At 32.3% G+C, this 72089-nt stretch overlaps 2 protein-coding genes across 2 annotated transcripts; one reads left to right on the top strand and one right to left on the bottom strand.

Annotated features, from left to right (window-relative positions):
• Positions 1-20218: 20218 nt before the first annotated feature.
• On the top strand, positions 20219-58212 carry LOC125067686 (cell adhesion molecule 1-like). Its single transcript, XM_047676405.1, has 8 exons — positions 20219-20330; positions 47697-47800; positions 50732-50899; positions 53137-53300; positions 53456-53669; positions 54996-55428; positions 56815-56918; positions 57184-58212. Exons 2-8 carry the CDS (start codon positions 47740-47742, stop codon positions 57294-57296), a joined length of 1257 nt encoding a protein of 418 aa, XP_047532361.1. The 5' UTR covers positions 20219-20330; positions 47697-47739; the 3' UTR covers positions 57297-58212.
• LOC125067913 lies at positions 36729-38612 on the bottom strand. The gene has a single exon (XM_047676808.1). The coding sequence runs from the start codon at positions 38610-38612 to the stop codon at positions 36729-36731; it is 1884 nt and encodes a 627-aa protein (XP_047532764.1).
• Positions 58213-72089: the final 13877 nt, after the last annotated feature.

Here is a 72089-nt window from a genome sequence, read left to right as displayed (position 1 = left end):
CAATTTAGGTCCAATTCAAATCAAGACACAAGAGAGCTCTATTGTAGAGTACAACCGTCTGCGCACGTTATAATACCCCTACTTGGCCAAATTAAGTATAAACAGAAAACGCGTAAAAAAAAATCCGGACACTGAATGGGCAATTCACTCGAACATTTCAGAGGTACCTACAAGAAAAATAAGAACGTATCAAAAAAATGACAATTATACCCCGTAAACGTAGGAAAATAGAATAGCTTAACAAAAACCATTTGGTATTAATTTTGTTATTAATAAGTACCTATTAATAATTTATATACAAAAAGTAGTGATATCCCATCAAAAACATAAATGTAAAAATGAGAGCCAAGTTAAATATTATGATATATACCTTGGTTGTTGACTTTAACGACAAAAGAAGTGAGATATAAATTTTTGCCAAGTTAAATAGCCCTTCTGAAATTTATTTATAACTACATAAAATAGCATTTCTTCTTATAACTTGGGATAATATATTGTTGCCTAAGGTCTGACTTGGCTAGTTCTTATATGTTTATAAACACAACTTGTAGTTTGTGTTTAGAATAACAAATTATAACTCAGAACATCTAAGAAGAATGGAGGACAGCTCAGTATTGCTTAGTTAGTATATACGTACATTAAGATCTGCGATGGTCCAGTCACTAGAAAACATTAATCTTAACCAGATATTGCGACTTCATAACTAGACAAGTACCATTGAATATTTGCGTGCTTAATTTGTGTTTATAATTCATTTGTAAAGGCTTAGAATTTACGAAGGCTATAATATAATTCTTATATGAGAACTAGCCAAGTCAGACCTTAGGCAACAATATATTATCCCAAGTTATAAGAAGAAATGCTATTTTATGTAGTTATAAATAAATTTCAGAAGGGCTATTTAACTTGGCAAAAATTTATATCTCACTTCTTTTGTCGTTAAAGTCAACAACCAAGGTATATATCATAATATTTAACTTGGCTCTCATTTTTACATTTATGTTTTTGATGGGATCGAGATTTCTAAAGCAAATTAATTTAACGTTAGATGAAACTATAGTTCAGTTCTCACCAGACGTTCGGCTAAAATATAAAGAAAATATTTTTATAAATTGTTATACTAAATATTAAAAATTTAAACATGTAACAATTATACAAAAATACGTCTTAAGTAGGTATGGACATATACATATATTATATATACTTACCTTAGTATTCTATCTTTTACTTGTTTAATCCAAAATTAGTTAAATAGGCTTCTCGAATTTAGAACACGTTATTTAAAGGAGACATTTAAACTTTACACTAATCAGAGACTTAACTAGCTAAAACCAAATCACGATATAGAGCGCTTGTTAAAGTTCAAATTAAAAGTTAAAATCAAAGGTAGCTTCTGGAACATATGTATGTTTTGCGGAGTATAAATGTGTACTTTATATATAACATATATTCTTAACAAACTAATGCCACAGAATTTTACCTGCTAAGGTTGATCTTAGTTATTCTTCTCAATTATTATCAGAATCGGTAAAATTACATGTATAGTCATCATTGCTTCGGAATGTAGAATCTTCTGAAAATAAATGACTATCCATTGGTACTGTTCTTAGTTTCTTTACGGTTATCAGTGTTTCTAAAACCCGTTACTATTATGAATATCAGCCGTTGTCTCAATTTGCTCGATCGATCTAATATTTGGCAGCTAAATATTTTTTTATATACATTAATATTTTTTATAAAGTTATCGATAACTAATAACGAATAATATTTGATTTTTTAAATAATAAGTCATTTTATATTAGTGACGATGAGCCTATGAAAAATATGCCGCTTGCACTTAAACATCGAATCTGAGCTAATACAGGTAGGTAATTTATTTTCGGTCGAAAATTCGCATTAATGTCGGAGGCAAGCAATTTATCTCTTCGTAATTCGCATAAAACGCTTATTGGCTGTCGTGACCCCACACGAAGATAACATGATTTATTTTCTAACCATACTTATTAGACATTAATATACACAGTCCTCCATGTACTTTATTTGATTCATCGATAAAAAGTTGATGATAGTGATATTTTTAACCACAATTTACAGATTACGATCTAATATTGAATACGTATTACCTTATTTTTAATAATTATAACTATCGAGGTTTTCGATAAAATAATTATAAAACTTTTATTGAAAGGCAGACAAAAAACAAAAGATTTTATGCTTCATTTCTGATAACCGGTTGAATACTATCCAAGTGAATACAATGAGAAAGGACAATGACGCGAATACTAATGGTTCTGACGGCGAGCTCTATTTCCACAATTATGGTCTCGCGGAAACCGTAATGCAATCTATGCCACTGCTTAGACTCAAGAATTTTCCACTAAAATAAACAATACAATTTGAGAGCTACTTTAATCCGATCTGTATGGTATACAGATTTTTTCGACGTAAGTATTTATCAATAGAAGGGAAACACAATTGTATTAAGTCTGGATGACATCGCTTTTTACGTTAAGGTTGCATACTATTCAATATTTAAATTTTTTTATTTATACAGAGATTGTTTTGTATTCTTATATGAAAAGTTTTGATCGTCTCGTCGTCAGGTAAGATCCGATGGCAATGGTTTCTACTTACACTCTTTTGCATCGGAAAACACGTTCAACCAATTAATTGTTTAATTTTCTCTCTTTCTCTCTCTGGTCATATTGGATAATGTGAGAAAGAGAGCTGTGTAAGCCTTCCCATTTATTCACTATAATATTTTCTGTTATATTTGTAAGTTTCATTGGCCATGCGGCCAAAATTGGTTACAGGACATCATAACTTTTAGAAACAGTAACAGAAATACATTGCGTTCAATAATTTTTTTTTAACACTCCAACTTCTTCTACTTCGTCTTTTTGGTCTTAGAAGAGTGTAAGGAGACTTCCGTTTCAGCCTTTACTTGATTTGTCGATCTCATACACGTTCTTTCATATGATCTGAAAGTTTTTTCTCTTTCTCGAATCAATATATGCTCAATAGTGGTACAGTAATCGTGTTATGTTACATGACCAAAGAAAATAAGAACAGGTACAGACAGGTAGAATTTTCACGTACATATTTCGTGTTGTGAATACAAAATACGTGAAAAATTACCTCTAAGTTGCATTAAGGAAATTTATGCTAAGTAACAACTTTATTTGGAATTATTTGGAATGTCGTATACGATGGTACTTATAGATAATAAATCTAGCAATGAACAGTTCGTTTTTGGAACGAAGTTCCTTATCGCGCATTGTGACAGGCGGCTAGACGGAAAAAATTCTCACGAAAACTTGTAACGACACTTTTTGCTATAGTAAGCTATTGTAAGCTGTGCGGCGTGCGCATGTTTCTCTGTCTGTCTCTCTCTCTCTCTCTCTTATAGAAAGCAAGCCAGATATTTTCATTTCTATTTCGCATTGAACAGTGAGGTGTCGCGACGATTATTTTAGTTGAGTGTATACAGGTTTTTGTACATAATAAAAAATAATTATTATTATATATATATATAACTTAAAAAAAAAATCAATTTTATTACAATCCCTTCACTAATCGAAAGAAACTTCGTTCCATCCGGGTTTCCCTTGACACCTCTCAACTTTCTTTTTACTATATTATAACGAATTCACAACTGTAATAGGTATTTTAATGTAACTATCTCATAAACAAATAAAACATAACGAAAAATACTCAATGGTACGATTCACTTGTTTTCGAATAAGAAATAGAAACTTGTCTATTATTTATATCCACAAACAAGTCATCTGTGTGACAAATCTTTTAGTATTTCAAGCAAGCAATTAACATTTCAAACGGACTCATGAATAGCGGCGAGTTTTGAATGCACGTTACTTGCGTATCTATCTTTATAGCGTTAATATTCAATTTACCTAATGCACAATATTTTATTTTACTTCAAAACACACAATTCCACGATCTTAATAGACTTAAATGAGTAAATATTTATTTTATTATAAAAGCTGTGATGTAATAATGAATAAAATTCTTATTATTATTGTTAATATTAGCTGTTACCCGCGGCTTCGCTCGCGTAGAATAAGATTATATCGACAAATCAAATCAAATCAAATTCCTTTATTCAATATAGAAGCAATACACTTACTTATTGATTGTCATATTAAATATACCGGTTAGGAAAAGAAATACCCTGACCTGAGAAAAACCGAGGAAATAAACTCAGCGGATCTTTTTTTGTCAATATGTAATTACTTACAAATATTCAATATAAAAAAAAAATAGCCGGGAGACGATCGTTTCATTCCAAGATGTGATATCAACCATGTATAATAAATATGGTTTTTAAACAATATTTTTTATAATTTGGCTTCAAAATCATGACATATTTTTTACTGATTTCGAAAAAAAAAAACTCTTGTCCATATTTTACCAAATATCTGGCATAAAGATCGTACGATTTAGTGAATACTTCTGTACGCTTTGGTATATGGGTACTATACCAGTCGTACATTTTATTTGTTTTTGATTTTATTTTAATGTCGGCAATATTGTTATTTTTTTACCAGTTATCATCACTGAATATATGCCGAGAGTAAGGAGCGTGCATTACCGTTAATTTAATTAACGTTAAAGCACGCGCGATTAATATGAACATAATGATATTCTTGTTTACGTAATTTATCTCACTTATAAATTAATTCCTTAAAAGTGTGATCAGCCACAAAAACAGTAACGATATGTCATTATTTAAGGTAACACGACACCTTACGAATGATGTAGCCGAACTAATGACGTGAAACACGAAAAATTCCCGCGTACAGAATCAAATTACGCGAACCCCTTACCGTGTATTATATTTCAATATCTACAACAGCGCTTAACGCACACACGTATTCTTTCGTGACATCAATCGATTTACTTCTACGAGTCATCCTGTTTGTGACATTAGCGTAATAGGATCGGCTCCCTTCAGAAGATCAGAAGTGAAAAAATGTTTCCTTTGCGTCAAGGATTCGTTATCTTTGAGCTTAAGAAAATTGCAAAATATAAAAGTTCCTTTTTTTAAAAATATCGTTGTAATTTAAAATATATTTTTTTTCATTTTCGACTAAAAGTTGACCTTAGGACTAGTTGGCACCGCAATTGGGTTGAATGGTGTCAGTTTATGGGTTCGAATTCCTTTTATTGATTACTATTGTATTGAACATATATGGGTATATGCCGTGATTGGGTGGTTGTTTTGTGCGTAACTTCGGGTGCCTTCTTATTGTTATCCTCTCGGTAACAGCCTATAAATGTCGCACCGCTGAGCTAAGGCCTCCTCTCCCTTTTATGAAGAAGGATTGGAGCTTATTCTATGACATTGCTCCAATGAGGGTTGGTGGACATAAATGTGACAGAATTCTTCAATAGAAATTAGACACATGCAGATTTCCTCACGATGTTTTCCATTACCACCGAGCCCAAGATGAATTTAAATGATGAACATAAAATAAGCATATGAAAACTCTGTAGTATTTGTCTGACTTTGAACCCACGATATTCGGTTAAAAAGCTGTCGTTCTAAAAACTAGGCCGAGATGGCCTACGTTGCTCTCCTAAAGTACTTAATTCAATTAAAATAGTATAAAATATATGGCTGTACTATAAACACACTTTTAATATATATATTTGACCGATACTTTAAATAATTCTTAACACAAATGTAAATATATTACAAATATTATTATCAATGGTAGTTGGAATCGAATTAAGAAAAATCAATCGTTTCTATCATAGATTTTATGTTATTCTCAAACATTCACTCTTTAAAATATTCTATTCGATCATCACCATCAGATAACACTTTATTGTTAGTACCCATTCACTCATTCGTCAAACCATAAACAATTATTCGCATATAGATGTATGTGACGAGACACAAAATAAATAAACCAGTTCACAAGTAAACATAAGTAATATTGAAAATAATTTAATTTGGTTTGGCACGCTTTTTTTTTAATATTTGTTCTAGCCGGTTGTATGGACAAAGGAATCTCCTAAACATAGTATCACGATTTGTCATTCGAGAATAGTCAATAGCACAGCGATATTATGAAGGAATTTCATAATTAACATTATTATCTCACATACATATATTTATACTTGATATATGATAATATTACAAATGCGGAAGTAATTATATATGTCTGTATGGCTGACGCTTTTTCACGGCTAAATGAACCGGATATGTTTTTTTTTTTTATGATACAAGGTCCACCTGATGGTAAGTAGACGCCACTGGCCATAAACATTCGCACCGTAAGAAATTTAAATATTTCTTCAATCTCCAAAGGGTCACCAACCTTGGGAATTAAGTTATTATACCCCTTGTCTATAGTCGTAATTAAATTAGTATGAAGCAACCCTGACAACCAAAACCTTAAAACGCAAGTGAAGCCGCGGACCGTCACTAGTATTTAATATATGCGCATTAAGACGTATCCAAACCGTTTAAGGCATTAGCCAAAAGCGATCGTGAGCAATCATTTAGGAGTCTGTTAAAGTATAAACTTCAGAAGTACGGACATCGAATTTATAATCATCGTTATCTCTTGCTCGACCTTGCATTAACGAGCGTCTTATATTTATGTGTCCCTAGTGTCATTGGCAATTTCCTGGCATTGAAAGGATATTTGAATAACTGAAAAACGCTTAGGATTAATTATAATTATTATTCAATGTGAGTTTTATATTTCTCAACAGTAATATACGAGTACATTGTATTCATAACAATGCAGTACAATTTAAACGTATTATTTTTAAATATTATACACAAAATTGTTTATATATTCTAGTTATAAATATAATTAAACAAGCGACACGACCCGGCTTCGCACGGGTGCAATGCTAATACTAAAGATTCTACAGCATATCTTACAACGTTCACAGTTATTCAATCATTAGACAATACAAACCGCTATGTCCCCAAATTTGAAGGTTCTCAAATCGAAGTGTTTTTGTTTAACAGATTGGTCCAATTATAGTCATTCTTCTTTTATAAGCCTGACTTGAACCTGATCTGACTGGACCTGGTGTGCAGTCTTATATGCTATGAAGGTCAATATTTTATTCTAACAACAGTAAATCGAAAAAGGAAAGAGCAGTAGCGTTATATTCACTACCTACACATCAGATATTAATATAACATAATATGTCAAGAAGTTCAGTTTCCATTTCGTCGTATATGTGCCTAAATACATATAGGATGGTGACCTGCGGTAATGTAGTCGTCTACCGTGAAACCGGCATGACACGGATCTTCGGAAATGTGGTGACGTGACATGATTTTAACGAGTACCGTCTCGCTTCGGTTGTGATTCAATAGACGTCACTCATTGATACGTTATAATATCGATGTTCAAGTTATAGTTGGTTACAATTTTCGATAGAAAAAATTCATGAAATTATTCTGGCTTTGCTTACAATTTCTTAATAATTCACAAATTAAAATACATTTATCAGTCTTTACACGTTACACTAAATACAATGGATATTTTTTTTGGATTTTTGGCATAGTAGTAATGTTATATGTACATATAAATATTACACAATTATTATTCGATGTACATACATTAATCGAACATTTAGCCTACATTTACTCTCATTTTGAAACAAGTTTCCCTTGAAATATCTCAGTAGAAAGTAATTAAAAAAATGCCAAGGATATTTGACTTGGATCTTCTTTTGACTTTGAAATTTGTCTCACTTCGTCCAAAAAATTTTTACTAAAAAGAAACATATACAATTCTTTCATGGTTTGCATGATATAATTGTATAAGTTTTTTTTTTCTATCGCATTAATTCATATTTGTTGATTATAACATAATGTAAGAATATAGTATAATTTTGTATCTATATTAAGGAGGCCTTTAAGCCATACTTTCATCTTTTTCGTATAAAAATGTAATCTTATTCTATTTGTGAAACTACTTTGAATGAATCTGAATAATTTTCTCTTTTCACGGATAACGCTGTCAAGACCACAAGGACAACTAAAATGCCACAGTAAGAATTTAAAAAAATTAAATAATTGTTTGTCAAATTTGTACGATCTGAAAAGTACGAAAATATCAAAGCTATGTTTGTCTATAAACCGAAAAAAATAATACGAATTCCTATTTAGGTTAATAAGTCTTTACGATCTAAAAATATATTTCCATTTATTTTATGATGAGTTAAAAGGTTACAAAGAAAATGATATATTATATTTACAATAACAATCCTTTTACTTAAATAATTGAAACTATAGCTATGTATCTATATGTTTTCTATATCTATGTATTCAACTTTAAATAATTTTAAAAGTTTGTTCAGTAATAATAGTATTAAGTATTGTTATTATAAACTTTATTTTAAATTTAAATATCGATAAATTTAAAGGACAAATATTAACACAAATGATTCTACATAGAATCAATAAGATATTCCAAATTCAAACGAAAATTAAAACAACGAATGATAATAATAATAAATAACCTTTCGTTGACCTTTAAAGTATCCACACAATCACATAATTTCCTTTATTATAGAATTACTCAAATCATCGTTACGTACTAACAATATTCATTTATTATTTAATATATCTTGGTTTCTCAGTATTACGCTTAAATTGTAATAAGTATTTTTAATTGTGTAATGTATCTACACTTGCGTGCTACATATACAATATTGGATTTAATATTAAATATAATATGAAACGTCGTTTATTAATAACATGCGAATAAGCTCCTTTTACATTTGTGCCCATTTTATTTACTCCTACAGCCGTCTCGTACGTCAATCGTTCCGAAGCGAAATAATATTCATCAAGCGAACCTCGTTTGACGTTGCTTAATTAAAACATAAAATATTGGATATTATAAAAAAATAGGATTACGATTCACTTTTAACTTTACTTTTGGATTTACTAGGTGGTAGGGCTTGTGCGAACCTGTTGAGTAGGTACCAGCCATTCATCATAAATGCAACCATCAAGCAGCAGCACCTAATATTTCTGTGTTCCGACTTGAGGGTGAGTGAGTCAGTGTTAAAATGGATTAATTGGATAAGGATTAATACTGTATTGCTTAAAATCACTTCAAAAAAAAGGTATTATTTCTCCTAAAAACTAAAAGATAAAAAATGGTTATTGTGGGTTGTCCCTGAGACACAGACATTTGCCATTGCGGAATTTTTTGAAGACCTTTTTAAGGTACACAATACTGTACTACGTTATATTGATCTATCTCGTAGGGTTCAGCCAGCGTTTGCAATGTAAGCGTAAAAATGTGTTTATTATTATATTATAATTTTAGAGAAATTATCTCTAAAATTATCAGTGTTTCTCTACTATATTGTGCATGTATTATACATATAAACCTACCTCTTGAAACAATCTATCTATAAAAAACTCTTCAACATCCGTTGTGTAATTTTACCGATCTAAGCAGACGAGACAGACGATTTTGTTTTATACTATGTAATGATTAAAGAGTCATAATAAAGTGATAATGTAGTATATTTCATTGATTTACTATTTATCTTTTATCCTACATATAAGTATATAAAGTAATAATCTAATATTACTTTATATACTAATATATAGGATAAAAGTATATAAAATAATAGATATGTATATAGGTTTAAGAAAATCCATTATATAAAGTCGTGTTTTGTATTTTATTTCATTATAGCACACAATATATTTACACTTAGATCAAAATCTAAAATTTATTTAATAAAGACCTAAATAAAATAATTATAATATCAATAAACATCGATTATATTGTTATCTCTTATAGTTTTAATTAAGTGTTAACAAAAGTAATATCATAAATATAACTAAGAACGCATTAAACATAATCCTGCTTTTCAATTATTATTTTTTTTATATTATATTAAATAGCAGTATTTCTGTATTTCGAGTGAAAGTTATTTTAAGCAACGAAAGATAAATGGGTGATAAATTCTCGTATTTACCTTGACGAAAAAAAAGGAAATCTTTAAGTAGGAATTTTAAATATTTTTTTCCCAGTATATTAGGAGTATTTTGTTTATTCAAAATCTTGCTTTGGGAATAAACAAAGATAAAAAAAAAAAAAATATGTGTACCTAAAAATTATGTCACAATAAATAGAATATATTTTCTAAGTCGATTTCAAATTATACAATGTTTCAAAGCGACCAGTTACCAGTTGTTGTTAAGTAGAACACTTCTTGTCATCGTTTCCTTCTGTCTAGTTTGTGAACAACAGGATAATATCTGACATTGTTTACCAGTAGTTTGGACTTGAACTCGAATCAAGATATTCCAAGTGAAGGTACGTCTAAATCTGCTACACGAACTTAACTAATAGATTTATTCGGTTGAAGATTTATCGAGTATCAGCGGTTTAAAGTTATGCTAACATTGTTGTAATATCGTTGAGAATTTTCTCAAATACTCGAATTTTCGTGAGCCAATTAAATATTTAGTATCGAATGAAATCTACATATAAAAATTACTTAACAAAATGTATATTCCTTTAATTTATAACTAAATAAAAGGATAAGAATAAAAGTATTCTGTTTTAAACGTACTAAATATTGAACAAGGACAGATATGCAGAGACATTTGTTTATTTTAAACATGAGATCAGACAGTCTAAAGTTACTTGTTTGAGATTCGAAGTAATTGTTTTATTTAATATCTATTAGTTTTTCTGTATGATTAAAAAATATAATATTAATTTAGTAAAAATCTAGAATTCAATTCTATGTTAACCTTTATAAATATAATGATACACATAGTACAATATTATATTTTAAGTGAAGTACACTAAAATGTAATGGGAACTTAATTTAAATAAAAAACATTTAAATTAAAGAGTACTAAATTTAAATCAAATTCGTTATGAGTGAAAAAGTGCTATAACAATAATAATAATATTATAACAATAAATTCAGAGCACTCCTTACGAGTTCGAATTAATTCGATCTTATGTCACCAGCAACATAAGCTGCCCCCGTTTAATGAGTGTAATGAAACTACGAAGCTTATTCGAAACAATTACGTTCACTTTGTAATGTCAAATCAGATACGGATATTATTGTAGAAACCAGAAATTGGAGTTTTATGAGTTCTTTATAAGATCAAGAGTTCATCATAGGTCTGACCTATAGTGTAATATTTTTTTATCACCATTTTAAGTAATTATCATGTTTTACCCATCGTTATAATTTTTATTTTTGTGTTGTTTATTATAAATTAACCCTTAATTAATATAAATACCCAGGTGCAAATAAAAAATCATTCATTTTCCAAGTTAGGTAGCCGATACTTCTTTTTAATATTTTCAGATCAGCATAGCGGTTTTATGCATCACGTTCCAAAATCATTCATGGCAGAAATTGACCTGGATAGCGATGAAGATAGTAATATAAGTACTGATATTAGTATACCACTATTATATCTTACTTATTATTTGAGTAAGAACATTTTTATTAGTATCAAATAGCTGCATCCAGAAAAAGGAGTCAAAAAGTCTGAGTCTGCGCTGCAGTCAAAAAAATATATCCAAAAACACTCCTTTATAATGGTTGCGGCGCATATAAGCATCCGTATCCGGTTGGTAGATTGTTTTTCGGCGAGGATTAAGGCGGTGGCACCGTTTTCCTTCACCGCTGAGCAGGAGATGAATTATAAAAACAAATTGAGCACATGAAATTCAGTGGTGATTGCATGGGTTTGAACCCGAAATCATCGGTTCAATCAATCATAGGATGCACGCGTTCTAACCACTGGGCCATCAATTGCATAAATAGAAGGATACCAGACGTTGCAGCAGGTATTCTGGAGTATGAGAGTGGCGCAAATCCGTGTGTCGGTGTAGTGCTTTTATATCAGTGGTGGATACGTGGCTAATTATATTTATAATGAAAATGTGCTTTCTGCACTTTACCTATAAATAATATACTAAATAATATGTTTCGAATTTCCGTTTGGGGCCGATTTTTACTTCGGGATGTCAGTTGTGTTACAAAAAATAACAATGTTAGTTTAGGGTTAAGTCTTTTATCAGTTATGACTATCCAATCTCGAATTGTGTATATGATAATAATATCTAAATTACATACATACGTAAAAAAACCAAGAAGGAATGCTCTGGTGAATAGAGACTTTCATTCTTTTTTATTTTTTCTTTAAGTGTAAATTTTTTGTCAACACTTGCGACATTAATAATCTCAAACATTCATTTTATAACACAAATAAAATATGTAAAAATTCAATCAAAGTTTAGGCTATTTGTTAGCCACGAGTTTAAGAAAGGATTGAATTCATTTATGCGTGTTTTCCCGTAAGCTACATTAATATTGTGAAAGTACTGAATAATAAAAGTTTCGAAGGAATATGTACGATTTTTCAAGTAGTACAAAATAGATACCTATTTTAAATCTGTTCCAAGCCTATAAAACATCCCTTTTCACCTCAGTGGCATGTGGTTAGATACTTAATTTTAGTTTCTCTATGTTATTTTTCCTCAGGGAAATAGTCTATAATTTAAAATATTCTGCAGATAATAAATATCGTCAATAATTTCAACATATTCTATAACATTTTACTAATTTTTTTTTCTATTGGAAGAAATGTATGTATATGTTTTACAAAATGACAAAATTAATTAACATAATTTTTATATATGTACTCTTCATTTGGTATAGAAGAATAAAAGTATCCCACAAATGAACAGAATCCATTTTTGCAAACTATATTACGGAATAAAAGGATACAGATTCCATTAATCATTATTTTGTAGGTAACTCAAAGCCAATTTAGAAGGACTAATGATCCGAAACGAGGAAATTTATTACCCAGCACAGAATAAACTTAGAAACATTTCACGAATAGAATTCAACTGATTCAAAAACCCACAAGCATACCTTATACATATATAAGAGTTTAGCGTGTAAAACGTATTTTATTTTTGATGATTCACCGTGTCTTCCACATTGTCACGAACATTAGGGTAATAGGATTGGCTCTGTTCAAGACACGGGATTGGAAATGTTTTCTTAGTGCGAAGGATTCGGCGTGGTTAAGAAATATCTTTCTTCTGTTACGAGACGGGTATGAGTATCAATAAACCTGAACACGCGAATCATGACTGGCGAATATATCGTTATTAAAGAAAATGGGTATCTAATATATTCTGGAATTATGTGCTACGTATAAATATGATGATATAGATTGATAAGAAAAAAAGTTTTTACATGACTTCAATTTTTAAAAATAACGCATTCTAAATATCTATTGTCTGATGGTAAGTAATCACTTAAGCTAATAGGTAGCTATAGGCAGCAGTCGTCACTCCGGACAACGATAATGTCGCCCAGACCGAACCCAAAAGGTTTAGAGCTCATTCCATTACGCTGCTCTAATACCAGTTGGTGAATACACATGTGGCAGATTTGCATTAGACGCTTTCCCAACTACGAGCATGACACGAATTCAATACAAATAAAACATTGAACATGAAACTTGCCTGGAATTGAACCCGCAATCTTCACTTAAGATTGACATGTTCAAACAACTCTCTCGTGTTATTCGTATGTTTGTAATTACATTGGCTCACTTCAAAGCATATTGCCTTTATCCAAACTCGGTAATACAAAGTGTTGAGTGAATTGATGTTTTGTAGTAAGGTTCAAGTAACTGACGAATGGATGACGCATTTACCCCAATTCTGTTCGACGAATGGTATTTTGTGTCGTACAATTAGAAAGTGACTATAGTAATTCATATAAAATATAAAAAAATAATTTACAAATATTTAAAATAAAAAAATAAAATAAACGTATTGATGCTGTCTAAAGCCTCATAGTCTAAAAACCATTTAAAAAGTAAGTCTGAACTTCATATTTTATATTTAATGTAACAGTGGCAAAACATACAGTTAAACTCTAATGGTTTTTTTTTTATATCTTAGTCTGATTGCTTTGTATAACATACTTTTAGTAAACCATTCAAACACACAAACGTTATGCAGTTAAAAATATTTAAAATAAGTAATAAAAAACTCGATAAAAATAATTATTACAAATATAGCGGAGCTCTCACCACTTAGTTTTCATGCAATTAATTTCTATTTATAATTCATCACGTGCACAGCGGTGAAGGAAAACATAGCGAGAAAACCTGCATGTGTTGGGTAAAATACTGCAAAATTTATATCCACAATCCTGCACTTCAGCAACGTGTTCACGAAACTTAGAATCTATTTCTTTGTTATGGATATAAATATTGTTATGAATTATGCAACACTAACATAGGTTAAAACTTTTGTGATTGGCATTATAGGTATGGAAATACTATGTCCGAAACAAAATAAGAAGAATAATAAAACAAAACTAAGATATACGTCGTTGGCCTTGCTTGATTCATCATTACAAATAAATGTACCTAGCAGACAACCCTGTGATTTGTATATAGGAAGAAGACTATCACAGGTCCGTTCAGCACCACATTTCGTCGAGACAGAGGTTTCATCGTGATTTTTGTGCATTGATTACGTAAAATTTCTTTAATATATATTTAAAATGATATTAATAAAAAAAAGCCGAAGGTTCCCTTAGCTTTGTGCTACTAAATATTCTTAGGTAAATAAAAAAGTATTTTGACGGATAGGCTATCTGAGATATCAGAACAAAAACAATTTCCCGAGTACTTTGAATTTTTACTTCTATTACGTGTTGTTTTTAAATATTTTTTTGGAGAAAAAGTAGAAATGCTGTATATAATGTAGCGTATTAAACACATAACACATCCTTAAGTTTTACCAGAATCGATTATAGAGAAAATAATATATTCAAGCTTTAACATATTATTATATAGGATATCTTCGTCCAGCTTTGGGACATTAAAAAACTGTTTCTATGTTTATCCAATGTTAATAAAAAACATAAAATATATTCAATTTAGCAAAACGATGTAGAGCTGCGCGATAAATTTTGAACAGATTAACTTTTTCTGACTCTTTTTAAATCAAACGCGATTTTTTGCTGTAAATGAATCAAATATGATAAATTTCTTTTAATAGGTTTTACATATATTACACGATTCCCACGAAATATAGCTCCAATAAATTAGAGCTATCCGTCTAACTTTGTAAATTTCGTTCGTAATGTATACATAAAAAAATGTCAAATGATTTGTATTCGTTTTTTCTAGAATTTACTGGTTTAGTTGTCCCGTGGTTTTAATAAATGTTACGTAACATCGTTTTTCTACAGCGGTACCTTCACAGAACTTACATTCAGAAATATAAAGTAGCTACAAGGGACCGATTAAGATACGTCTGACAATATCATAACTCTCATTTTTGCTTCGTAGTCAAGTAATATAAAGGCATTGTTATATGCGTATTCGTATGTCAAGTATTTTAATAAAGAAGCCGTAGGAACGATATCGAATGAAAAATAATGCAGTTCGGTGCATTATACCGAGCCGTGGAATAAAATAAATTTTATGATATCGCCGATATCCTGCCTCGGCGTTCACTACATTTTTATTTTACTTATTTCCCTCTCTTTACTCTTCATTTTCTTAGTGTTAACGTTTTATTAAAATTCAAAGGATCTTAGGAAAATTTATTGCAAGAATTAATAAACTACGAGTATCTCTTAGTTTTTCCTCTGATATTTTTTACTATTTTACATCAAGCGATTTTAAGAACTTAAATTAATGGTTTCATCTGATGGTTTTCATGTTTAGATGAATAAAATATTTATTTACGTATATTAATTATAATTTTGAAATTATCATAATGATGATGTTTTTCAGAATAGAGTGTTGAGAAGACCCTTTGGTAGGAACACGAGATTCATAACGTAAAATGCGGATTTAAATTGCTGAGTTTCTCTATGTTTTATTTGTGGACAACTTATATCATATTTATGAATAACTTTAAGGGAACGTACATATGTTTGATGAAACTTTGTTATATTATGTGTATTCGCCCATTAGCATTGGACCAACGTGGTGGAATAAGCACCAAGCCTTCTTGTGGCGGAGAATAGAGAAAGACTTAACCTAGCAGTGGAATATTCTCAATTCGTTACTTTATTTTATATTATTTGTTTTATAGCAGCGTACGTCAGAACGCCACATATTCTCATTCAAAATGATTATAGTCTAATATGATAAATAATAATACTAAATTAATTTTGAAATTTACAAGTATCAAATAATCTCTTATGTGTACTAAGTTAATGTCAACCATTAATTACAAATAGCCCAAAGGTCCCACTGGATTTCAACCTCCCAAATGCCTCCTCACCTCTTAAGGAGAAGGCTATGAGCTCATTCAATCACGTTGCTTCAATACGGGTTGATTGATGCACACACATATTGCAGAATTTCACCTGACGTATTGTCCTAATTTTCTTACAATGTTATCTTTATCACCGAGTAAAAGAAGATTATTGAATACACAATTAAAGAAAGTTAAAATCTGTGCAAAGTAAAACTAAATAAGCTAGCAAGCTAGATAAAGCACCGTGTGTGAAAATATTACGATATTGAATAATTTCTATAAAAAAAAACATAAAATCTTCCGTCGCATACATTAAAAGGCGATTTATTTATTAACAAAGTATCAAAAACTTCAACGGCAAAAGATTAATCATTTCCGACTACACAAAAAGTACACGTAGAGAATTCCCAAACTCTTTCAATAAAGGATTAATATACTTCAAAACTGTCGTTGACGAAAACCGTCAATGGTATTTCGGAAGTTAAATGGGATATATTTGCAGCCAAAGCGAGTACTCGGTGGGATTCACTATTGATTTTGTAGCACAAAATACCCAAATTGATAGATGGTGTTTAAATTCGATAGTATTTCGAATGCTCTGACTATTAAACACTAATTCCGGTAGTATTAGTAATCTATTCGTACATAGAATGGTCCATCGAGAAGAGAATGATTGAATTATTCCAACGCTATACTAGGAATTAGGATATATTTAGGTAAATCTAGTGTTATTAATATCATCTTATCCCTATAATCCCTTTAAACGTAATTAAAGCATGCAAAATCCGCTTTTCTGGCTTTCAAAGAAACTAATTTTTGTTCGCATATTTTTTTAAAAGCTTTGTTATAGAAAAAGCGATAGAGAAATATTATTTCAGTAAAAAAATCGTTTTAAAAAAATATAACAGTGAAGCGACCCATGAGCCCGACCGATCAAAAATTCATTTATTTACTTTCGCAAATCCCGCGATACCCAAAGTTTATATCTTCGAGTACAAACTAAATAAAAATAAGGTCCCCGCGTTGCAACCTAAAATATGAGCGTGGAACGGAATAAAGTTTGAAATTGTGTCACGTTGAAACATTGTAGTGCTGAAGCAAACGAAAGTTTCACACCAACACTTCAATCTAGGCATCGCAGAGCGTCACTTTTCAAAGCCTCGCCGGAGAGTCGGAGCCCATCAACATGTATTCGGGAGGAAGAAGGGGGACTAGTGAGTTGTGGGTCACATCGTACGAAAAAACGAGTGCCTTTTTTTCAACGTGATATATCGTTTACCCTTGTTTTACAGCGTGTCGTTAGTAGCTTTTGAGAATCGCTACGCATATTGTAACAAACAAATATATTTTATCCCGTCTTTGATAATAGTATCAATGACGATTTACAGGAGGAAAAATGTCGGATCAAAGAAAAAATATTGTTGGTGAGTGAACTTTTTTTTTTTTTTTAATCTCGATCGCACTAGTTTTTGTGGACTCGATTTTTTTCCTTAAATAAATATTAATTACGTAATTTTAGAGTTTTAATGTGAAGACTAGAAACAAAATAACAAAATAACTTACAAAATTAGGTAGGCTGCGAATGTCGGAATTACAGATTTACGATCCGAGGGATTGAGGACTCCAAATGTAGGAGTTTAGCATTCTCAATTGCGGGTTCCCTTCAAAGGGGCAAAGAATCAAATCGGATCCTCTTTTATTGGTGATTCTTGGCAGCTTTGATTGAATGTCACCTTTCTTTTTCTTTTTTCCTCCGCAGTATGACAAATTGAAAAACAAAACTAAATTCCGGGCAAGAATGTTTCAAAGGTTTGGGTGTCATACTTTTTTTTAATGATGAAATAAAAAATACGAATACAAATTTAATATGAATAAAGAATTAAATTTTATTTTTGAGTTATGGCTGTATTTTTTTTATCATTAAAATAATAATTATTAATTGATTTCACAAATTATGATGATGATAAGGGATGATGTGATAATTTTATATTTTATTGAGTTTTTCTCAAAACAAACAAATCGTCATAAAATTTGTAATCTCTTCGTTATAACACAGAAATTGTAATTATGATAGTAATCAAATTATCAAGTTAAACTTAGTTTTCCTCCGTGAAACGCACATTCACAAAACTAATAACCGCGTAGGTAATTATATCAATGTATGTACACAAACAGGTATGATTACGATCAAGATAGGCATTAAAACTAAATTATGTTTAAATAAATATTTGCTGAACATTAAAATATTTTATACAAACTTTATTTTACGAATACAGGAATTAATAAATCAACAATTTATAATTTAAAAATTAAATTATTTGATAATAATTATATAGAAATTTGCTTTTATTTTGTTCCATTTCTATACTATTTTCTATACTGTTACGATTGCTTTACAAATTCAAATAGTAATTGTTGTTAGAGCTTGCTTGATTATTTCTGGTATAGTTCTTTTGTGCCCAATGTGTAGTAGGATGTTTTAATAAATTCTTTGAATTAAAACTATTAGTTTTCCATGGGTAAATCATTTGTCTCGTTCGATATAACACTATTATACCTAATAAAATACGTACAGTAGTGCCTCGTTATGGTATTTCGTTACAGAAACTATGTAATTGAGTTTTCTCTCTTTCATTATTTCCGTAACATGATTCAGTCACTTATTAAGAAGATGTCTTTCGTTAGAAGGCATATGAGTACTTGTAGTGTCATTATTTGAGAAATTTGAAAATTGTAATATCTATTATATCTAACAACTCGCATCACTGCAACTAAAACTAGATTCAATTTAAAAATACTATTCTTAAAAATTTAAACATCAAACGGAAATGATTAAGATTTAAAATATAATAAGTATGATATTTAGTCTTCTGAAATTTTCTTTTGATTTTTAAATTTGTTGTTATTTTATCATTATTACGCCCGATAACGCCCATACATCGTATTGGGCGTAATAAGCTTATTTTGAGTAGTTGACAAAAGCAATTTTAAGTACCCAAACAAGAGTCAAACAGCATTAGAATGGTTGCAAGACGTGAATTTTAACCGAATATTTTGAGTTCAAAACCAGGGCAAGCACCACTTACTAATGTGCTTAATTTGTATTTATAATTCGTCTCGCGCTCGCTGGTGAGGGAAAACATCGCGAGGACACCTACAAATGGTGGGAGAGAATCCACGTGTACCCATCGTATTGAAGCAGCGTAGTAGAGTAAGCTCCATGCCTTTTCATCAAAACGGAGATAAAGAATTTGCCATTTTGAATTTGTAAAATTTTGAATTTAGAGTACTAAGCAAAATATTCCTAATAAATTTTTTTGCAAATCATGTGCACATTTTAGTAAATACATTCCATACGTATACGGCGTTAATTAATATAACTTTAACGTCACGAGTAAGTTTTCGACCTTCAACAATTTTATTTGCTGCCGGTATTTCAGGTAAGTTGCGAGGTAACGATGCTAATTAGAAAGTGCATTTTTATTTTTCATTTAAAAAATTGCGCTTGTCAAAAGGTGCTTTCGTTTCCTTTGCGCATTCAGGTGTCTCCAACGTTGCTACGCCTGCTACCTATATACAATGACATGTCGTACACTGGTAACATTTAATTAATTTATTTAAATTTTTAATTTAAAAAAAAAATTAAGACATTAAAATTTTCTTAATTTGAAACGCACAATTTAATGTAACAGTCACTTATATATTGTAAAAACGATATCGCTTTTAACAATATGGAAAATAAATATTTCCCGAAAAAATTATATAAACTTGATATCCGTTATATTTGCAAATTATAGCGCCTGTAAATACAATTTACATTAGACAGTAACGCAGCAGTGTACGCTAACATAGTTGACGAGTACGTCATTCGGCTCCCAGCTATCCCGATCGGACTCAGTACCACGCAGCCTCTTGTTGAGGTAACCCGATTCTTGTGTAAACGGAACGCTGTGATTAGGGCACGAGTGGAGTGCAGTGGAAGTGCGTGTTTAATACTATAGTGTGGTGTGTAAAAATGTAAGTATTTTTGAATTTATTAAATTATTTTTTAAAGTTTTATGAATCATTTATTTTCAGTTTATTTACTTATACCGATATTTAAATTAAAAATAGAACACTTTAAAATTAATATAAAATAATATAGAGTTAAATAAATATATTGAACTAAATATGTAAATTAATTTGTTACATAATTGTTGTTAAAAATATTGTTATAAAATAATGTTTTTAATGAAAATGAATTAAAATGACAGAATAATATACTAAAAATATATTTTTTAAATTATTATTTTATTTATCCTAATTTATTTTACTTCTTGTATTTTTAACTAAACACGCAATCAATTCTTTTTATTTTTTATAAATGCGATTCAGATTTGAATTATAATTAAAAAAAATATATAATATTTGTAATTGCCGTGAAAACTATTTAATAATTTTTAATCATGTTAAACAATTTCAATGACTGGACAAGCGGTATTCTTGATTGTCTATGGAGTTGGAATTCTAAAAGCAGAAATAAAAGAATTGTTTAAAAAATATACGCTGAAGTACCATGGATATCGTCATGCATATGTTGCTGCATTTCCAATATAAATTTAAAGAAAATGAATACAGCTAAGTATTTTTTTCTATTAGTAAGCGTTAAATTTTTATTTTATTTATATTGCATTAAAACGATGATTTATTTGTCCCATGAACTGTAATAAAAAGAGAATTATCCCATATAAATAACATTAAAAAATAATTTTGGAACGTTCATTTTAATCAAAATGTCGATTTTCCGAATCAGAGATTTATACAAAAATGTAGTTAATTAAATACAATTTAGAATACACTGCAACCACTCAAAATTATGTTAAGTAAATAATATGTATGTATAATCCTACACTTAACTCAATCTGTATATTATATATAGTATAATATCAGTCAGCAAATGTTCCATGGCTGGGATAATTTACCATTTGAGGAGAAGGTTAGTACTAATTCCACGACGCTCCTTTATGCGGATTGATAGAGACACATGTGGCAGAATTTCATTAAAATTATACACACGCAGATTTTCTCGCGATATGTTCCTTCACTGCCGAGCACGAGATGAATTATAAACACAAATTAAGCGCATGGAGATTCAGTGTGGCCTACCTGGGTTTGAGCTCTTAATGATTGATTAAGGTGCACGCGTTTTAAGCACTCGGCCTTTTCGCCTAAATTAAATATATAAATATACTAATTATCTCCCACAACTTCGTCCTTGTATTATTTTTAGTTATAAGAATTGGATATAAAAAAACGGTAGATTTTTCCTTCCTTGGGGTTCAAGCTTACTTCATACGAAATTTCATCAAATTCAGTTTAGTTTTTTGGCCATGACAGACACAGACTTATTTTCGCATTTATAATATTAGTATAGATTAAAAAAAACACTGAATTACGTGTAGGTGTAATAATTTTATAATTTGATCACAAAATCTCTGGCCGTTTAAAAATCTAGCAACAGCCGAGTTGAATAATATTTATGTTTTTTTTTTTGTGTCGCTACTGATGTGGGTTACCCAATTAGCTAGAAGGACAGTCTTGTTAAGAGCTCTTAAGCAAAACTGTATATTAACATTTTGTAATTGCACTATTAACACTTAGAAAAGCTGCGATTTTTTTATGGTTAATTATTAAATAACTTGAAAAGCTCAAAATGGTTAATTAATTTTAAGAATTTTTTACAGTATTTTGTTTGTTTTTTTTTTTAGATTCCTCAAAAAACATTAACTATCAAAATATCATTTCATGTCTTGTCATATATTATATCAGCTTTTTATTTATTTTTTCTATATATCTTAATTTTTTGTATATAAATATTTGATAAAAAAACCATTTTGTCTGTATTTTCAAATATATATTTTTTCAGTTTTCTTACAATCAAACAAAAATAAAACTGATTAATCAATTAAAATTAATAAATTAATATTAAATATTTATATTATAAATGTATATTTATCTACTTTATTATTTATAACTAAGCACATTGATAAAATACTAAAGCTTAATAATTGACAAAGTGACATAATAAAAAAAAACAAAAACAAAACAGAAAAATATATCAATTAAAAATACAATAAAATAATGAAATAAACATAAAAATAAAAAATAACGTTAAAATCTGTTACCTACGTAAAATTTAAACATCAATTCCAAAATTATTATTATTAAATTCAAAAATCGAATAGAATGTTATAAATATATAACCGACACATATTAGCATATAAAATATTAGCCAATCAGCTTTGTGCAGCAATCATAATGATTACATACATGCTTGCCCATCATTTGTCAATATTGTATTTATAATACAACAGTTGAACTGGATGTGTGGTAACCAATCAAGATATCATATTGTTATAAATTTATAGTTATGTATCCGAGTCAATGTTATGAGCTTGGTCCGATCAATTTTAGAGCTATCTGTGGTATGTAATCAAGAGTACAGCGATGTTGTTACCTAGAATGCTTACATAATATAACGCTACGAGTAAATTTTCTTAATACATAGAATTACATCGTTGCAAAATATATCTATATAATTATTACTTAAAAAAATTTAATCAAATTAAACAAGTAAATAAAACTAAAATAATATTATCAAAACTGAACTGAAAATTAGTGGTATCAATATATTTATAACGTTAAAAACTTTAATAAGGTTATATAAATGGTTTGTTTGAAAGTAAAACGCTGAATTTTATTTCACGGTGTTTGCCCAACCTGACCTGGTTTTTAAGAATAAGAAGAAAAAAAAAAATATAGAGTTCAAAGTATAATGACAAGGAGATCTGTTTAATTAAATGTATAAGAATTGTTGAGAATCAATTCATTTATATAATTAGCGAAACTCGTTTGCTGGTAAGAATCGTCGTTGTTATAGATGTTTTATAATTTAGTCCAAATCACTTTGACAAATCATTTGGTCTTAAAATGTAAGTGAAGTGCCTTGCTAAATAGTACTAAGATATATCGCGAGAGTAGTTGGAATATGTAAGTGCCAAAAATAAAAAGAAATGATATTTAATAAAGTTTTTACACTGGAAAAGTAATGTAGGTTACCTAATTACTGTCCTGCCAGAGTTAAGCGTTCTTTGAAGCATAACTTAACTATGGCGCCTAATTGGCCCAATTACGTCTGCAGGCACCTAATTTTCGTTTAGAAAAGTGCAGGCCATATTTAATTGTCAAATTACATAGAAAGGTTTGTTTAAAATGTTATGTTTTGTACGAAATAATGATGCCTGTTAACCTTTTTAGCACTGTGGTCCAGATGTTAAAGCAATTAAAAAAAATATCTCTGATTAAGTTCTCGTAGTTTGTTGTATACTATGACTGTGGAAAATGGTTTTGTTTTGATATTTTACTAGACTAGTGGTAATACAAAAGTGTCATGCAATTAATGCCACGACATTTCAATGAAAGATTGTCTAAGTAAATCTTATCGAAAATTTATTCAAATATTGAACCCAAATTAATTTAATGTCTCAAACTATCTTGCATTACCTTTTTATATTATTTAATATCTGAATGAGCCGAGATGGCCCATTAGTTAGAACGCGTGCATCTTAACCGATGATTTCGGGTTCAAGCCCAGGCAGGCACCACTGAATTTACATGTGCTTAATTTGTGTTTATAATTTATCTCGTGCTCGGCGGTGAAGGAAAACATCGTGAGGAAACCTGCATGTTTTCAATTTCAACGAAATTTTGCCACATGTATATTCCACCAACCCGCATTGGAGCAGCGTGGTGGAATATGCTCCAAACCTTCTCCTCAAAGGGAGAGGAGGCCTTAGCCCAGAGGTGGGAAATTTACGGGTTGCTAGTGTAAAAAAAATGTAATGTATAATATCTGATGAAAATAATTACATATTTCGATGATTTCAAACTGAAAATTTAATTTACAAAACTGCGTTTCAAACTTGATATACGTAAGACAAGTGCTATGAATGCGACGAGAAATTAAACACACTTTAAAAATAATGAGCATTGTAGCAAACAGCACGTTTCAGATAGCATTCTCCTGGAAATACAAAACATCCCGTCTAGACAATGGTTGTAAAGAAAAATAGAATTTATGAACATATTTCATACATTTTATGTAAACTATGACGTAAAAGCAACGCTTGTTACTTCTTTAATCCGTGTTAATGAAACGAGATATCACGATGTAGACTATATTCATAAGTAATTTTGAAACAAATTATAAATTCATTTATCAAAACAAAACCAAGAGGAAATCATTCGATATTTAAAATTGTAATTATTCAAATATTTTGTAATAGTTTTTGTTTCATAAATAAAACTGTGCTTACATTAAAAATAATTATTTCCGTCTCCATATATATTAATGAAACAATTATACATCTTGCAATGCCAGTTTCAATGGATGGAGGTAAATACTTCATATTAAACCGGCTACTTTTTCGTCTGCCTTTTTAAAATGTAACCAGCTTAAATAACCTGTTAAAATAGTTATCTACTTTTCTTGCTTCAATTCATATGTAATATGAATATATTATAATAATATATAAATATAGAAAAGATATACTAGTATGTTTCACGTATTTAAAAGCATGCAATTATTTGAAATACGTAAGAGTAACCACGAACAAAAGAAAGCTAATGATAGTTGTGATGAATTCATGCCTGGTTTAACAGCCACGTAGCTAAAGTTTCAAACAATACCCTAAGCCCGTATGTATGGCTAGACTTTACTAATACTAAACTACAATAAATAAGTTAAGCTTGCTTTAGATACACGCCAGAAGAGATTCCATTTAATGGTTTTAGATCCATATTCTAGAGATGAACATCAAATGTTACTTCAAGTTCGAAATTAATATCGATAAAGTTCGTGACATTTATATTGCTTAAGTTTGACGAATTAATGATATTGGTCCGAGGACTCTCTTATCCTGACTTATAATTTTATTAATATTATCTGGTAATAAATTATTTTCTATTCTACTTTTACAAACTAATTAATTTCAATAAAAAGGGATCGAGATGTCACAATAGGTCATTTGAATTTTAACCGATGATTGCGGTTACAAAACCAGGTAAGTACAACTGAGTTCGTACTTAATTTGTGTTTATGTTTCATCTGGTACTTGCAGTAAAGGAAAATATTGTAAGGAAACTACAAATCTATAACATGTTTATCCGTCTATCCGTATTAAAGAAGCGTGGTGGAATAAAACCAAACAATCTTCTCTCTTATTATCTGATTTACAGGCTGTTACGTTTAGTTTATACTCGGAGTTATTTTTAATTTTTTTTTTTATGGCATTGGTTAGCGGTCGAGCATATGGGCCACCTGATGGTAAGTGGTCACCACCGCCCATAGACAAAGGCGCTGTAAGAAATATTAACCATTCCTTAAATCACCTATGCGCCACCAACCTTGGGAACTAAGACGTTATGTCCCTTGTGCCTGTGATTACACTGGCACACTTACCTTTCTAACCGGAACACAACAATACAGTGTACTGTTATTTGGCGGTAGAATATCTGATGAGTGGGTACCTACCCAGACGGGCTTGCACAAAGCCCTACCACCAAGTAATGATATAATAATTATGATTAGAACGAGATTAAATCCTAAAATATAGTTTAAATGTAGCTTGAAAGTAATGTCCGACGCATTTTTTATGTATACATTAAAGTAAGACGAATGTAAAGCTGCCAAAAACATCGAATGAACGCTCGGTCGCTGCACGAAATACGGCATACATTGGCATAGATAAACTTGTCTACATGTTCGGGTAACGCCTTAACAATGCACTGTTTTTCGCGACCACCTTAACATTGAGCATAAAAACAGAAATTATCACAAATTTATCCAATATTTTGTGTAAACCAAATAAACGCAATTTGACACCATAAATTAATCTGTATCTGAGAAATAATATACATAAATGAGCTTGTTTATATTACGTGCACATTAAATAAATAATAATGAAAACGAATTGTTTTTATTTTTGTAAATACATAAATTAAAATAGAGAGACTTTTATCGCAGCTATTATTCAGCTTACATGTATTTAACATTTATTGTACCGCTAAATACAATTATGTATTATTGTACGAACATAATATATTAGTACCCAAGTGGTACATTTAAGTAATATTCAATTTTTAATTTTACTATGAAGCATTAAGCTCGCCTATCGATTATACGTCGGAAATAAACAGCTATGAAATATAAGATATGAGAGGAGAAGGTTTGATCATTTAATTCCGAAAGTGTTAATTATAATAATATAATATATAAATTCGTTATTTTCAGAATTAATTTTAGCACGCAGACGTTCTTTGTCAGTTTTTTTTTTTTTTAACTTTAATCGTGGTTAAATATATAACAATACCAAGTAAAACTTAGTTTTTTGGAATCCTGTGGAATACATAGTGACATTAAAAAAACACTTACCCTTTGTAGTCCAGGTAAGAGGAACCACAGATTTCTGTTCGTTCCTTGTATATAAATAGATTACATCTCACAATTTGTAGTAAAATCATTTATGTGTTTACGAATTTCATTCTCAAATATATGTTAAAAGTGACAGTCAGCAATTTTATTACTTTAAGTATAAAGAATATTTTGATTGATTTGTATTTCGGGCTATATATTAATTGCGTAAATAGTAATCATAAATATATATAATATTCGCATTTATGTTGGTTGCATGACCAAGAAGTGATGCTACATCATAAGTATCGGCTTATATATACTTATTAGAGGGCCTAATGAGTGGTTTTTCTATGGTCTATTAATAGATTTACTCATACATTGAAGAAATAAGCCAAACTGTTTCTTCTCATAACTCAATTTATTAAAATGACCAAATAAATGTTTTAGTGCGAGTACTGTTACCATTTAATACTGACGTACCGTTGCACTCGTTTTATTTAATTAAAATTGATGTCTTAGGGTATTATTTCCACGATTTTGTTTTGTTATCTCAGTAAAACAAATGAGTTCCCTTAGTTTGTTGAAAAGTCAATTGAATTTTATAACGATAAATAAATCAAATAACGATAACTAATAACATATATAATGTTCCCAAGAGTATTGGCTCTAATAGTATTATTATAGGCGATATTGTTAACTGTATCGTTCTCGAAATAATAAAAGCTATTAGGATTTCTGGGCAGCAGCCCAAGATAAAAGAGGTGGAGGTTTCATATTCCTATATTTCGAAAAGCAATAAAAACCGTAGATACTAAAAATGACTTTACCATAATTTAGGATTTATTGTAAGATAAATTTTAGTTGTGAAAACAATTACTCAATAATGTCATCCATCCCATATTTGTTATTACTAAACATAACAGCCTTAGTCGAATATTTTTTTTTTTGTGTGTTGAATTTTATATATTTATATATATTAAACTAGCTGAACCTGCGGCTTTACCCGCGCTAAATTTATAAAACACGATCTCACAACCCCCATTTTACCCCCTTAGGGATTTTTGCATTAGCAGCCTGTAAATGTCCCACTGCTGGGATAAAGGCCTCCTCTCCCTTTGAGGAGAAGGTTTGGAGCATATTCCACCACGCTGCTCCAATGCGGGTTGGCGGAATACACATGTGGCAGAATTTCGTTGAAATTAGACACATGCAGGTTTCCTCACGATGTTTTCCTTCACCGCCGAGCACGAGATGAATTATAAACACAAATTAAGCACATGAAATTTCAGTGGTGCCTGCCTGGGTTTGAACCCGAAATCATCGGTTAAGATACACGCGTTCTAACCACTGGGCCATCTCGGCCCTTAGGGATGGAGTTTCGTAAAAAGCGGATATCTACACCCTATGAGGAGCCTACCTGCCAAATTTCAAGCTTATAGATGTTATAGTTTCTGAGATCTCGTGATTATGATATGCCTTTATGTATATAACTATAACTTCAAAATATAAATTATAAATGACGATTTAGCTTTATTAAAAAAAAAAGGTAAACAATATTTTCGAAAATAAGTTTAATTTTTTCCACGAGATTACTATCACGAGAGGTAACAGTTCCACATTCCCAATGCTCTTAGAAGGGCCCTTCTGTTAATGAAAGCAGTTGAGGCGTACCCTTAAACCGTGCCGTTTCGAGTTTACAAATGAACTCTGCCTCCGTTACCCCTCAAAACGTTGATTGATGATTGTTTATTAAGTTTTTTGGGGCAAAAGTAAGCTGGAGTCGATTATGTTTGAGAGCGGCCTTTGAAGAAATTTGCTGGTCATTTAATACAAACGTCACTTACATACTCGTATATCCATGTTTTTATATGTTGGTAAGTACTCGATAATATAGCTTTCAGAAATATAAATGTATTGTTAAGTACATTTATATCTTTTTTTCTTTTGACTTAAATTATACATATAATGTATAAAACACTTAAAGCCCGTCTGGGTAGGTACCACCCACTCATCGGATATTCTACCGCCAAACAGCAGTACTCAGTATTGTTGTGTTCCGGTTTGAAGGGTGAGTAGTCCAGGGCTACTACAGGCACAATAGCGTTGTTAGGAATGTTTAATATTTCTTACCATTAGTGCCATTGTCTATGGGCGACGATTGTCTAGTAACCATTTACCATCAGATGGCCCACTTCTTCGTCCGCCAACCTATATCATAAAACAACATTACAGTAGTAGAAAAATTAACTAAATTTCCACCTTCATGTTCAAGTAGTTCATTAATATATTAAACGAGAGTGCTTGCTATTCCTTGAAGATTTTGCGTTAACATGACTTTCAAGAAAGTGAAACAAAGGTAAAGGCATACATATTAATATATTCTACACTAGCTAACCATTCCGACTTTGTATAAGCAAAATTAAGGTATTATACACAGACACCGTTTTATTTGCCAAATCTGGTCAAAAGCCTGTTCTTCTCCTCTGGAGAAGGTTTCAAAGTTATTCTTTTACGTTACACGAATATCTATGTTATAATATTCACTTTTTACTTTATGGCCATCCAGAAGAAGTTAAATAAATAAAAGTGAAAACAAAATTAATATCCATTGCTTAGTTTAGGTAAAATAATTTTAAAAAGTCTGTAACGTAATAACATTTTTTTTTATTTATATTAAAACCTATCTAAATATGCTTATTTATTACATACATAACCTTTTTAAATAGATAAAATTAAATCATACTAGAATAAAAAAATATTAAAAAAAATTTAATTGTTTCACTTAACATCATAAAATATTAATTTTTATTTTAACATAATTGCTCAAATGAAAGTTTCTTAAAAGAGTCGGTAAAGCGTGAATATTACAAAGATATATATTTTAAGGTTCCATTGAAACTCTAGAACTTCATCTTATGAAGTTTGAACCACTCGCTCGGGATGTCGTAAATTGCTATTTAAAATCTTTCGAATACTCCTATCACTTATACTGGAATATAACTTGATCAATTATTTCAAAAGCGTTTCAATGATTTCATAGCATTTATATAGATCTAGCTTTTGCTAGTGACTTTGCCGACCGTTTTTGTTAAAAGATCTCGCGTTCTACCAATAATAAAATTGATGATGTAATGATTATTATACTAATCCAAAAAATTATGTGACAGTCAAAGCTTTATTGCATTTGTGTAGGATATAGAAATAATAACAGGTCAAACACAAAAAAAAAATATAGTCTGTCTTTATACACAAATCACCATCGAAAGTATCGATGCGTTTTTTCGGCTTACAGTGCTTTTGCGATGTGTGGTACGTCAAAAGGGCTCTCCTTTTGACGTACCGCAGCCAGGAATACCTTACTCTGCCTTACATCTTACGATTGGTTCGAGAGCGAGACTATTACTTCTAACTAACTATTCCTCCTCTAACCCAATCTATTAGCCACGAGTAAGTAATACACAATTAAAAAGAGCACCTATCAAAAAGTGGATTAAAATTTCATTAATTTTCCATCTTCGGTCCACAGCAAAATGTTATAAATAATGATTGTAGTTATCCATACTAAATTAATATTTAAAATTCATCCAGTATTCATTGGTAAAATAAAATATCGTATATCAAGAATCAGACTCGTTTAGCTGCCAACTCACAGAGTAGTTTCAACTACAGCATTACCTATATAAAAAATGTTTTAGTTGAAGTTATAGCTTGTAAACATATGGAACATACATTTAATATATCGCTCAATAACGTATATTATATGAATCGCTTATGAGACTTAACTTTTTTGTGAGGCAAAGAATATTGCGCATCGGAACGCAAGCAATAAACATTGCAAAGAGGGATCAAAGTATCGGACAAAGGGGCAAATATCAGGTCACTGTTTTCATTAGGCACCCGAAATTGAGCAGGCATTTATTGACAAAAATTTGAAGCTTGTATGTGACTCTGAAGGCTATACATGTAAGTGATATTCATCGATAACGTTTAAGTATTCAGAATTTCGTTTCTTGTAGATTTTTTACAATACAATGTCATTTCATTATTTTTACGCGAAAATTAATATAATCCGATTAATTTAAAATGAACACAAAGTATTTTTGCTTCGTCTTGTTATCGTATTATATTTAATTTATTCATTATTAATATTAAAGGAAAATAAACGACAGAAATTGAATAAAGTAAAACGTTTCAATTACATCAATTGAACGCCAGTTATTGTTGAAACTTGAATGTTTGCGAACAATATGAAAAACTCCAAGAGCATTATAACGGTGAGTGAAATACGCCAATTTACAAACAATGGTCTGGTGAATTTTGCTGTTTTGGGTTTTCCAAATAGAAATGAAATAGCCAGAGCTCTTTGTAGCATTTTTGTATTTGAATAATTTAATAACTAAATTTTGTTGAATAAAACACAAGGGGATATTCGTTAGTCACTTGTTTTTAGTTTCTTATTTCAAAAATTTAATTTATTTTTAATCATTGTAATGGGTCTGATTTTTGGTTTAGTACAAATAGCATTGTAAAATACCCAAAATTAAAAAAAAAACTGTATAATTGTGTGTGTGTGCATATATGTATGTGTAAAGGTACGTAGATAATCTATTTAATCTTTTTCGGCACTTTTATAGTACGATGGAACAGAAAGCTGAAGTGATTATCATTTATTTATTATCAGGAAAATTCTAGCAAACCCGAGCAGCTCAATATCCGCGATTGTTTAATTGTGTCAGTGCACTAACGACTAACTAAGTTAACATCGTAATTTGATTACTCGACTAAGTGTTTATTAATTCAATTTAGTTCTACACGTATCCGATGCCTAATGAGAATAATAATTTAATATTTGCACTTACGTTCAATAATTCATTTCCTGTAGAATGAGCAATCAATCCGTACCATATAAAAAAGTAAATTGTATATAATGGCATTAAATGAGAATGTTCACACTATTAATTATTTTAATCAGCATCGAATCGAATTTATTTCAGACCTTCTCAAAAAACATTACAGAGAAGTTATTAAATATAAAGCAATCGCCTGTTCGAAATGTAAAATATACCAAAAAAGAAACGGAAATAAACTGCGAAGCTACTCTACCTAACAAATACATTTTTATCATTTACTATATAATCTAATTCATTTATTAATCGTGGAAAATAAAGAAAAACTCCACGCTTTTTATATTTTAAAATTAAATAATATAATTTTCAAACATAATTAGAATTTGAAATCAATAAGCATTAAGTTAAAAATATTAGCGATATGTTTTTGTTATGTTTTTATTATAACTATAATGAAGTTATATTATTTATGTTATATGTCATAATAATATCTGAGCTTTTTCTAGCAGCTTTGCCAGTGCATCAAACACTTGCCAAATATCTTCATTGGCAAAGATTTTCAATTAATTTATCGGTTGAACCGGTTCGCTAACCTCATTCTAAAAACAAAAGGTTTTCGAGAAATGACACTATTTCTTTACAACTAAGTGGTTCTTGATTTGGGCGTGTTTTTCGAGTTCACGTATCATACAAATAACTTGCTTGAGATATTCTATTATAGTACTATCAGCGTACTATACGTGACTCTTGAACTGTGTGGAATTATAATCATTGTATAAAAAGCATTGCAGTAATGGTTGGCGGAAATTATTTCAAAGTAAAAAATATACAAGTACTTTTATATATATATTTTTTTAATATTGACTAAATTTTTATGAACATAAAAATAATTTAAAACAAAAATTTTGCAGTAAAATGTGTTTTTTTTTTTAATTCATTACAGCAAATAAAAGACTGTACGTAAGAATAACAAAAATGTCACGAGTATTTGTACTGTATATCAAAAAAGGTATATTAAATATAAAGTGATAAAAATATTTTTCCTATTTTCAGTATTCGAAATGTTTCGTTTGAAGACACTTAAAATATTCTCGACGTTGTTATCTTGAAAAACACACGCATCGTTACGAATTCAAGAGCTCCTCTTAGGATTTGCTAAGCAGTAATTCCAAAAGATTAACGTAAAATACAAGTTAGAAACAGTGTTCTTTAAATTTGTATGAAATTCCAATTTAAGAAGCGATTTAGTAAAGAATATTAATAATTATAGAATTTATTAACGGCTTCTTAAATTATTGATTAATTACTGTAATATGATAATTATGTGATATTAATAAAATTAATTATAATTTTCATGACCTAATTTTATATAAATTAAAATTAAAATATTTTGCTTATTAGGTTTATTAAATAATCGTTCGTAATTATTTCGTTAAGTTCTTAGTATTAGATAAAGTCATTAATAATAAAATGACTAAGAATAAAACGACTACGACTAATGACTCATCTTATATATACGGGACGGAGCCGAGATGGCTCAGTGGTTCGAACGCGTGCATCTTAACCGATGATATGGATTCAAACCCAGGCAAGCACCACTGAATTTCCATGTGCTTAATTTGTGTTTATTATTCATCTCGTGCTCGGCGGTGAAGGAAAACATCGTGAGAAACCTTTTTTTTTTTTTTTTTTTTTTTTTTTTTTTTCGCTGGAAAAACGCGTTACGCGTTTCCCCCACGTGGAAGTGGGGGGGTATGTGGGACTCGCCGGTGCCCAAGATGTTAGCGGCACACCGGAATACCCACTAAAAAACCAGCGGTACCCTCTCCGTCTCATCGGTAGGCGCCACGGGATCGCTTTCGCATACTACCGTGACGCCCAGACGGTCGGCCCACCTATGCGGGCCTCCAATTCCTAGGGGGGATTCCCGGGGTACTGAGAACCCTCCTAGCTCCTGTGGCGCCTATTGAGGCGGGGGGAGAAGGTGCGCGTAGCGTTGTTTCCTCCTCCCCGGTCTTCTTCGGCGGATCGGGTCTGCAGCAGCGTCCACCTCCCGCTCCCGTTCCGCTGCCTCCTTCTGCGACATAACGTTTTCGCAGAAGGAGCGCATTTCTGACCAGCACGCCTCGCTACCGAGCATTGCGTTGATGACGCTCGGCAGCGAGAGGTCTCCGCCCAAAGACGCCACCAGGGAATGCCTCTGGGGCCCCCACGCAGCACACTCAGTCAGGGTGTGGTACGCCGTGTCCACTGACGCGCCACACTGATGGCAGGAGGGTGACACCTCCCGCCGCGCTATCCCGTGCAGGTACTTACCGAAGCATCCGTGCCCGGAAAGTACCTGCGTCATCCTGAACGTGAGCGTGCCACGCTTTCTCTTGACCCAGCGACTCAAGTGGGGACGAACCGCCTCCACTGTCGCCAGGCCTGCCGTGGGTGACCCCAGATCCTCCTCCCATCGGGCGATCAGGGCTTGCTGGGCTATGGCCCTGATCCGCCCGACCTCCGCCAACCCTGGACGGTCGCCGCCGTTCCTCGCCTCCGCCCGGAACCGGTACACCTCTGCGAGCACCTCTGCTTGGAGTTCCCAAGGTGGATCACCCGCGAGAAGTGTCGCCGCAGTCCATGACACCGTACGGTACCCTCTTATACCTCTCACTGCTATGACCCTCTGCGGTTTCCGCAAGAGGGCCCGATTGCCAGCGGTGAGGGCGTCTATCCAAATCGGGGCACCGTACAGCGCCATTGACCTCACTACACCGGCATATAGTCGCCGACATAGCGATCCCGGCCCTCCCACATTTGGTAGGAGGCGTCCCAGGGCGGCAGCGGCGTTGATGAGCTTCGGCCCGAGTTGAGCGAAATGCTGCCTGAAGCTCCATCGTCCGTCCAGGATCAGGCCCAGGTACTTCATCTGGGCCTGCACCTTGATCACCGTCCCCTGGACGGTGATACTTGCCCCTCGAGGGGGTCCCCTTCGTGGACCGTGGAAAAGGAGAGCCTCCGTTTTCGAAATGGAGACCCTCAGGCCCAGCGCTTCCATCCGGTCCACGGTGAGAGCAGTTCCGACTTCAGCCAAGCGGGCTGCGTCCCCAAAATCTCGCCCTGTCGCCGTGATGAGGGTGTCGTCTGCGTAACAGAGCACCCCCATCCCGGGAAGGACGGGAGCTCTCAAGAGCCAATCGAAACTAACGTTCCACAGGATTGGGCCGAGAACCGACCCCTGTGGAACGCCGCAGCCTACCCGATGCCGGACTAGCTCCCCATTGACCCCCACCCAGAGGACCTCCCGGTCCTGGAGGTACGCTTCCAACAGTCTCCTCAGATAGGTCGGCACCCCGTGGTATAGAAGTGCCTCCCTGATCGTCTCGAATGGAAGACTGTTAAAGGCGTTCGTCACATCGAGTGACACCGCCAGGACGACTTGCCCCCGGGCCACCGCTTCTGTCGTCCGAGTCTTCAGGGCGTCCAGGGCGTCGACTGTTGATCGGCCTGCCCTGAACCCATACTGGGCCTCTGAAAGACCCGGACCGACCTCCTCAAGGTGCTGAACAAGACGGGCTGCGAGGACCTTTTCGAAAAGTTTGGCCGTCTCGTTCAGCAGCACTATTGGCCTGTACGCCGAAGGGGAATTCATCGGCCGACCTTCCTTTGGCAATAGCACCAACTTCCCCTCCTTCCAAGGCTTCGGAAACTGCCCGCTGCAAAGACATTCGTCGAACAACTCCCGAAGCCTTGCACCTAGGTATTCCAGAGCGTCGCACAAAATACGCCCTGGAACCCCATCTGGACCCGGCGCCGTGTTCTTGGTTTTCAAGCGGCCGAGGGCCATCTCCATCTCCCGCTCCGTGATCAGTGGTGGAGCCACTGCGTCTTCTATCACGGAGCGAGGGGCCATCTGCGGAGGGACGTGCTCGCCTGGATGGGGGAAGAGTTCCCCAACTAGGCGCAGAAGAAGATCCGGCGGCAGCGTCTCCGTGACGGGGGCGCTTTGGTTGCGGAACTTTCCACGCACACCACGGTACGGGCGCCCCCACGGGTCTCGGTTGAGGCCCGCCAGAAGCTCCTCCCTGGCCCTCTCCTTGGCCTTACTTATTGCCAACTGCAGATCTTTTTTCAGTTGACGATAAGCGGCCAGCAACTGTCCCTCCAGTTCCGCGTCGAGGCCGTTGTGTCTTCGACAGCGGACGTAGGCCCTCCGCGCCCGGCAACACGTCGCCCGAAGGTTAGCGATTTCGAGCGACCACCAGTAGACATGCCGGCGCGGAACCTTGCGCCGGGTCCGAGGCATGGCCGCATCGCAGACCTCCTTGAGGGAACTGCTCATGCGACCCGCCAGCTCCTCCGCGTTGGCGCCCTCCCTTCTCCCTGCGGAAACCCACCGCTGCACGATGGCAGCCTCCTTGACCAGCTCTCGATCGACCTGGCCGAGAGACCACCTCGGCAGCGTGGTCGGCACCCTCTGGGGTTCCGCCGGCCTGCGAGAGGTGAAGATCTCAAATCGGATGTAGCGGTGATCCGATAGAGTCTCCACCTCCTCCTCTACTCTCCAGTTCTGCACTCTGCGAGCCACTACAGGGGTAGCGAACGATACGTCCACCACAGAACCCCCCTGTTGGCGCACGCAGGTGTGAACCTGCCCCTTGTTGAGGAGGGACAGATTGGAGAGTAGGGCCCACACTTGTACGGCCCTCCCTCGCGGATTCGTGGCAGGGTTGCCCCAGGCACGCGATTTTGCGTTTAGGTCGCCGAGAAGTATTGTCTGTTTCGACGACTGCCTGGCCACCGCAGCTCTGACCGAACCGAGATAGATCTCGAACTCAGCCAAACTTCGGTTCGGGGAGAAGTATGTTCCGATTACCACGTACTCCCCCCACCCCACCACTACGTAGCCTGAGCCCCTCTCAATGAGTGAAAGGGGTGGACCTATTCCGCTTCTCGTGAGGACCGCCACGGTGCCGTCCACGTCCCCTAACCAATGAGTTAAGGGCGGAACGTAATAGGGCTCGCAGGCCACAGCCAGGTTGATCCCCCACTCCACCATGGACTGCAGCAGTAGGTCCTGAGCCCCGGCGCAGTGGTTGAGATTCGTCTGAAGGAAGCTGAAGTCTACGCTCATACTGACATTGCAGCTTCCTCCTCGGCCTGGCGCCGTCCCAAGTTGGCGGTGGTCTGGTTATCTCGGACCACCTTACCTTTCGTGATGGGGGGGTTACACTCCCTCGACCCCATCACGTGCCCGGAGAGCTTGCCGGCGTCTGAGCACACTGCGCACCGCAGCTTCCCGGTACATGCAGCCGATTTGTGGCCATCAACGCCGCACCGGTAGCAAAGGCCTCCTCGTTCCGCACTGAATGGGCAGAGCGCCTTTGTATGACCAAGGCCCATGCACTTATAGCAGCGCAGAGGACGCTGTTCCAGCACGTACACCCTGGCCGAGCTCCACCCAACCAAGAGACGACCGGCATCAGACAGCTTCTTCGCCACAGCTATCGGACAGGACACAAAGACCATACCCATATAACCGGGCCCGCGTGAAATATCTCCACACCTTAACATTTCAGCGGGGCAACTCCCCTCGCGAGCGACTGCGGCAATAATTTTTTCTTTAGTGACGGAGTCGTCTAACCCCGTCACCTTAATGTCCACCTTTCTTATGGGGCGAACAACGTTGGCCACCCCATCCAACAAAGTGCGGAGCTTGTCGGCTAATTTCTCCGCCTGTTCTGTCTGTGCTCTCGGCAGCTCCAGCACTCTAGCCCCCGTCGCTGCGCGTCGAACTTTGAGCCCGCCATTGATCCCAAGGTCTTCGAGTTTCACGTTCTGCTCAGCGCGCTCCAAGACCTGGGCATACGTGATGCCTTTCTGCTCCGCTTCCGGCTGCAGCGTTAAAACCACTGCAGCTGTACGAGGAGCGGCCAGCTTGGACTTGGCCGCATGACGTGCCTTAGGCATCGTAGGCGCAACCGTGGCGGTTGTAACAGCCGGGGGGGAAACCTGCTTTCCCTTCTTTCCCTTTTTAACCACAGTAGACCAGGAAATCTCCTGGACTACCTGTGGTGGAATCGTCTCCGACGTAGTCTGGTCGCTTGAAGGACCAGCGATAGGTGCTGTCGGAGCAGCACGTGGCGCCCGCTTTGGCACGGGTGTAACTTTCGGCAGTGGAGCCGGGTGGACTGCCTGCGCGTAGGGCGCAGCAATTTGCTGCGCCGACTCCCGCCTCTTATCCGCAGCTAACGGAGGGCGTTGTATCTTTGCGGGTGGCAAGCGTTCCTCTAGTACTGCAAATCGGGCGTTAAACATAACGCCGAGCGAAGAAATTATGGAGGCCTTAAATTTCTCCATCTGAGCATCCTGTGCAGAGCCGGATGCCTCATTTGCCCCTGCCACCTTGGTCCGCATCTCCGCGAACTCGCGGCGGTGAGCTTTCACCTCGGCCTTGAGGCTGTCCACCTCTTTGCGCAGGCGGCCATTATCAACGCGGAGCTTTCGCGTCTCCTCGGCTTCTGTCCGAGATGCTAAGGCGTCTACAATGCCCTGCAGTGCAGCCGCCGACTCCCTCAGCCTCTTTGCAAAGCCTCCTTTTAAGTTAGAGGATTTTTGGGCCACCTCCACAATGAGAGCTGCGCTTCGGCCAGCTTGTGCTCGAAGTTCCTCCGCACCCAACTTCGTGGGATCCTCGGTGTGTACATCTGAGGAAGAGGATTCCTCGGAGTCCAAAACAACCTGAGGAGCGTCCTTTCGAAACGCTCGACTACGCAGCGATCGCTCGAAGGCTTCCTCTCTGGCTTCGTTGGCCTTGGCTTTCAGCTCAGCCTTAGCCCGAGCAAGACCACTACCACGTCCTTTCGCGGTTTTGCCGCGAATGGCAGGCTTGTTCTTCGCAGCTAACCTCGTCTCCGTCTCCGTGTCAGAGTCAGAGTTAAAAATAGCAAGGCCCCCATGAGGGCGTTTTCTGCCAACCAAGGCGTCGGACGACAACTCAGTGTCGACGTCCATCGCCGAAAAAAAAAAACAAAAAAAAAAAAAAAAAAAAAAAAAAAAAAAAAAAAAAAAAATATTTATATATATATATATATTTATATATATATTAATTTATAAAAACTGAAACAAAAACAAGATCTAAAAAGATCTATTCCACGACAACAAAAACCAATCCTTAAACAAAACAAGTGTCCATATACAAAGCAAAAAGTCCAGATGTTACGCGTCAGAGATAACGAAAACCAGTTTACAAGCCAGGTGTCGTTTTAATTCATCAAATCGTAAAATCTTATCGCAATATTCAACACAACCTCAGTCGAAGACGTCCGAACGGCGAATCATCGTGAGAAACCTGCATGTGTCTAATTTCAACGAAATTCTGCCACATGTGTATTCCGCCAACCCGCATTGGAGCAGCGTAGTGGAATATGCTCCAAACCTTCTCCTCAAAGAGAGAGGAGGCCTTTATCCCAGCAGTGGGACATATACGGGCTGTTAATGCTAATGCTTACAATGAAAAACAAATCCTGTCATTGGTTTCGAAATTCCTAAAAACGGAAACTCTTTTGAGTAAACGCTAAGATTCGCGGGAGACCCACTAGTCAGTTATTATTAACGTAAAATAAGTTTGAAATTGTATACAAATAACGTTATTTGAAGTCACGAGTAAGTCAAACAGTGGTGTGAGAATCCATTTAACTTCAACTGGCAAAACATGTGATTTGCTCCTTATCTACTTTCATGCTGTCATGAGTTCAATTTCAATATATTTTATTTTCACTTTGAAAATAAACTGTCATTGCGGCAGTAAGAGACTTATATCTAAATTGATTTCATAATGATATCAATAACTTTTAGAAAAATATTTTAAGTGCTTTCAAAATTACGTATGACTTAAATAAAATTGTCATTTTATTAGTAACTATTTACTTAATAAATATAAAAATATATATTTATAATAATTTTAAAATTTTATTAAATTTATTTCAACTAAATCCTTTGTGTAAAATAATATAAAACCTATTAAATACACCTAAAATATATTTTTCGTATTAATAGTAAATATTTCTACCATAAATGAATCTTTAGATCAATATAATATAAAGCCTCCAGTATCAAAACGCATTATAGTAACTTTTACAATCCAATCAACTTTATCTGGTTTTCTCTATTTCTCAAAGAAAACCTTTTAAATATTCAGAACGATGTCTTTTCAGCGTAACTACTTTGAAACGAGCTCGAGTAGCTCATGCCGTTTTAAAATTGGTAAAATTTTATATAGCACTTTCCGCGTCCGTAGAAACATTCCTAGAATACATTAGCTACTGTTAATAACATTCGAATTGTGTCATGAATATTTTTAAATTATAATTTTTGACATGTTCGAATTACATCTAAGAAATATATTTCTATAACAAACTTTCTATGCTAATAAATTTATTGTATGTATTATTGTATGACCGTCTGGGTAGGTACCGCCCACTCATCGGGTATTCTGCCGCCAAACAGCATACTTACTATTGTTGTATTCCGGTTCGATAATTTAGTAAGCCAGTGTAACTACAGACACTAGGGACATAATAACTTAGTTCCCAAGGTTGGTGGTGCATTGGAAATGTAGGGAACGGTTAATATTTATTACAGCGTGGGCTTTGACTTCCACTTAACATCAGATGGCACTATTGCTCGTCCGCCTACCTATTATTATATAAAAAAAATAAACCAATATCAATAATTCGAGTTTAAAATAATTGAAGATGCTCAATAAAAGGGTTATTATCGCGGAGTAGCGAGCTAACAAATCAATATGAATTTAAATGTTGTGTGTATTACTTGCAAAAACATAATTTAATTATCACCATTATAATATACTAGTCTCCACCAGTGGCTTCAAGCGCATAATAGGGGTTGGTTATCAGGTATTAGCTATAAAAAAATAGCCTTTGTCCTTGTTTGGAGTTCAAAGCTTGCTTCGTACCAAATTTCATCAAATTCGGTTCAATATCTTGTTGTGAAAGAGCAACAGACAGAGAGAGTATCACAATTAAACTACAAGAACAAAAAAAAAAAATCTTATTGACTTTAGACAAACAATATATATATCTAGGCAACGTAAAACTTACAGAATCCAAAGTATCTAAGTAGTTAAGTCTATTTTAATATAAGGCTTATAAATTTGAGAATATTTTGTAACAGCGATAATACAAGTGCGCCTCTTATCTCGCCTTGGTTATTCAACTCGTTTAGATATAAGAACTGTAGGTTTTACGAGGATTAAGATCAAGGGATCTTAATTTATACATAACAAGAGGTAAAGCGACTATAAAAAGCCGCTTCAGTTTTAACATTTCAAATTGTTACTTCTAAATAGGTCATTTTCCACAATATCTTTTTGAAGGCGAAAGAGCATTATATCCACCCGGGTTTAGTCGTAATTTATAAGTAAACTTTTCTGTGAGTTACTTTCGACTCGCCTTTGTTATTTAATTTTACTTCAACCTCAGAAGGTCATTATGAACATTTAATGATATTTTTCTTAATAGAAGAATATATTATGATAATATATGTAGTACATAATATAAGGTTAGGTAAGCTTTAGAGTCAGCGTTATAAACGCAGAGTGTTATTATTATATAAAATGAAATGATTAATTTTAAAGATATAAAAAATCTACGGAGTTTTCATTTGCTAAATTTATTATTATTATTCTCTGCTCGGTAGAAAAGAAAACATCGTAAGAAAATAGCACGTGTCGGATAAATTTCTAACAAGCATTAGCGTATAGCGCAGAGTAGCTTGAGAGTAGATTTTGCCCAACAGTGGGAAGTTTACTTGGTGCTACTACTGTATTATTTTTGAATTCGTTTTATTAATACGTAATTTTCTAACTAACAAACTTTACGTGCCAACTTAACGATACTACGATACTTATATCTCAAAGGGTAGAATTATCTACTTTTACATTTATAGCGCTGTTAATGTACATAGAACGTAAAAGATAATTATTTTCAATTTAAGTTTAAACTTAATATCAAATATATTTAAATAGTTGTGTTACAGTTTTACATTACATATATTAACAACCTGTAAATTTCCCACTGCTGGGCTAAGGCCTCCTCTCCCTTTGAGGAGAAGGTTTGGAGCATATTCCACCACTCTGCTCTAATGCGGGTTGGTGGAATACACATGTGGCAGAATTTCGTTGAAATTAAATAATCGCATATGATTTTTTTTTAGATCCACATTAACTGATTAGTTGAAATTAATTTATTTAACTGTAGTTAGTATTTTATATACATTATTAATAAATAAATTATAGAATAAAAACTTAAAAATAATAAACAGGTCTTTAGAATATTATTTTTAGAAAGTCATATTACACACTGCATTTTATAAAACAGCCTTCAGAGTGTATCAAAACAATAATATTATTTTGGCAAACGACTGCATCGTTTAGATAAATATAGAGGCATAAAAGGCAAACAAGATACTTGTACCGCAGGCAATCATTTAGTATCACAAACGCGTATGAGCCAAAAAGCTGTCCAACTGCATCGTAAACTATACATAAGCCCCTTTGATTATTTTTATATTATTTGATTGTAACATAAATGAATGAGCCGAGCAGCTCAGTGGTTAGAACCCGTGCATCTTAACTGTTGTATTTATAATTCATCTCGTGCTCGGCGAAGAAGGAAAATATCGTGAGGAAGCTCAAAGTGAGCATCGCAGCATCATGGTGGCGTAGGCTCCCAACCTTCTCCTCAAAAAGGTTCCTTTTGGAGAAGATTTGGCTTGGGGTTCCCCAAGCCCAGCTGTGGCATCTACAGGCTGTTACTTCACTTTTTTAATAAATAATTGTAGTTATTTTTAGATGCGTAGCTATTACACATTTATCTTGAGCAGAAGCTGTCGAGTGAACCTCTGGAATTTGTTTATTTCCACTGTAACTTTAAATTAAATTTTAAATACAAATAATGTTTATTTTCAATCGTTTGAAATTGTGAAGAAAAATTAAAAGAGTAAAAAGCGTAATTTTTTTCGCTACGTTATATATTGTCGCAGATTACTCGGAAAATGTTTAATCCGACTTTCACAAGCTCTTTTTTTCTGTTGAGGTATATCCCCGGTATGTTTCGAATACATTTTATTGAAAAAGCCAAATACATTTTTTTTTTTCAAAATATCGGGATTTTCGTTTTTATTAAAAAACATCAATGTATACCTTTCTTGAGTTTTAGAAGGTTTTGACAAAATTACATCTTTTTTTTATTGAACAATTTATATTGAACATACACAGTTATATTTAAATAATAACAGTTACAATAAAATTCTACATACACCCATTTTCCTTTACTTTGGGTTATTTTATCGTGTTCAACGATGTGTGTGTATTTGTGTGCTACGTGTTCTGCAAAGTACAGTTACCGTTTGTATATTACAATCTGGACTAGAACTTTCGGATGTTAGATGCGAGGCATATTATGTTAGATCACTTGTTTGGATAATGCTAATTGACAATAATTATTAACATTCTCCTTCTAAGCTCCTTAGAAAGATTAGAATATAGTATGGTGATTTCTAAATTCGAGACTACAGCTCCAGAAAGAGACGTCACAGTCTCCCCAAACCATTAGTGCAAAGTTTTAATTCATGATATCCTTCTGCGGTAGGGTCTCCCCCTGCCTGTCATCTTCAACTGCGTGTTAAGTAAAAGAATTTAATATTTCTTGATGTTACGCATTGTGCGCCTAAAATATTCATATTGTAAGTATATATGTAAATTTTTCCGTTGTTTGTAACAAAGAGCTATTCCGTATGCGATCTGTCCAATAAACTGTAAGCATTCATCTGTATACCCACATCTCGGATACTTCCAACTCTTTGACATGGCTTGTGTAAGCATCAAAGATTTTACATCATAAATCAATTCAGAACATACGTACCGTACCGTATACGTACCGTACGTAACATACGTACGTATGTATTAAGACATACGTACCAAAGACATATTCATAATCGAAGAGAAATGATTTGATAGATAGATAATAACAAAGTTATTTTTTCATTTTCCATAATACATTACGTTACTTGCTCTACTCTATTGTATCTAGATATTTGAATTTACTAATTTGTTCCAAACCAACCACTTAGGAATGCTTTATTTACATGAATTCCATATAAAATAATTAAGTTAAATCACATAATTAAAGAATAAATACAACAATACTACAGATATTCTACAGCCAAATAGCAGTACTCAGTGTTGTTGTGTTCCGGTTTGATGGAACGCACACATGGTTCATAGTTCCCAAGGTTGGTGGCGCATTGGTGATGTAAGGAATGGTTGATATTTCTTACAGCACCGTTGTCTGTGGGTAGTGGTGACTTACCATCAGGTATTTGCTCGTCTGCCTATCGATATCATAAAAAAGCCGTGCTTTCAATAAAATACATTAGTACTGCAGTTATAAGCGATCAAGACATTATCATTGTTTACGTATATCTTAATTACAAATTGCAATGTTATTTAATAATCACTCATCGAAGAGCAGAATATATAAGCTTAAAATATCTTATTCTGATAAGATTTAATTGCTATAATAAAACCCAAACTCTAAACTACACTACTCTTTGTAAATTGCGCGTAAAACAGCGTTCACATTAAAAGTTTTTATCCTTTTTGGTGCTTCGTTTTTAGTTTTTAGGGCATTATAATTACAGTTACATGTTTTTTGTAAAATTTTCATCCAGAAATTAATATTCAACTATAGAAGATATCAAAATACGGATTGACAGTTCAAACGTAAATCATTTCAGATTAAAATGATGATAGAATTTAAGATGAGTTCCTATGAAATTGTTTCGTTTACTTAAACGAACTTCCATAATAAAATAAGACGAATCCTCGTAACTGATGGATACCTTTTGCATATTCTATGTAATGTAAATAAGGTAAGGCAGATATATTTGTTTTAACTTTGATTAAGATGAAGTTTTTATTTAAAACTTTTTGGGTTTCATTATTAAAACTGTATCGTTTAACTGATTGAAATTTCTTACTATTTAAATTCTTCAGTGGTAAAAATAAAACTAAATACATAAACAAATATTTATTAATACTAAATAGATTCTAATCTTTTGAAGAACTTAAAGCTGATACGAGTATATAGTTTGACTAATATTAAAAAAAAAAAAAGCATACTTTGTTATAATATTATCTCAAACGTCTTACAAATGAAAGATCAAAAACTTTTGTTAGTATTTGAAATTATTGTTTTTGTAATAAAACTTATTCGTACGAAACTATTCTATATGTAAAGTTTGAAACCTTTCTGAATTTTAATATTTTAAGTCTGTCACGTCTTCTGAGTTTCGCAGACCTTAATTTTGTTTTTCTGTTAAAGTAATTTAATATACGCTTTTCCTCTGGTAATTGCAAAGACAGTTTATATAAAAAATGTACTAAAAAAAATTCTTGAGCGTTTCTATTTATTGCGAGATACAAACCCAAAAAAAAACATCAATAGAGTTAATGAAAATTTAATTTCCAAGTTAAAACCTATGAAATACTTTTCGTAAAACCATGGCATATTTTTATCAATCAGTCCTGTATATTGTTATTGGCATGATAACAAATACTCACCATGTTTTTCATCATTACTGCGTCAATAATCTGTATTGATTCACGCGTCCTTTGAGCCGGAAAACAATATTATTGTTTCGCTCTAGAATATGTGATTTGGGTATATTCAACGAAACAGAACTATGTAAAACTTAAAAGTTTATAATGTTAATTACGTTACTTTACGTTTACGTTTATATAAATTTTAGTCCTTTAAGAAATATAAAGTAGAAGTTTTATTAAACACAATAGAAAATAACATACTTTGATATTTGATATGTGAAAATTAATGAACTCATTTCGCAAAATACAAACAAGCAGCACGTACTGCTATCACAAACAAGTTTGCCATTTAATATACAAGTTGAATATATTTACTAATAGCTGCGCTCCACGGTTTTACACGCAATAAATTTGTATTATACAAGGAACGAATAATAATGTTTGTAAACTTTAAGTTGTTGTAAGATGTCACAGTCTCAACCAAATATGAACGAAATTAAGATTATTTTCTTTGTCTAATCACCAGTATCTTGATAGCCTTTAAATTAATCAAAATATTAACATTTGTAATTTTGTTCGTATTCAAAATTACCTTAGACGAACAGACAACGAGAGACAGACGGACATTTTCGTAAATTGCAAATAGCCATAATTATTTAAAAAGGAAATCACAGTGCAGTTCCATTTAAACTTTTTGTACACAAAAAAAAAACTTTTCTTATATCTTTTTCAAATTATTTTTCTTAACAAGAAAACTAGTTTTACGTTTTATGTAATAACGCCTTGAAATTTATTTGCCAGACAATTTGCAGCGTTTTGTTCATTTCGTTAAACCAAATAGCTAGTTATGATAATATCATATATGCAAATTCTGTTGTTGCAAATTCTTTGTTTGTTTACATTTTAACTATTCTACCGATCATTGTGAAAAATTACAAACATTATTTTGTCAGGGATACAAAAAAGCCGTGGAGTGGAGCTGAAGCCCCCATTTATCTTTACATGTGATCGAAGCTGGGGCGGAAACTAGTGAGTAATTAGTTTGGTAATGATTTTTAACATGAGTCGTTATTATTCGCCCGCCCTTAATCTATTTATTTAGTTGATATACATTTCTTTGACCGGCTATTACTGGTAGCATTATTCAACTATTCCGGAACTAAAGGGCTTTTCGTAATTGTAACGTAAAACTTCTCTAAACTTATTTAATATTTATGTGATATTATGGAATATCTTAATATTACATAATATCACATAAATGTTGATGTAATGTTTTTTAATTTATATTAAAAGTTGAATTTATTAATTAACATTAATATCATAAGTCAAAAAATTGGTTACTTAAAAAAACTACATTAAAATTTTAAGAAACGGCTTAATCTCCTTTATCCGCTGGAGTCACTATTATTTATATCAATTGTTGTTTAGTATTTTTAGACTGGACTTATAGACGATGAATTTAATGTGCTATTAAAAATATATATTTCTAATTAGACTAACATGCAAAATAATAAATGAACGAAAATTAAGAAGGGTTTCCTACCCTGTAGCTACACAGCAAAATTACAGATGAGCAGAATTAACTCATGTAATTCAACAACAGTCGTCTTATGGTCCCTCAATCTCACTTTACCGATTCTCACCATAACTTAGTTACAACGTTACTTCGTAACAATGAAGAGAGCCAGGCGGGGAGTTTGACTGGGGCGGTACATCTGTCAAAGAATAACGCAGGTGTCCTAAGGCCAGCTCAGCGAGGACAGAAACCTCGCGTGGAGCAAAAGGGCAAAAGCTGGCTTGATCCAGATGTTCAGTACGCATAGGGACTGCGAAAGCACGGCCTATCGATCCTTTAGTATAAAGAGTTTTTAGCAAGAGGTGCCAGAAAAGTTACCACAGGGATAACTGGCTTGTGGCGGCCAAGCGTATTATATATTAAGCGTATATTGGTGATACATGATCACCAAAATATGAAATATTGAAATTGTTTGCAAACAAAAAGTCATTCACAACCGTGTATAATATAATAATATAAAAATATTATTATCAAGATGTTTTGAATTACACACTGTTTAAGACACATCAATCCTTCTCAAAGATTGGGGTTCAAGCCCAGGGATATACCAATGGATCTACATATGTGCTTGATTTGTGTTCTTTATTCATCTCATTCACGTAGGATGATGGAATCAGCTCCAAAAAGAGGCGTAAGCCTAGCTGTAGAACAATTATATTAAGGATGCTGAGATATATTAATATAAAAAGTTAACTTTTAAGGATTTAACAAATTATTATGATAAGGCAATTAGCTTATATAAGTATACTATGAAAATGCTACGGATGTATTATAATTGCTACGACACGTAGACGATCGTAGCCTTACAGAGGACATCGCGTTCGCTCTCGCTTCGCGCGGTAGAGGTGTGATAGTAAATAGCAATTACCTGTTTAATTAGAATCGCTATTTCCAGGTGAACGGCGTGATGCGTCAGCGCCTGTGATGTGCGGTCTAATATGCAGTGGGGCGGTCTCTACTTCGTGTGTCTAGCGCTATGCTGCTTCAACACTGCATCAGGTAAACATTTAAAAATCGTAGTATAAATGTTTATATATACGATGAATATACAAATAACATTTTTCATTTGAAGACTAATTATGATAATAATTACTTTATACGGATAATTTAGCTGTCTAATTCAAAAATTGTTTTTATTTTATTTATATTGTTTTAATTATTATATACAATTATTTGTTTAATTGGCTATGAATCAAATTCAGAATTAAACGAGAACGGCAATACTATTTTTTTCATTTTAAGCTAGATAGTATCGAATGAAAATATGATCATCTCTATTTATGATATGAGGATAGTTATAGCTGCAATCATTGTCTATTTTTAGACAACATAAGTAATATTTAAAAAATATAAATGTAGCATACATGACATTACAACTTTACTGAGGTAGTTTCAGCGATAGACAGACGTTCCAAAAAGATATAAATGTTAGTAATAATCGTGTCCGGGCGGGTCGAATTTACCGTAATTAAAATGGGTTGGTCCGTAATGTAACTTTGCAAAACTTAAATGTGTTTTCGGACTTGAATAAAACGACATGATTAAAAGTGGTACATATGATACTGATGGCTAATTTTATCCTCAGCGGACGGTCGACATATAACTAAAGTGATATATAACTTAGTACATATATGTACGGAAGAATGTATGGAATAGTAACATGTATGAGGTTAAAAGTACTCGTTTTAATCTTGGCTACAAGATATACGGACAGATAGCACTCATCCTAACAATATTTAAAAAGTGAGAGTCGCAAAATTACCAAAAAAATATGTAACAATATTTATAAAAGAAAATCATTACTGTTATTCCATAATGTTGTTGGTAAAAGTTTAGCAAAGGAGTTCATAAAAAAATATAAAATCTTGCAATTAAGTTAAACAAAGTAATTAACACTTAGTCTGTTAGATAATAATTACTTAAAATAATATAAGCTTTTAATGTACCGTAAATTTGTAATTGCGTATTAAATATTTTTAAGCAAAATGTTCCTTAAAATATAAGATACAACATTAGGATGAAAACAATACTTTTTTATATCATGCTTTAATAAAATTCAATCAGGTTTCATTTTCAAATATCCTGAAGACTTAAGGATTCCATTCGTAGGAAATTCGATTCAGTCGGCTTCACAAATGAAATAAAGTTGAATAATATAATAAATCAATTACCCTTGGCGTTCCATCCGTTTTAAAGCATTCTATCTTTAATGTTATCTACGTCAAGGATATAGAGCATAAGTCAAAGTAAGATAATATTATTTAAAGAAAGGCTTCTTAGTGTACAATTTGGTTAATTTACACTTCTTCTTATTTATTTTTTGTTATCAAAAAAATTCGAATAGAAATTAATATTTACTTTGTAAGTATACAAAGTCGAATATACTGGGACGTTTTTAGACTTATACTTGTACGTTATAACTTTGTTCAGAAGCCTCAAATTTAATGTCTTAAAAATATTATATAATGCAATTAAATTTTGTAGAGTTTTTGTCAATGTTCGTGCAAAGGATTTTGTTAATGCACCAATTACTTATTACTACGTTTACACTGGCGTACATATCCACAAACCTACATTGGAGCAGCATAGTGGAGTAGGCTTTTCCATAGAAAAGGAGGTTTTAGTCTTATAAAGTCTAATATCGAGTCAGATCTCTGTGGGGTGCGAGTCGTAAAATAATATAGCATACGTAAAAATAAAAAAGTTTTTGCTGCGCATGATTACTATTCGTTATTTTTACTTAATAAAAGATACATTTAAGACTTATTACTTAAAGATAATAAAACATTAAACATCGGAAACATAGCGTATAAAAGAAAAATGCACACCGATTTAAAGCTCTGTAGTATAAATTGAAAAATAAAATGTCAACGTTGTGATTGCAGGAAAATGACCGTGTGACAGAAAATTTCTGTTATTTACATGACCTGTTCAGAATATTGTTAACGAAATTTATATCGCGATGTTTGCGAATCATATTCCAAAATGGACATTTTAATCAATCGAAACGCTTGTATACGATGTTGTAAATAAAACATTCATTTGCAGTATAACACTAACAGTGGTCAACTATTATACACGTTTTATGTAAAACATATTTCAATTATATTTAATTATAAAAATGCTACGTGGATACATATATTAACAAAATGGATCGTTTCTCACAAAGCGATTATATATTTTAAATTAAATATGAATGTATTAAACAATTCATCTCATGCAAAATATTTTGTTGGCTCTATTTTTCATGACGTGGCAAGATTAAGATGGCGCTGTTTCTTTTACATTTATTTGAGTGATGACGTCAATGTTTTTGAATTAAAACATTCTTCATATTTAATGTCTATCAAATTGTGTGTCGTTCATAAATATCTCGGAAACAATATAATGAGTTCCAACAATATCCGCCCCATTCTAATAATAATTCTGTAATAAGTGATCTCTTTCGCCGGCGATAAAACAAGTGAATATTATTTGTGAGTAAATTACAATTAAATTGCCACGGTTTTTTAAGTAAACATCAGCTAAATTCTCATGACTGTATGATAAAAGTTCCCTCTCCTTAAGGAAAGTATTTAGAAAAATATTCCACAACAGTGCGCTTCTATGTAAAATACGAAAATTGCAAGAATGCCGGATTAGTTACAAATATAAAATAAGCGCATGAAAAGTCTTACTGGGTTTTTACTTGCTCCTATTTGACTTTCGAATAAGATTCACGTGGATGTATTTATTCTTGTGCCATCTTGTCTCTGCTATAATATTATATACAACTAAAGTTATAACAGACTTTTATTTAAACTTTTTTTTTTCATAAATATAAGCTTAAACATATTGTTAACTAATGTTTGTATGTAACTTTTATGAACATACGTACAATTAATTACTTTCTAATTAGAAATAGTTTTATACTAAAACAATTTTGCCCAGAACCACTGGATATACCAGATTATCACACAAACGGCATTCGAAGGCGTCGAAGCGATGAAAAGGACGGGCTCGCCCTGTCCAGGGAGATATTCAGAAACATTACCATGAAGCTACGAGAAAACATCAAGCGGGAAGGAGCAACCGACGCAAATGATCATTTATTACAGAGTGAGTATCGATTTCAGCCTTTGAAAGTTAATGTATTACGCTATCCCGCACAAAATAGAGACAAAATAGACTACATCATATAAAATTGTATCGTCGGATATAAATACTCGTATACTATATAATACGTCGAATGCTACAATATAAGAGCAATAAAAAGCTGAGATAACTAAATCTAAGACAAGAATTTCTTATCTAATTGCTGTTAAATTAGTTGTCAACGCATAAGTAGACAATTTATACACATGCTCAGAGAGAGAATAGCCGTGGTATTCTGTCACCTGACTCTCCGTAGTCGGAAAAAACGTGTCACCTCACCACCATCTGCCATTCAGTAAAAGATACTGTAGTACTATTACTATTGTAATCTCAAATGTTGTTTTTTTATATAAAAAAAATAGGTAGGCGGACTGGCAAATGGGCCACCCGATGTTAAGTGGTCATCGACGCTCATAAGAAGAACGAAAGAAAGAACATTGGCGCTGTTCTGGGAACTAAGAAGTTATGTCCCTTGTGGCTGTAGTTGCACTGACTCACTCACCATTTAAACTGGAAGCAACAATAAGAAGTATTACTGCTTGGTGGCAGAATATCTGATGAGTGGGTGGTACCTACCCAAACTTGCAAAGAGTCCACCAAGTAAAAATGTTGGACTATCTATTATAAATAATTTTAGTTAGTTGTATAATTTATATGCAAAATACGATCTTAGATCTAACAATATAAATGATCAAATTCTTCATAGATTTCATTAAGATCGGCTCAGTAGTTCGTGATGACGTAACAACCAAACGGACAGTGTTACTTATTTGATGAAACATTAATAAAACAAAGTAATATTATATTAATAAATTTAGCTCAAGCTGTTGCTCTTCGATGTAACGAAAAATCGAATAATTAATTAAATGAACATTAAATTATTTTACAACACAATTAATTCCCCGAATAAATAATTAGATGAATCTTTAGTATTACATACACGTACAAGATTATGTAATAACGTAGTTAAGCTAAATCCTTGAGCTGTGTAAGTCTGTTTGTATTTTATAATTTACTCGCGTAGCATCATTTGCTTAACAAACTTAACGCTGTTGACATTCCTAAGAGAACTTAATAACTACTTAAGAAACTAATATAGTATGTACAATACGTAACGTAATGAAATTAGTTTTAACAAGTAATGGCTGAGTTACTTATAAGATAATCTTCATTTTGAACATCTTCACGCTTTATTGATAAGATATAATATTATATGGTAACTATTCAAAAGCGCTTTTATAAGTCTACTTGGGAATATATGAGGAACTGCTTTGCATTAAAAAAAAAACGATTTCCGAAATTTCCTTAAAAATATATTAAATGGATTAACGTAATCTTACAATTTTATTTATTATTATTAAGGTAAATAGAATGTTAATTAGTTAAAAAAAACACACTACAATCGGGGAGATGATTATTTGTTTGATATTTTACTCTGTTTTTCATATTAAGTCTTTTTATTTATTATTTAAATTTACATAGAAAATAGAAAGACAGGCATAAATCTATTGCTCGTATCAATTACAAGAAAAGAGTGTTTTCGAGCTTTCAATAATATGTGCTCGTAATTAGTACAAAGTTTTGTCGAAGTTTGCCTTACTTTGAGCGACATTCGAGTATTTTCACTTTAATATATTATAAGTTTCTATAATATATATATACATATATATTCTACGCATGAACTACGAAGAAATTAATTAAATTAAATATGACAAATTCGATCAAAATATAGGCAAATCTAAAATCAACAAATAAAGTGTATATGTAATAATATTTTAACTGCCTTGTCAGTCTGGCAGCAGAGATTGTACTTAATAGCTTTTAGAGCTGCGGATCACAAGATAGAAATCTTCAAAAGTAAGCTGAAGTAACTGACTAAAGTCTGGGAAAGCACGTTAAGGCGTGGCCACGATTTCCCTCTTAACGCGATCGTATCGGAATACCGTTTCATCGGATAATAAAAATGCACTTCCTGTTTACATACTGGTGCACTTTAAGATCTTATCAATACTTTGCATAATTGGCCTAGTCTCTTTTTGAAACAGTCGCTGAGCTCTAAATTCAAACTAGAAGACTGTTTTGTTTTTAAGTATCTTTTAAGAACAATAACTGAATTTCATAAATTAGGTGAAATTATTATTTTAAGGTTTTTCAAATAAAATGATATTTCAAATTTGTATTAAATAATATTTTTTTTCAAGATAAAATCTCGGAGTCCCGTCACTATTCACCATATCAAGAATACCATCACTATGAACGACACTGGGGCCCATACTTCGAGGAGAGGAACGTCACACAAGTGACAGCACATGTCGGATCTGAGGCTCTTCTTAATTGTAGAGTCGTGATGCTGAAAGACAAAACTGTAAGTCATTAGAAACATTTCAAATATAATCTTAATTATGAGCGAGTATTTAAAATGAACTGAATACATAATTCAATTTACATATACATTACATATGTTGTTTTTTTCATAATGTATTTCGTTTATAATCATAAACAATTACCTTTTTTTAACAGGTAATGTGGCTCAGAAATACAACAGATACGGCACAATTGCTAACAGTTGGCCCAGCGCCTTATGCTGGGGATAGCCGTGTGTCGGTAAAATTTCAATATCCAAACAATTGGAGACTTAGCATCAATCCAGTTAAGTGGTCTGACGCAGGACTTTATATGTGCCAAATATCCACACATCCTCCAAGAACCATATATGCAAATTTCTCCGTACTTCGTGAGTATATTAAACTAATTCCAGTAGAATAATATTTGATGGCACATTTACATACTTCAAGATAAATCCAAGTGACCAGATACAATATGCATACAAGTATATGTATACCTGTAATTAAAACGTGTAATCTTAATATAACTGCTTAAATTTTTTTTATACGTTGTATTCCTTTATCATTCCGTCTACGGATGGCAAACATATCGTTACAAAGAATACTTGACAGTCTTTATACTTTATATCGGAGTCTGGGAATATGTACAACAAAAAGAAACATAAACAAGGTTATGTATGTATGACTCGCACAAATGTTTACTTTGGGCTGTATCATGTTCTTTGGATGGATGTGGATGTGCCAGAATGTTTTTTAATATTGAAGTGAAAGTGATAGGGCGTTGAAATTAAAACGAGGGCGACGTTGCTTTATTTGAAAAGTAAAATAAATATCTGACACTTCAAACACCATAAACAGCTTTTCTTCGAGACACAGTTTTGTATGAATCCGTATTTATCATCTCATCACATAATATTACCGTTATGTATGTATATATACAATTATTAATGTCAAATAGAAATAATATGTACCGGTTTGAAGGATGAGTAAGACGTGAAATTTCAGGCACAACATTAGTAACGTACTGTTCCCATGCTCCCATGAACATCCGTTCGGGCCTTACTTTAATAAATACAAAAATAAAACGCTTTATTTTATTAAGAAATGTACTGGTTTTCATTCTACAAGACTTATATATTAGTAAATATTGACTATTAAGTTATATGAATACTTTTATACGTTTGCATTGGATTTAATGGACTGGCAAGCTATACATGGGGAATTGCTTGATACAAAATGAAAATGCGCGGAGTGATTAATATCGCCAAAAGCAATAATGTTGCAAGGGATAAACGGTAAATGACATTATTGCCTTTGCATTATATTGAATACATTTTTCCGTATCAATTTCAATGAAGATAAGCTGTTTATGTTTTATTAATGTTGAAGTATTTTGTATTGAAAAATATCTAGCTTTAAAAAAATATTATACAAGTTTAAAAATATGGTTCATTTGTAAAGTTTATCAATGAATCAAATTCGAAATATGAATATTTTTCTCAAGTTTGAAATGATTAATTTGAATGCATGCTATTTAAAAAACAAAATAATAAAAAAGTTTCTTTGAAAATTTTATTTAATAAAATGAAGTATAATATAATATTATACGAGTATATATAAATGAGTAACAATACGAATAGATCCCGAGATACTATTGAACCAGTTAAAATATATTTTATAGATTTTATTTTATGTTTACGTCAAATTTTTTACAGCCCCCGTATTGACAATAAATGGAGATAAAACTCACGACGTAAAAGATAGATTCTATAAAGCCGGGAGTTCCATTAAGCTTTCCTGCGTTATATCAGAAGAATACATCTCATCTCTCCCCTCTAAACCTACAATGACTACTAAAACATCTCCAACGACTACCACGCCTTCAACGACTACGGAATTGTCAACTAAAATGAGCACAATATTCAATAGACTAGATTTAATGTTAAATAAAAGTTGGAGCGTGGAAACAACAACGATAACATCAACCGTTAGTATAAGCACTACAGCGAAGTACACTGAACCACAAAGTACACTAGAAGTGACTACAGTGAAACCAGTTACGAAAGTCATTGTAAACAATATTTACGGTATTTCGTGGAAGAAACAAGGAATAGACTACAATGAGTCGGTATCATGGCGAAACATAAGGTGAGAGCTATTAAATTATTAATTTTTATTAGAACGGTTTGAATCCAAGAAAATATCACTGAATTTTCATTTGCTTAATTTGAATCGATAATTTATTTCGTGCCCGATGGTGAAGGAAAAACGCGAATGGAATGCTGCTGTCTAAGTATTAGAAGCTGTATGATGGAATTCACTCCAAAATCTTCCACACAAAAAGTATAAATGACAGCCCAGCAATATGATATTTAAATTAATCACTATCATTTATTACAATATGTAAAAACTGTGATATGATGATATTATTTACTGATAAGTACGTTGAATATCTTTGTAGTGTAATAAAGTATATTATTACAATCATGATATAGTTTATCATGTCAAGAGCTGAAGATGATTACAATATAAGAAATAATAAATGCGGAAATAAGTACAAGAATCACGTTCTCGCTTGAAGATAATAGAAACGATGAATAATATCGAAGGAATCTGGGTTGTGAAAGTCATTCGATATGGAAGCCGGGAGTGGTCCGCTTTCCTGAAATCAATAATTCCTAACAATGGTGGTCTTATAGATGAATAATATTTTACCGTAATAGTTCATTTTTCTTTTTCGTTTTTTTTTCCAATATCGTGACTCAAATGTCGTTCGATTTAAGGTTTTCATCGTTTCCCATTAGAGAATATTTTTTAAAAATTGGAATTGTTCGTCATTCTGTATTAAAATGTTTAATGATAAATAATAAATTGTTTTGTGTTCAAATAAGTATGAATTGGTTAAATCAATTGGAACATACAAAAGATCAATTGGAACATACAAAAGAATATTTAAAAATAAAAAACAATGCAGGTTGATGCATATACCTAGCAGAATCTCATCCTCCGAATGCAAGTTTCCTCGCGATGTTATCGAACACCGCTGAGCATAGAGTCATGTGTAAACATTGGCATTAGCAGCCTGTAAATTTCCCACTGCTGGGCTAAAGGCCTCCTCTCCCTTTGAGGAGTAGGTTTGGAGCATATTCCACCGCGCTGCTCCAATGTGGTTGGTGAAATACACATGTGACAGAACCTTTCCTTCATCGCCGAGCACGAGATGAATTATAAACACAAATTAAGCACATGAAAATTTAGTGGTGCCTGCCACTGGGCCATCTCGGCTCTCTCTCATCTCAATCATGTGTAAAATGAATTATAAAAGCACATGAAAATTCAATGGTACTTGAACTCAGAATCATCGGTTAAGATTCACGTCTTCCAACCAGTGGACCATCACGGAACCCCTGGGGCCATCACGGCTCGACGATAAACTATTATGTGATTATTAAATTTCATAAATATAGATCTATTTTATATGATAAAAAAGCGATTACATTTTTCAATATATTTATGCAAATATTATTCTTATAGCGCTACAATAAGCGTGAGCTCAGCTTCCCAAAACGATAGCGGCGCTTACACGTGCCTCCTACGGAACCATTCACAAGTGACAGTCAACGTGCACGTACTAATAGGTAAGCTGGTTTATCGTTTTAATGAAATTATATACATAAGAATACATTTTATTAAATTAAATTTCAAGTCATTAAACATTCATTTAAATAAAAATCTATTTTTATGTAATGAATTTATAAATTTATATTTAAAAAATGATGCATATTTTACTATAGTGATCTGTTATTATTTCACTTAATGAAGAAACCCTTTTTTATTTGTTGGAATTATATTAACTGTTAAAGTAATATATTATTTTAAAATAATTATTAATCATTTTACTAGGTGAGAATCAAGCCGCCGTTCATCACGATACATGGAATAAAGGTTCTCTTTTCTGGAAGCCGCATAATTTGTGTTTAGTAACTCTGATAATACTTATATTATTTCTTACCTAAGATAAAGCACATTTATCGATGTTAACACTCCAATTTTCATCATAAGAGACCAAATATATCATTACTGTGTAACTTTTGTATTCGAATAATAAATGTAAACTTGATATAGACACATTAAAATGTACAGTAATTAACGACAAAAGCGATAACATTGTTTGTAAACTTGATTTATTTCTGAAAGGACAAGATATCTGCTTTTAGTCATCTTATTAAATAAGAAAAAAAAAAACATTCAACTGTTCTATGCTACACAGATAATTAAATAAATTCCATTTAAAATTCAATTAGGCGAGGACCAAAACTGAAGCGGCATTGTGACAAGAACACAAATATGCGAGGTCGATCTAATGTTGTCTGTTATATATTTATAGGAAAATACGATGAATTTTTTTATGTCGAAACTAGATTTACAATATAGAAGAAATATCTTGATGTTTAAATATAAAATATTTAATTAAAGTTCAAGCTTCGAATTTTAAAGTGTAATATTAGATTTGGTTTCATTTCCGCGAATTTGTAAAGGAACTCACTAGTCAGTTACGAAAACGCTAGACTACTTAGTCGGAAACATTGATGATCTATTGAATTACATAACAAAAAGATAAATGTTTAGAAATAACGTCGATATCTGTACTGTTTCTCGAAATAGTATAAAAATGACAAATGTATTAAAACGGTGACAAATTCATATTGAAATTTAATTAATAAGCTGGAATAAGTGTACGTACGTATAGTGACCGTTGATTGTAATAATTCGTAACTTTCATGAAATCCTCAACATCGTGAGTAATGTTCTAAAAAAGTATATTTAAATTCGATCAGTCCATTGGTCTTTGGATAGACGAGTTATTCTAAGATAATTAGGATTTAAGAAAATTTTTAAGTGTTAAAATCACCTAGTATAAATTATGCTGTACATAATAGGAAATATTATTGTTTATTACTCAATATTTTTAGAATAAGATATAAAATATTCAAATAAAACATTACATTTATTTATGAATCATGTATTGCAATACATAATGTACAGTAAGTTCTTATTGAAATTGAATTATGGGAATGTTTAAATTTAAAATAAGCCAGGCATAGCCAATTAACATCAGTAAGATTTATTAATTGTTAAATTTATTTATCATATGTTAATTTTAAATCTGTAAACAGGAAGATTTGATTAATTAATGTAAAATTACAATAAATATACGTATAAATAATATAATCGACATATTCTTTGTTTTATTTCAATCCATTTTCTATTGTAATTATTTATAAAATGTTTAATACCCAAATTATATAGAAACGTAGTACCTAATAACGATATACTTATAGCGTAAAGAGTTACACAGACAACTATATAGAACAATTAATACGTAGTATTTCAAAGTACATATTGAATCGTAAAAACTATAATCTAAATATAATTGATTTATCATAATATAGGAATATGTTTATATAATACACTGAAAAAAAATGTCTGAAGTCTGTGCTCGACACAGACGTTGACCTCCGGTCAAGTATGTAGTATTAACTTATAAATAATGGCATACATTACACAGTACATTCTGGTTACGAATTTACACTGAAATCGACTGCCACGTTACTGAGAAATAAAAAAAATCCATGAAAACTGATGTATTCACGAGAAATAAAGTTTATCATATTGGCATCGACGTGTCTTGATGAACGGTATTCCTTATAAATTAAAGTATGAAAACTTTTTTTTTGCTATATTCGAGTATTGTGTGAATATTGATAATATATATAAAGATATATATTTTTTTAGAAGTCGGTTAAGCATATAACCTACATCTAAAACACATCCACCTAAAACAGTTTAATAATTCAAGCTAAGCGCATCGTTCTTTGCCGGCTGCAATTGTAGAGTGAGTAGTTTATAATTGACAACTCATTCAAATAAAAGGGGAAAGCGAAATTACGAGAGAATGATACCTTTTATGGTACAATATGAATGATAAGTTCAGTATTATGCACTTGTAGAATTAATAATAGTAATATGATAGGGTTTAATATCTAATGGGATTATAATTTAATTTAAATTTATAATATAATTTAATTTTACATTATAATTGTCAAATAAATATTATTTTCATTGATAAAAAAAAGTAAATCTAAAAATAGATTTTCAGAAGACAAGGGTATTATCGATATTTCCCACATTGTTTTAAAATGTTAAAAATGATATTTTCAAGAGACCATTTAACTTTGTATAATCGAACTGCGATTAATGAAATGCATGAGCAAGTAGATAGAGCCAATTTAAATGCTTTGGTGACAGGCTATGTATATTTAAGCGAAAACAAAATAAATCTTCAAAATTTACCTCCATTGAAACTTTAACGAAAGTAATACTTTAACAGTCGGTGTTCATATCTAAGTTTTGGACAGCTATCGTAATTACAAAAAACAAAAGTACAGGTACATGAATTGAAAACCCCTAAGTCTTTCTTGTCTAAGAAGTTCAAAATTAATAATTCTTTACAATAAAATACCATAAAAATAAAAATAACCGACAATCCATTATTATTTGTATCACATATGAATAAAATAATCTTACACGTACTTCATAACTCTGGTTATAAAGTACGTGTAACGGGATCAAATAATTATAACGGATGTTTTATTTAAATTAAAGTCAGAGGAGCTTCATTTAAGTTTAAATTCATCTTTTTATTTTGCGGTGAAGGTCAACACCAAGAAAAAACATCACATATATTGAATGAAAATGTGTCACTTATAAGTATCCACTGACCCAAAGTAGATGAGCTTGGTTGAATAAGCCTAGTTGAGGCTGTTACTTTAGTTTTTTAATTACTTATTTTTTATTAAATTAATTCACACAAATCTCAAATAAATAAAAAAATCAAATTAGAATTTTATTATAACCATTTTATTATATGTACACCAAAATTATCTAAAGACTGAAGGACTTTTAAAATATATTTTTTACATTAAAATTTATACATACAGTTTAATTTATTTTTTTATTAATGCCAATAATAAAATGATTTAAGTAATAGATAAACGTAAAAAACATATAAACTAAAATATATAACCTCATCCTTTTTGGTGTGAAGTTGATTATAAGCCGTTATTACTCTACTTAAATAAAATAACAAACGTTATTAATTAACAGAAATTCATAATGTAATAAACATACAATACAATATACATTTAGAGATTAGCCCTAAACACACACAGGTAAATTATATTAAGGTCGAACGTGACGGTGCACGATACTCGGAGATTTACTTTTCGGTGTACTAAATGTGCTGGAAAGACTTATAAAATGTCTCAGTATTTTATTTTGCTAACGAGATGTTCGCCGCGACACAGTTCTAAAAAATATTTTTTTGCGTTCATCTTGTAATATTAGTATTATATATTGATTTGAAACGTTTTTTAGAACGAAATTCTTTTACGGGGCTTACAGTAGAATTAACAGGCAGATATTGTCACGTATGGAAAAAGTTTTATGCCCCCTCTAACCTTCCCTCCCTTTCTCTTTTTATCATATATATAATAACAATTTTATTACTTGTCATTTCTTTTATTGTATAATATTTAATATATACAATATAGTTAAAGCAACTTTTGTTATAAACAAATGGCCCACGATACCTCTCTTTTTTACCAACCACGCCCTGGTGATATCTATAGATATTGCATAGCAGAATATCCGTTAAATAGGTTACCATCTAAGTTGGCTCGATCAAAGCCCCACCCAACCAAAACGTATAGTTTTAGTAAATGCTAGAAAACAATTTTCAGAAAAAATTGATTAAGTAAATAAGTTGAAAATGGCACGGACGTTTTTTTTGTAGAGATATAACAAATATATTAAGAATTTATTGGAAAACAGCTCTTCCATACATTTTTATTCTACAAGTATTAATAATATTAAGTTATTTTTGGACAGTATATAGATAATGATTTATATTATAGAACAAAGGAAATTGGTGCGATATGCGAGTGGTATTAAATCCACTGATACGCTCAACAGTTGGACGGTGGTACTATTTAATATGAGGTCCTTACATATGAAATTGGCGTTTTATACGGGAGGAATATAAAGTATTTTTTTTTTAAATATATTTAATTAATCAAAGTATGCACCCTTGTTATCTATGCACTTTTGCGATCTCACAAGTAGTTCATTGATCCCTATACTAAAAAAACCATGGGGGCGAGAATCAATAAACTATTTGAATGTGGTTTGGACTGCCGCGTCTGAGTTGATTTTTTTTCCTTACAAGAAGTTGTCCAAATTCCGAAAAAAATGGTAATCTGCTGGAGCAAGGTCCAGGGATTACGGTGGATGTCACAGACATTCCAATTGTAGCTCATCTAACTTAGTGGTTATTTGTTGTGCAGTGTGTGATCTTGCGTTGTCGTGAAGCAGCAGTGGCCAACAGCGATTGACCAATCTCGGTTGTTTAGCAGCTACTTCTTCCTTCATGGTTTGCAGTTGCTGACAATAGATCATGACTGCATGTTGCATGCTGACTACAGAAATCATTTGGCCAGACTTGAGAAAACTGTAAACGACACCGGCGCTAGTCCCCCAAACACTTACAAGTAACTTTTTCTGAGTCAATTTTCGTGTAGGGCAGGATTTGGCAGGATCTCCAGGGTTCAGCCATTGTGAAGAGCGCTTCCGATTATCGTATAGTATCCACTTTTCATCACAAATAATGATTCGATTAAAAATCCTTTCATTATTGTGTCGGTTGAGCAAAGTAACACAGCAGTCGACGCGTGTTTGCAAGTTCGATTCAATCAATTCATGAGGTACCCATCGTTCAAGTTTTTTTACTTTCCCGATTTGCTTCAATGGATTAATACAGTTTTATCACTTAAACCGAAGCCTGCTATATTTGTTCCACAAAAGCCTTTAATTCTTTATTTTCTACGTATGGTCTCCGGCCATCTACGGGGTTGGTTCTGAAGGTCGAAATTTCCAGAACGAAAACGTTGAAACCAAAAACGTACCGTGCTTTCTTATGCGACACCAGCGCCGTACACTCAGTAATCCTTCGAGCTGTTTCTGCAGCACTGGTGCCACGGTAGAACTCGTACTCGTAAATATACCGATGTTTCATGTTTTCCATGTTGCGGTAATAAAATACAAATCATGAAGACAAAACAAACGAATGACTGTTTTCAAAACTCAAATGTACCGACTAATTAATTTGTAAATTTGAATTCGGAATGCTTAAACAAAGAGGAGATATTTCAGATCAAAATGGTCAGTACGACAAAAGGCTAATTTCATATGTAAGGACCTAATACAACACATATGGATATACTTTACAAATGAAACGGTTTTGTAAAGGATAGAATGATATTATATTCACGAAAAGCAGGAAGCGCTGTATTTGTGTTGCAAGGAAATGAATGCAGGTACAGAGAAGAAAAATAGTGCATAGCGAAAAGACTTTTTGGCAGCCAAACCGAAAGTACAATTATAAAATTTAAATCTTTATGTTTATAAATATCGTTAGATATATGTATAATCATTTTATACATATATCATTTAAGTATATTTATATTATGTATTCGTATAAAATAAACAAAAATTGGCTTTTGTATTGTGTTCTACTTAGCTGAGGAATGGTATTATTAAACATTATCTTTTATCAGCTTGAGAGGGTCACTTACAATTACTACGTACATAAAATATGTTAATATTCTCTTTTTCAATTATCCTATATTTTATTTTCGGTTATGCTACTTGTACCTATAATTACACTGGTTCATTCGACCCTTCAAACTTGAACACAACAATTGTACGTTTGTGGTAGAATATATTAATCGGTGATACCAAACCCAGAGGTTATTTTTAATTTTAAAACTATTTTAAATAACAACACTTAAATGTTCTACTGCTAAACTTATTTATTTTACTCTAGTGAAAACTTCTTGGTCGCGATTTGAGTGAAAATTTAAGTTAAATTTTACATAAAACATTTCTATATGTGTGTTATAAATAAGATGTTTCTAACGTTTCATTTTTGTCACGTATGCCATTCGCGTTTTTTGTCGACTTTCCAAAAAAGCAGAAGCTTTTCATTTTAGCTGTTTTTAGTGCATATGTCGGCGCAAACGCTTTAAATTGATTATTTAATCAAGTTATTTCTAATTAATTTGTAAATAAGTTATTGTTTAAAAATCAGAAATGAATTAATATTTGTGAAAACTAAACATAAAAATGAATTTTAAATATTATTTCATTGATTGAACACCTGTGTTCAACAGGTGTTGTTATTATGATGTTTGCTATAAAAAGCAGTGCGACGGTTGCTCGGGGTTCATTCTCTTTCGAGCCGTCGGACTGTTCAGACGAACGTTGTGTCCTGATCGATTGTTGAATAAACCTATTATTTTGCTGAAATAGTTTTATTATTTCATTGCAAAATGAGCCATCAAGATCATGTTGGTGAAAGTGACGTCAGCAATGCTGACGTCACGCTTTTTAAAAATAACCCTGGAGAAACTTCTTCGTCATATATTATACGTCAGTTGCTATTTTCGCTATGATATTAAACCCGTTTGTTGTATTTTTTTACAGATTATTGTGGTCCCATTTAAATTTAACGAAAAATCCCTAGAATTATTCATTCGTTAAGCATCTTCCTGAAGGGCAACAAATAAAAAAAAATGTCAATTCGGCCCTTCGGTGATCTCTTAGATCGGACGAAAATTAATTACAATCAACGGCTTTCCGCAAAGACCTTAACTTACCAACATGAGCATTTGAATATTGATTTATAAAATATAGGTACTTGATAAAATATATCAATAGTCATATTCGTAACGATTTTATCGGAGATGATGGAAAATTCTCTCAGCAATACTTATTTTTAAGATGAGAGAGTAATATCATAAAAATATTATCTGACAGGTTTGTGCTTGTGTTGCGTTCCGCCTGTAAGTATCAGTTTATATTCTATAAATATTACGACCATAATTTTGCATTTGCCTAAAATTTAGAACTAACATAAAAACAATAAGGCATATTAGACTGCTTAGGATTATATAATTACCAAAAGAACACGGTGTTTATATTTCTTGAGGGTCACACATGATATATAAATATACCTTTGTATGATTATTACATGGAAATAGTTTTTGATGGCAAAAGGGTACCTTGCCGATTGTTCTTGGAAAAATCAATATTTCAAACGAGCGGTAGCATGAAATTAAATTAACTTTGTATAATGACTTGATTTAAAAAAATACTGTAAGAGCCTAACCGAATAAATTTACTATATAAGAGTAAATAGGCAAATAGGACACTTGCTGGTAAGGAATCACTACTGCTATAACTAGTAGTAGCATAGGTACTCTGACGCGTTGTAATTCATACTAAGTCGGCCACGAGAAACTGTGATTTTAGGATGGATTGTTTATTTTCATGTGCTGTTAATTTTGCGGAACATGTCGCCCCTTAAAATGGAATGTATTATGTGTTATTATGGTATATATTTCTTCGTATATTCTTGTCTTAAGATGTTTTTTTAAAAAAAAACTTCTCCGTCTTTCGGCTTTTTGACTCAATATGTATACATTAAAGGATATGCACAGATTTAAAATCTAAATTTTGTTATACTATTTAAATAACAATTCGCTTATTTTCAGACACTCTAAGTATAGTATTCGACAGCAATAAGGAATCATTGATACATAGTTAACAAACTACTCACTGAGCTAAATCGTGCAGAAATCTTGCCATAAAAGGCGATCTGTTTTTTTTTACATTTAGAACATAGAGATAGAAACTTAGATCTTAGAACACATCAAAGTTATCAAAAGTTTATTACTACGCTTAAATAAACTCCAAAGATTATTTATCGCAGCTACTACAACTTAAAAAAACATTTATACAAATACTTTAATGAAAAATAACGAAAGAAAATGATGCATGTTTAGCATTACCTTTACACTTTGCCTTTTTGTAGTTGTTTAAACATAGCCAGTAGTTTTCTTATTTATTATTGTATATGTGTGCGACAATAGATGTTACGTTATATCAATGTACAATATTGTTAACACCTAACTTATTTTATTAATTGGTCTAATCACACTTAACCATTATATTCAACTTTAAGGTTATTTAACGGATTGTCAATATTTTCTTTTAAATAAAGCTAGTAATTACGTCAGCTCTCATCTTATAAAAATAATAATTTACTACCACAACAACAAGTAAAGTAACGTAGATATACGAAGGCTCTTTTCTAATACATCACGAAGCTCCACTGCGGATTGGCTGAAATACAAGTTTCAGAATTACTCCGACACAGCAGTTTGCAGCTGCAGGTTTCCTCACGATATCCTCTTTCATCAACGTACACGATTTGAATTGTAAACATAAATGTAGTTAGCTTGCTTGCGTCTTTTATTTGAACAACTCTATTGTAGCTGGTTTATTTTAAAATCAACTTCTAATGTTTATTTTTTAATTTGTTAATTTGCTTATTCTCGTAACTTTCGTTGATTATTAAAATTAATAACTAGTCATGTTTGAACGTGATTAATGACATGGTTGAAAAACGTTTATAATTTATTTTCAATACCTGCTTTAACAGCTTAACTCAGATTAATGAAACCTAATTAATAATGTTCATTTAATATAGTTATGATGATATAAAATAATTTAACAAAATAAAATAATAATTTTAAAAATAGAATTATAAAATGTGTTCGAACAGAATAGATACTAAAATTGTAACGTAATTTCTTGAAAAGTAATTCTTTATTCTGCAATGAATGAGTCCTTCTGTCACCGATGGTACGGAGTGTTAAGTCTTCTAATTTTATTTTCCTTATCATTTATTTTTTTTACTTTATTCAAAAGAGCAATTATGAAAATTCGTTCTGATTTTAAAAATAATAAAAGTCAGCTCAAATTTACTTTATCAAATGTAAATTGTTACATATTTTGTGCCAATTATAAGATTGGGTTAGTTAGTTTTAAATTTTCAGCCATATGAATTTTGCAATTAATGTATATGATTTATTTCATTTCATTACTTGTGCATAATTATATTACTAAAATAATAAATCAAAACATATTGTTTATATAAACTTAAATAATTGTTTATGCAATAATAAAAAAAAATTAGAATAAAAAAAAATTGGGTTTTAATTTTTTAGTTGTATGTCTTAAATCATGAGAGTGAAAGTTGAATTTAGCACGATTTTATAAAGTTCGATTGAAACTTGTTTGTCATAGAAATGTTTAATACATGTACGTCTGTATATATAATAGCATAGTCCGTAATTATTAAAGAACTCTTAAGTAAATTTCACTATAAAACAAATTATTTCTCAAGAGAAATCAAAGCGTAAATACAAATTAATATACCTACTTAATTTTAATTAACATAATTATCTTTTACTTACATTAAATTATTGACAAAATAAATTGTCTTTAAAAAATATGTGCTCATATTTTAGCTATGGTAACAATACATTTATTTTATCAATTTAAGTTTAATGTTACAAAGAAACATAAAAATGTATATGATTATGTAATAACGAAACGAAAAAGTATTTCATCCTATTCGGTATCACGAAAAGTAGGTATATGACAGCTTAAGTAATCGCAACGTTGCTTTTTCTATTCAACCTTTAGGCATTCATAGCAGTAAATCTCTGTTAAAAAGTAAAGACCGGAAAGAAAACGAGCGTTTCATTTTACTTCAGGTATGAAGAACATTCTATTTGTAGTTGGAAACTCCATTTGTACTTAACGTTGCTTCGCTTTTCAAATAATATCACGAGAACAATTATTTTGGGTCGTTACGAATGAAACAATTTCTGATGAATTACTCGTACAATCAGTATTACTTATTATACCAGATGTTTTTATCATAATTCTGAGTTCATTCATCAGTTATCCACCGACGCGTTCTGTGTGAATGATCAGTCATCTTATTAAAAGGTAAAATATGTTACTAGTTATACTTTTAGTAGGTTATTTTTCTAACGTGCTATGCGTAATTGAGATGTACCACCACGTGGAACGCAACAATGAGGCACACCTGCAAATGGATTTATTTATATCAAACAATCTTTGTTTAACTTCGTACATTCTGACATTCTAAAACTCTTTACATAATATATAAGATTTATGTTGATATTGAACATGAATCTGTTTCATTTATAATTAAACGATACTTTCTAATAATAAACAACTTAAAAAATTCTATAAATTTCAGCAACTAAAAAATTTTACTGCGACATTAATATCATTTTAATCCGCATAAAATGTTCTCGTTCCACTCAAACATTCAGAAAAGACGTAAAAAGGTGACGTAGTTTCTAGAAACGACTCTACCTTGAAAACGCGTTAGCGTCAAACCTTCACTACTGTATATTATAATAATGTAACTCACACCAATACACAATTGGTTTTATTCGGACAAATTAATTTCAACTGAAGATTGCGGGTCCAATCTGAGTTTTCACGTGCACGATTTGTGTGAACAAAAACATCTCACGCTCGAATTTGAAGGAAAACATCGTGAGGTAAACCTGCATAATGTATTGGATCAAATTCGTATACATATTCACCGATCCGCATGGGGTAGCCTGGTGGAATAAGTTCTGAATTATCTCCTTAAGACAGCACGAAAATATTACCCAGCATTAAGTTTAAAGCCCATTATTTTTTTATTAAAATAGTGTTACATGTGGCAAATGAAAAAAGGTTTTACATTTCGATAAAAAAATGAATTTCATTCATTATATATAATTTAAATCTTTTAAAATACATTTATTCGAGAATAAATAAATAGATTAAAAAAAAAGTTACCGCAAAAATTTACTCTTATGTAATAAATAAGAAATGATACAATTCTTTACCGCACGATAATGAGGCATTGTTGAAACACCACAAAAGCACAGCTGGTATTAATTACGAGAACACTTGAGAAATTTCGTAAGATACAATATATAATTCAACATTGCAATGCGCTTTTGTGTTACCAAATACTTTTTCATATTAAATGAAAATCATTTACTTCACTTACGAAGTATTTTTACGTTACCAATGATTTATTTCTTTTTTAAATATAATTAACAAATAATTCCAAAAGTAGACCATTATAGGAGCCATTGCCCACGTCATGCAATCCTGTTTTGATAGGAACGATCCATGGATTGTATTGTGTTTCGATTTGAATTGTAAGCTAGTGTAACTGACACAAAGCACATAACTTCTTAGTTCAAGATGTTATTTACCGTTTTCAAGACGTAATACACTTACATGACAAATGTGATTGGATCTGTTGACATGGCAGTGGAGCTTTGTGGAATCCCATGGGAAGGTACGATTCTTCATATTACCAGTCCAACGGCATTAGTTGTGTTTCGGCTTGAAGGCTAAGTGAGCCTGTGTATATAAAGGCACAGGGCCCTTAAAATTGTAGCTCTCATTAAGGTTAGTGGTGCATCGCCGATGTAAAGGATGGTAAATATTTCATTCAACAACAATATCAATGGAGGGTGGTGATCAATTACCATCAGGTAGCCTATTTGCCTATGTCTACCTAATCAGTCAAACTTTCGCATTTTAAAAACATTTCCTCGGCTGATTTCGATGCGGTGAAAACCGTAATGGCCCTGAAAAATACCGATAATTCATAAAAAAAAAACTTAAATAAAATTGGAATAATTAATTAAAACTAATCGAAAAAATACAATAATTTTGACTCAAAAGAAAACGTTTGGTCTCATTTCTTTTGTAATGACTTGATTATTTAGCTCAAAGCCGCGCCGCGTGGTGTTAACGAGGCCTCCTTCAAGAATCTCATTTTACTCTTACTGATTTAATAAGAAATTCTTTATTTTTTATAAAATAAATAGCTATTTGTCAATACTATTACGTTACGTTACGCTTGTCAGCACCTACATTATATATATTTTATTTAAATTGTTATCTATATAATAAGTATAGACTTACATATTATGACAAAAAATATATATACTAAACAAAAAATTCAGTTGACATAAATTAGTAAGTGTTGTTTTAGGAACAGAAAATAAAAATTATGTAAAATTTGCCATATAATTTATATTATTCGTACTTAAACACAATTGTACCCTCTTTATTTCATCCGACGTTTCGACAGAGCTGTGCATTTGTCAAGGTCAGCTGACTGCGTTTCTCTCTCCGTTCGACGTTGACTGTGAGTGTTTTCCACCGCCATTTCACTCTTATTTTCTTTACTTCTGCTTTAATGCTTTGCGCGACCTATACTAACACAATCGGACCGCGCCAACGCTTTTCCCAGCACATTAATTGGCAGTTCTATTCTTTACCTACGTACAAATTTATTTTCAATCCATTAATCAGATTTCATTTATTTTCAGTAACAAATATCTAAGTGTCAAGTGTTCAATGACAAAGTTCGCAAAAATAATTTGAGAGTGAATAAAAGTAATGAAATAAAATATTTAATGTGGCTTCGTTTTTCGGCTCAAAATTTTCAATATACGTAAATGATTCATCCTAAAATATGTAGCGATATTTTATTCAAAAGATTTCTTTGAAGACGTAAAACTCTATTCATTAACCTGTTTGTATTAAACGCCTTTAACGGCTGAATCATTAAACGGTTCAATTTTGGCCTCTTTGTTGTTCGTTGATTATTTCTCAAAGCAACGCCAAGCTTGCGCCACGTTAAGCTAACGAGGCCGCCTTAAAATATCTCATTTACTTTAACACTTGGATTTTCTATAATTCATTTACTTTTAATTTTTTTATGTATCTATAAAACGATAAGTTTTTTTCCTTTATTTTTTGGTCTCTAACTACTAACATGGAAATCAAAAGTATAAGTTTAAATTTAGATAACTTCAATGTGGAAAAACATTAGTTGTTTTATTCCTAGTGTGTTCTATTTATGCCAAAAAAAAACATGGACAAATAAAGCATATTACTCAATACAAGATTATATTAATGATTAAAAAGTGTGAACTTAGTATTTGATGATTTCTAGGCAGGATATATATACATTTAATTGTGCTTTATTGGCATACTCTATAATTAAAATGTTGGAAAAAGAAACTAATTTCTTAACGGTTCTTCTCGGTAGCATCTACTCTCCAAACTGGTAGGCTTACATTTAATTCAACTCTGTATAATGCCGAATTAAAAGTGCTTTATGAGCGTAATTGAATAACAAATATTTTGATTTTGATTTTGAGAGTAAGTTTTAATAATATATTTTCGGTTATTTATAAATAAAAGAACTAAGTACAAAAGAAGATAAAATACGAATAACGTTAAATATGCCGAAATATCCAAATAAACAAATATTCACACAGAAAACCTTTCAGTAAACTAAAATTTTTTTTAATTTTTTTTATTATATTTTTAATTAAGTTATTATTATATTTTGAACTAAGTATAAGAATAAAAATAGTCGTCGAATTAGGGCGAAAAATGTTTTCGATCGTAAAGCACTCTCTGAAGCTCCGCAATATAGGCTCATGTAATAAAAATATACAGCTACAGTAATACGTGCTATTACATATAAGAAACCTCACATACAACTTCAAACAAGGAATAAATCTTTTGTGAAACTTGGAAAGTATAACGAAATTACTTTACACGTAAACTAACTGAGATTTAGCTAGAAATCTTTTATATCTTTAGACAATAAACTTTATTTGTATTTACTGAAAAAGTTGTTTTAAACGTTTATTGTTATTTTCTTAATATACATTTATTTAATAGTATATTGAATATTATCAAATCTTTATTATATGTAAGTATTCGTAAGAACGTAAGAATTCATGTCTTTTCTATATATAATATTTTTTTAGATATGTAAGTAAAGCTGGTAAAGTATGAAACAAAAAACAATTACTTTCGTAGTCTTACTTGGAGGTACGGTTGTGTGCAGTCCGACTCATCATAAATTTTATATTCTACCGCTAAATAGCAAAACTCAGACTTGTTGTATTCTAGTTGGATGTGTGAGCCAATGTTCATATAGGTAGAAGCTACAAAATATCTTAGTTCCCAAGGTTGGTGTCGCATTGGTGATATGAGGATTGAATAATAAATGACATTGGTTCTAAAAGACAACAGTACTATTAACGGTGGACAGTGGTGACCACTTACTATCTTGTGGCCCATCTAGTTCGTCTACCAACGGGACATAAAATAATCGTTTCAGCGTCCCACAGCATTTGATGTCATTGTAAAGGAACTAAATTTGCTCAATGAAAATCAAAATATACTTTATTTAAGTAGGCTTTAAGAAGCACTTTTGTCTTCATTTAACAAACTATATTAAGTGAAGCTACCACCAGTTCGAAATGTAGATTCTACCGAGAAGAACTGGCAAGAAACTCAGTAATTACTCTTTTTAAGTCAAGTTAAAAATGTCTGCGGAATTTTATTACAGAAACGGTCGAAGGTCGAAGAGTCGGAAACTTGGCATTATAAGCTTATCCTAACATCTTGTGCACAAAATAAATGTATGATTATCACTGATGTTACTGTGAATATACATAATATTGTTGTAAATATATTGTGATGCAACAGTGAGTATTCCTACTTTGTTAAAAACATCCTGAAGAGAATCTCTAGCTCCAAGATTATAAATAATTACCCACCAAACCATAATATAGATAATGTCATCCTGACCGATTTCGGTGATAGTGGCCAATCTTAAGGTAGAACAGCTAGCTACGGAGGACATATTATTGAGCACAAGTGTGTGCGTGAATTCAGGTGCACTTTTTATTTCACAGACA

The sequence above is a fragment of the Vanessa atalanta genome, chromosome 12 (genome assembly GCF_905147765.1).
Source record: "Vanessa atalanta chromosome 12, ilVanAtal1.2, whole genome shotgun sequence".
Lineage (NCBI taxonomy): Eukaryota > Metazoa > Arthropoda > Insecta > Lepidoptera > Nymphalidae > Vanessa > Vanessa atalanta.
Note: the sequence above shows the minus strand (reverse complement) of the source record. Positions and strands in the feature narration are given on the sequence as shown.

Bases quoted from the DNA above. Each gene is read 5' to 3' on its own strand.
- LOC125067913 (XM_047676808.1), bottom strand. From the start codon at position 38,612: ATGGACGTCGACACTGAGTTGTCGTCCGACGCCTTGGTTGGCAGAAAA.
- LOC125067686 (XM_047676405.1), top strand. From the start codon at position 47,740: ATGCAGTGGGGCGGTCTCTACTTCGTGTGTCTAGCGCTATGCTGCTTC. The intron at 47,801-50,731 runs GTAAACATTTAA...AATTTTGCCCAG, and splicing joins CTGCTTCAACACTGCATCAG to AACCACTGGATATACCAGAT. The intron at 56,919-57,183 runs GTAAGCTGGTTT...TCATTTTACTAG, and splicing joins CAACGTGCACGTACTAATAG to GTGAGAATCAAGCCGCCGTT.